Source organism: Labeo rohita, chromosome 21 (assembly GCF_022985175.1).
Source record: "Labeo rohita strain BAU-BD-2019 chromosome 21, IGBB_LRoh.1.0, whole genome shotgun sequence".
Taxonomy (NCBI): domain Eukaryota; kingdom Metazoa; phylum Chordata; class Actinopteri; order Cypriniformes; family Cyprinidae; genus Labeo; species Labeo rohita.
The window spans coordinates 22,545,743-22,605,083 of NC_066889.1; the positions used below are offsets into that span (position 1 = coordinate 22,545,743).

Sequence of the window (59,341 nt, forward strand, 5' to 3'; positions counted from 1 at the left end):
TTTAAACTATATAGTGATGCGTTTAAAACGTTATGCGTTTTGATTCCAGTAAGGTTACGAGAAGTGCGGTATTTATGCATGTGTTCCGGTCACTCCAGCTCATTCTGTACCTGACATTAGCGCTGGACTTCACGAGTGGGTGGAATTGGAGGAGTGGTCGCTCCATATATGGTCCCACTGGGTTTCCTGTCTGGACCCTCACACGCTCCCACCACCATAAACACTCTTCAATCGTATCTTTCTCATGTGAATGAAGAGAGAGAGAGAGCGAGGAGGGGAGGGACCTGCTCGCGCGTGTGTTTTTTCTTTAACTAGTTGACACTGGCAAGAGGAGACGGCAGCATCCTCCGTCCCGCATCCCCTCCAGAATTTTGCGTTATTCTATACACAGATCTTCATGTGAACGCAAAAGGATCCGCATCCTAAAACCAACCTGTTCCATTGTTTTTTTCACGCGTTTTCTCCAATGCTTTGACATCTGGAATGTGCTGTTTTCTTGCAAGCGTTGTTTCCATGCCAGCATGGGAACTGCAGTGTCCAAAAGGAAGAATCTGAGAAATGATGCGATTTCTTCGGTGGCAGCCAAAGTTAGGTGAGTGTCTGCTTTTAGCTCAACTCGTTTTGGGTTCTGCACCGCATGAAGCCCGTCAGCCCAGGCTCTGCATTCGTACGTGTGGCTTCAAGCTTTGCTCGCGCTGCCGCTGAAGTTACAAAACGGCGTGTGGGGATCTCAACTCTCATTCATGCGAGAAAGGAAAGGTCAGCCGTGATATTCGACTGAGCAAACCGGTCATTTAGAAGACCGACGTCCCGAATACGGATGTATTCGTTAGTGTCACAGTTTAATTTATCTACTGAATGCTAATATTCCGTACATTGATATTCACATTAAAATGATAATTCACCTCAGAATGACGTTTGAGTTCCCTCATGTTGTTCCAGACCTGTGTTACTGAAAATATATTGCGGAAAACAAAAACAAAAACCTGAAGTAGCCTTTTATATGCAAATGAATGGTGACTGAAGATGTCAAGCCTCAAAAACATCAGGATAAAAGTATCATAAAAGCCGAACGATACAAAATGTGAGGAACAGAACGAAACCTAATTTAATGACAATATTTTTAGAGTACATGACAAAATTCGGATTGTCATGCGTGTTAAATCTTTCAATAAATCATTTGAGGCTCTCAAGTTAATATCAGTGATTCAGTGATTAGCTCAATGGATGTGAACATTATTATTAGTGGAAAACAAATTGAATTATGATCTGTTGCTCACACCATACTATGGTTATTATACTATTATAAAACATTTTTTTATGTTCAGCAAAGATATATCAAACAGGTTTTCATTTTTGGGTGAATTATTCTTATTTAATATATTAATTTATTAATTAATTTAGTTAATTACTCTTGTGAGTACAAAAACACATACAGAGGTCTCACAGCAAACTGTTTATTTCCTAAACAGACTATAAAATTTCACATAGATGAGAGGATGCTGTTGTAAAATTAATCTTAAAGCCATCTTGACTACCTTAAGATGGTCTATAATAGTCTTGCCAATACTAATGATCAGCTTAGACCATGTTGGACCAACTAGAGACCAACTACAAGCTGGATTATTCAGCAAGGCAGCCTAACATTATCTTGTCTGTAGATCAAAGCATTGACACCGTCCTTCACCACTGATATGCTTGCAACAGGCAAGTATGCACGAGACTCGATCTGTCAATCATCCGTGACTCACTCGTGCTGCCCCTGGTGTTCCTGTGTCACAGTGAATTATATCGTCGTTGAAAACGGACTGTCAGTCTTGTAACCAAGAGTATGATTCAGCCACCACAAGCGCTAAATCAACACGTTATTCCAAGACAACATAATAGCGGCTTGATTTCATTAGTATTTATGAAAAGCTCATATTGATCGACCGCTAGTCCTGTTATTACGTAACTAGTGTCTGTTTAGCTCTTATGTGTATCATGTCTGTCATAATGCATAAGATGGCAGGAGGTTCACCTTCTCACCCTAACGTCTGGGCCCGGTGCCTCAGGGATGCTGTGAGTCATTGCATCCTTAATGTTCACATGCAGAATGGGTTGTGATTGTTGCATTCGAGCAGAAAAACTTTGCAGATGTCATTTCTCGTAGATAGAGGTCGTTGAGATGACCTTGTCTAAATCCAGCTGTAGACGGAAGGCATTCAGGTATGGATTGAAGTGATGAATGGGACGGCATTCCTTTACCTCAGTGCATTTATGTGTGTGTGTGTGTGTGTGTGTGTGTGTGTATGTCGTAAGCTTGAACAAGCGGCTGTTCAGTATGCAGGGCAGGTATATCAGTGCAAACGGCTTTGCATGCTGAGTAGAAATGACCGATGTAACAGAGAACGGTAGACAGAATCCTAAACAGACACAACATGTTAACAGCATACATAGATTTGAGTCATACATAGATTTGACTTATGCAATATTAACGTAATTAATGCCAATGCATGAGTAATCTACATACTGTATGCTGAACATATGACTCTTTTTTTGATTAATTATGACCAAGTAATTAGTGAAAGTCTTTGTAGATTAGCTGTAGGGCAGTGGTTCTCAATCACGGGGCCGGGGCCCACTAGGGGAATCAGCACACTTATAAGTACGGAAGCCCGTTTCCACCACTGAATACAGAATAAGATAATTGTGACTTTTTATCTCACAATTCTGACTTAATTGCGTGATGTGAACTCGCAATTCCAAGAAATAAAGTCAGAATTGTTAGATAAAAACACACAATTCTGACTTTTTGCCTGCAATTTCAAGTTTATATCTCACAATTCTGACTTTTTTCCTCAAAATTATGATATATAAACTCGCAAATCCGAGTTCGAAAGTCAGAATTTTGAGATATAAACTTGCAATTGTGAGGTTTATATCTTCCAATTTTGAGGAAAAAAGTCAGAATTGAGTTTATATCTCACAATTCTGACTTTATAACTCACAATTGCAATTTTATATTTCACAATTTTGAGGAAAAAAGTCAGAATTCAGTTTATATCTCACAATTCTGAGTTTTCCTCAGAATTGTGAGATATAAACTCGCAGTTGCAAGTTATAAAGTCAGAATTGCGAGATATAAACTAATTTCTGACTTTTTCCGCTGAATTGTGAGATATAAACTCACAGTTGCAAGTTATAAAGTCAGAATTGTGAGATATAAACTAAATTCTGACTTTTTTCTCACAATTATGAGTTATAATGTCCAATTCTGAGGGGAAATAAAAGACTCTCAGAATTGTGAGCTTATGTCGCACAATTCTGACTTAATAACTCGCATTCATAAAGTGTCATAAAGTCAGAATTGCAAGATATAAACTCGCAAATCCAAGAAAAAGTTTATATCTCGCAATTCTGACAATTTAACTCACAATTGGAAGTTTATGTCATACAGTTCTGAGAAAAAAAGTCAGAATTGCGAGTTAAAAAGTCGCAATTACCTTTTTTATATTTTATTTCAGTGGCGGAAACGGACTTCCATATATAATGGGGCTGAAAGATGACTTAAAATGAGACAAAACTAGGGTAAAACTGTTTTTTTTTTTTTGAAGAATCATTGGTTCTCATGATCTTGACTTTTAAAAGTGTAATTTCTAGACCTAGAAAAGTAATGGAAAATAATATTATCCATTGTAATTACGTCTTCATGAATGAATTTGTTTAATATTTATAAATCTCTAATCATTTTATTATTATTTATTCACTCCAGGTTTCTGTAAGTAAATTCTTCAAAAAAGAGCAGCTTTGTCAGAAATGTCTCAAATGTTCTGTTGGCCTTCAAATGTTGAAGTCAAAAACGTTGCGAATCACTGCTCCAGGGTCTGTCTCTATTACCATAAACAAAAGAGCCTCTAAACTGCCTTGAATTAAAATTAAATCAACCTGCACTGAAGTAATCAGACTGTATTCAGACTTCACACGTGGACCCTGTTAAAATGGCCTGCCCTGCAGGAAGAAACTGTTCATTTGCAAAAGAATTAGTCATTGCCCTGTGGCAGTTGTTACTGTTATTATAGCCTGTAAATTATAGTGTTTTTGAGCAAAGAAAGACGTGTTGTGCTGTAGAATAATTGTCAGCCAAAGCCGAATTTAAATCATTGTCACACTGCGATTAGCTGACTGGCTCTTTATGTCAAAAGCTAGTCTTTCTCAGCACACTTTGAAATAACGTGCACGCTTTGTGCTCACTTACTATTGAACCTCCCTTTCAGCCCCTGGATTCGGCATTGTCCGGGGGGCTGCTGTACCTTGTGAAGGCGGTCTCTGGTAATCTCCTCTTCTTCAGACAGTGGGTCATGACCACTGAGCTGTTCAAAAGCAAAAACTGTAGGTGGACCATGTTCTGTGAATACACACAGGATCAATAGTACCCCGGCCAACTCCGACACACTGCAGAACAGGAAGTACTCCTGCTCTCCACCTGCACTACTTTTAAGTTCTCAGCTTGGCCACTTTATGCATTCGTAGTGGTTTTCTCTGAATATCCGTTCGAAGTGTGAAACGAAACATACTCTTTGGATAAGATCCGAGCTGGTAAATGTTGCAATTTTGAACCCCTCAATGGTATTGTTTACCCAAAAATACTATTTTCTTCTCAGAATAACTTCATATGACTTATATAATGAGTTCTTCCCATTAGTCTTTTTGTCTTTTTTGTCTTTCTGAGTCATTGTTAGGCTGAATGCTTTCAGGGCTACTGGGTCAGCATAGAGAGTCTGGTCTGTACAGTGTTTGTATGCTAATCATGAGCGATCTGCAGATTTCCACTTGATGCTTATCCACTCTGATTTATGAGCTGAGAGGCTGAGTCACCGGCTATGCTATCTCGCCGTCTCATCTCAATAGATACATGCATATTTCCGTTTTGTGAATCCTATGGACTATAGTTAAGGTGTGAATTCGTAGGTTTAAATGTACCGTAACAATTCAGAAATCCATTTGTTATTTCTTTGCTATGCTGTTTATAGTGTGTAGCATTAATATCTGGATGGAAAATAGGCGTAGCAGAATTAGATGAAGATGTTATTAAGGAATAAGCAGTCAGACGTGTCTTAAAATCACTGCCAGAGCGAATGTCGTGTGCTGGCTGAGTGTTCAGTGAGATGTCACGCTATTATGGGGTTTGTGAGTGTTTTTTCACTCTGATTGGATGACTGCAGTGTAGTGTGGACATTCTCAAAACAGCCCTACTGTAAATTATTTCACTGAAGGAGAAAAAAACAGTAAATTTGTCTTGTTTTTGCTCAGATATTAAGGCTTTAATTATATATTTAGAATATATTTTGAATTATGTTTATTACTCTATTGGAATATTAATATATTAATATAAAGGGGTTGATATGATTCTTTAGGGTCTTAATGAAAAGTCTATAATATACTTCGGTTAAAAATTCTCAATGGTTGTGTAAAACAACACCCTTTTTACCTTGCCAAAATCAGCTCTGCAAAAATCAGCTCATTCTGATGGATTGTTCCTTTAAATGCGAATGAGCTCTGCTCGCCCCGCCCCTCTCTTCTCTCTGTGGAGTGACAAGCCTGTTTACTTCAGCCGCATTTAGCGCGTTTAGCGCCTTATACTCACTTCTGTTGTAGGTGAAGCTGGATCACGAATGATTTGCGTGAACATAGACACATTTATGTAGATCGGGAGGCGCATTCCCTTCACAAACAAGCGTTATCCACTGCATCTTCAGCGGCTCAGATGTTGGTGGTAAATGACGGCTGCTATGTTCATTATTACATCCAGCAACACAACACCTCAATCGAATGTACAATGTATTTTTTGCATATTTCAAAAAAAATGTTTTTTTACCTTAAGACCCTGGGCCATAGTTAAAAGTCTATCTATCTATATTCACTGCCAGTCAAAAGTTTTGGAACAGTAAGATTTTTAATGGTTTTTAGTCTCATTTGCTCACCAAGCCTGCATTTATTTGATCCAAAATACAGCAATAGACATATTTTTACTATTTAAAATAACTGCTTTTCATTTGAATATATTTTAAAATATTTGAAACTGTTGGAATGGAAAGATCCAAAGATCAGCATTTATCTGAAATGAAAGGCTTTTGTAACATTATCCACTATATAGGGGGGGAGAAATTATAGAAATACTTTTATTTAGCAAGGATGCTTTAAATTGATTAAAAGTGATGATAAAACATTTATGCTACAAAAGATTTTTGATTCAGCTTTAAAGGGGTCATCGGATGCTAAGTTCACTTTTTCATGTTGTTTGAACATTAATGTGTGTTGGCAGTGTATGTACAAATCTACCCTATAATGATAAAAATCCATGCAGTGGTTTTCAATTAATCTGTAAAAATAATATCCCCTTTTTCAATAGTTGATTGACATGAGCTCGTACCTTAGACCAGCTGCCACAGTCCAGTAACTTTCCATGTTTTGATGCTGGAGCAGGGATGTAAGTTAGACAAGAATATCTCCGATTGAGCGATTGAAGTGTTGTGTTGCTGGATGTAATAATAAACATAGTGGTCGCCATTTACTCCCGACATCTGAGCAGCTGAAGATGCAGTAGATTACATTTGTTTGTGAAGGGAATGCGCCTCCCGATCTACATATATCCGTCTATGTTCGCGCAAATCATTTGTGATCCAGCTTCACTTACAGCAGAAGTGAGTATAAGCGTTTTTTATGAATCTTTGCGATCGCCTTTCCTTATAACGTGGTAGTTAGGAAGTTTAGCGGCTAAATGCGGCTAATGTAAACAAGACCGTCTTTCCACAGAGAGAAGAGAGGGGTGGGGTGAGCAGAGCTCATTTGCATTTAAAGGAACAACCCCTTAGAATGAGATGATTTTTGCAGAGCTGATTTTGGCAAGGTAAAAAGGGTGTTGTTTTACAAAACCATTGAGAATTTTGAATCAAAGTATATTAGAGACTTTTCATTAAGACCCTAAAGAATCATATCAACTTGTGGAAAATGGGCATCCGATGATCCCTTTAAAAATCACAGGAATAAATTAATTTTAAAATATATTCAAATAGAAAACAGTTTCCAAATTTTACTATTTTTACTGTACTTTGGATCAAATAAATGCAGGCTTGGTGAGCAGAAGAGACTTCTTTAAAAAACTTTTGACTGGTAGTGTATCTATTTGTTGATCATTCAATTGATTGCTGGCTGATGTAAAGCACCAGGACATCTTAAAGAAACATAATGAGAAATGTTATATTTAACCTCTTTGACAGCCTTGAGGCTACTGTCAGTTCTAGTGTTGTAAGGCCATGCAGTGTAATCTCTAACTCTGGCACTTAAAAAAGACACTGAAATCCATTGACCTATATGGGACCTTTTAAGGAAGCATCCCAGATATTCTCTCACGCCTGGAGTATCTGAAGAGAATGGCTTTCTTTAAACCTAGTCTGAGCTACGAGTGGGAAGTGAGACTCTTTTCAGTGTGTTTTTATTCGCTGCGGGCTGATGAGATCTGACTCATTGATCTTTGGGCCTCGGATAAGTCTGCCGAACGCTGGCATTTCAGATGTACTCATAGTTTCCCAGAAAGGATCTAGAGCCGCAACCTTCCTTGTCACCCTCCTTCCAGCATATTAAAAATAGCTTGTATTTTTATATTGAATATCAAAGCATGGGAATTTATTAAGATTTCCATATATATCTTTGGGGGGTTTTTGGCACAGGCCACATGAGGCATTGGGTCGACATTTAAATCAGACATTTTTAACACTGCTGGAACACCAGCCAGGATCAACTGTTGACCATCTTAAATGAACAAATTGTGGGTTATAGGGTACACTGTGGACATGCTGATTTTGGCTAGTAACCATCATAGCTGCCCTGCTCAAGCTGGTCTGCTTGCAGCAATAACAAGCTTAACAAGAAGAGAAATGTTACTTTTTTATATGAGAGTTTATAACAACCAAGTTCTAAAAGTACTGTACATCAGACAATATTTGGTGATTATGAGATTATATGCATTAGTCAGTAACCATGTCCACTTGGCCTGATTAACAGCAGTGTTTATCTCTTCACTTTGTCGGTTTAATTTCCATTGATTTTGTATTCACTTTTAAAAAAACTTAAAAAAAACTACATATAGTTTAAAATAAGTTATCTCTATATTTCAAATAAATTTGTAAAATGCTATCGAAAAGTTTGGGCTATACACTACCAGTCAAAGGTTTTTGAACAGTAAGATTTTTAATTGTTTTTAATGATTTTAATGTATTTTAAAATGTAATTTATTCCTGTGATTTCAATGCTGTTTTTTTAGCATCATTACTCCACTCACATGATCCTTCAGAAATCATTCTAACATTTTGTGTTGCTGTTAAAAAACATTTATTATTATTGTGTTGAAAACCGCTGAGTAGATTTTTTTCAGGATTCTTTGATAAATAGAAAGTTCAGAAGAACAGCGTTTATCTGAAACAAAAATCTTATGTAACATTATAAATGTCTTTATCATCACTTTTTTATCAATTTAAAGCATCCTTGCTAAATAAATGCATTCATTTCTATACCCCCCGCCCCTTTTATTTCAACTGCTTTTTATTTCAACTGTTTTAAATATTGATAATAATAATAATAAATGTTTCTTGAACAGCAAATCAGCATATCGGAATGATTTCTGAAGGACATCGTGACACTAAAGACTGGAGTAATGATGCTAAAAATTTAGCTTTGATCACAGGAATAAATTACATTTTAAAATATATTCAAATAAAAAGCAGTTATTTTAAATAGTAAAAATATTTCAAAATGTTACTGTTTTTGCTGTACTTTGGATCAAATAAATACAGGCTTGGTGAGCAGAAGATACAAAAACTATATATATACTATATAAATGTATTTATTTATTTATTTATTTATTGTTTTATTTATTTTAAATAAACCATAAACCTGTAAGGACCGGACTGAAATTGAACTATTCCCTAAAAACCTTCTTCTTCACTTCTTTTCACAAGGTCCTTGCATGTGTTCCGCAAAACAAAATAAGAGCATACGGATTTGGAACGTCACGAGGGTGAGTAAACAATAACAGAATATTTGTATTTGATTGAACTATCCCTTTTTCAGTAGGTTAGACTTAACTAATCCTATTTCATCCAAATACTAAAAGAACAAATCCTAGATAAAACCTCCCACTATGCAAAACCGCTAAATCGTCTGCCTTACAGTTTTAACATTATTAATTATACATCTTTGTGAAGAGACTCTACGTCTTATATACTTGTATAAGTCAGTCGGAACATGCTGCGTCTCCCCTTCCTTCACTTCCTGCTCTATTTATTATCTAGTAGCGGAGATGAGACCGTGTCCTGTAATTAGTCTGACCGTTTGAGATAATGCAGATCTCAGGATGACTCTGACACTCTGCGATTACGCCTGTGACATTGTTGTCTCTGCTGTTATGCAAGAGAGAGAGAGAAAAGGGTCGAGTGAGAGTTATAGAGAGGGTGCGCACAGGGCGAAGGAGGGTTCCAGGCGTCATTAAGCCTAGCTCTCAAACCATGGAAGAGGGAGGAGGGTGACATTTTAATCTGGGGTCTGCGCCGAAGCGCAGGTCCCATATGCTGCGCAAACACGCACTACAAGAACATGCCATTAGAAAATGTGTCGGAGGGATCAGAAATGCTTGACTGTTCGCTTGTCCCCGGGCTCATATTAAATTCATGTTATCCACTCACCTTATAATTGTTCTCAAGCACCTGCCAGAATTAAATGCATAAGGATCTCTGGGAAAAATGCCAGTGAAGTGTCTCCTTGGTTGAGTATCTTAAAAACAAGACAATCAAGTTTATTTATATCATTTCGTACTTAAAGGAATAGGAACTTACTTATTAAAGGGGTCATTGGATGCCCATTTTCAAGTTGATTTGATTCTTTAGGGTCTTAATGAAAAGTCTATAATATACTTTGGTTTAAAATTCTCAATGGTAGTGTAAAACAACACCCTTTTTACCTTGCCTAAATCAGCTCTACAAAAATCATCCCATTCTGGTCGAGGCTGCTTTAAATGCAAATGAGCTCTGCTCGCCCCGCCCCTCTCTTTTCTCTGTGGAGTGACGAGCCTGTTTACTATAGCCGCTAAACTTGCTAACTAGCACAGTACTTAAAGGAATAGTTCACCCAAAAATTAACATTTGTTTAAAATGTACTCACTCTCACGCTATCCAAGATGTAAATGAGTTTTTTTCTTCATCAGAACAGATTTGGAGAAATTTAGCATTACATCCCTTTCTCACCTCTGCAGTGAATGGGTGCCATCAGAATGAGAGTCCAAACATCTGATAAAAACATCACAATAATCCACAAGTAATCCACACGACTCCAGTGCATAACAAGTCCGCCAAGAATGGTTTGGACTGTTTTCACTTATAAGTGGTGTTTAATCGGTGCAGTGTATATTTCTCTCCTGATTCAGATGACTTTTTCATCCATAGATACAAATATCTTATAAAATATCTTAATGGATTCATTTCTTACAAACATGCAGAAGAGGTCAATTGATGGGCTTACTTGTGGATTATTGTAATGTTTCAATCAGCTGTTTGGACTTTCATTCTGACGGCACCCATTCACTGCAGAGGATCCACTGATGAGCAAGTGATGTATTGATAATTTTCTCCAAATCTGTTCTGATGAAGAAACATACTCGTCTACATTTTAGATGGCCTGAGGGTGATTACATTTCAGCAAATTTTTATTTTTGGGTGAACTATTTTTTTAAAGGAGAAGTCCACTTCCAAAACGAAGATTAACGTATAATGTACTCACCCCCTTGTCATCCAAGATGTTCATGTCTTTCTTTCTTCAGTCGTAAAGAAATTATGTTTTTTGAGGAAAACATTTCAGCATTTTTCTCCATAAAATGGACTGATATGGTGCCCCGATTTTGAACTTCCAAAATGCGGTTTAAATGCGGCTTCAAACGATCCCAAATGCAGTTGTAAACAATCCCAGCTGAGAAAGAAGGGTCTTATCTAGCATAGTGATCGGTAATCTTCATAAAAATAATACAATTTATATACTTTTTAATGCCAAACGCTACCATACCAGTCCATTATTATGGAGAAAAATGCAGAAATGTTTCCTCAAAAAACATAATTTCTATACGACTGAAGAAAGAAAGACATGAACATCTTGGGTGACAAGGGGGTTGTCACACCCCTGTGGATTGTTTTGTTGGTTTTTCCCTTATGTGTCCTTATTTGGTCTTTCCTGTTCCGTTTCTTGTTATGTCGTCACTTGTTAATCACGTACACCTGTCTGTGTCTCATTAGTGTTCCTATATGTGACCCTGGATCACAAAACCAGTCGTAAGGGTCATTTATTTCAAAATTGAGATTTATAAATCATATGAAAGCTGAATAAATAAGCTTTTCATTGATGTATGGTTTGTTAGGATAGGACAATATTTGGCCGAGACATAACTATTTAAAAATTAGGAATCTAAGGGTGAAAAAAAAATCATAATATTAAGAAAATCACCTTTAAAGTTCTTCAAATAATGTTCTTAACAATATATATTACTAATCAACAAATAAGTTTTCATACATTTACAGTTGGAATTTTACTAAATATCTTAATGGAACATGATCTTTACTTAATTTCCTAATGATTTTTGCCATAAAAGAAAAATCAATAATTTTGACCCATACAATGTATTTTTGGCGATTGCTACAAATAAACCCCAGCGACTTAAGACTTTGACTTTTGTGGTCCAGGGTCACATATAAGTTTGGTTCAGTTACTTGTTTCTTGTCCGATCTTAATATTGCTTAATGTTACCTAATGTGGTAATATGTTAGTTTCCGTCGTGTTGGCGTGTGGTTTCCGCTGCTGTTCCTGTTTCCGTTTTTGATTTATTCTAATAAAGTACGTGTTCATCATTTACTCGTCCTTGCTCCTCCTTCCCACACACGACGCCTGACAGGGGTGAGTACATTATATGTGAATCTTTGCTTTGAATGTGGACTTTTACTTTAATTATGATACGTGTCTGTCTGTTGGCATTAGCTTTCATCTCAATAGTAGTTGCTCGGTTGGCATGGGTGATTTGGAATTTGCCATATTTGCTCATGTTTTAATTTCTGAACAATTGATGTTAAATGCTACCTGATTAATTTAAACTGCATTTTGCCTACAGACAACAGCAGTAGTGTACTGCATTATGACAGTGTTGTGTTTGAGAGTGGCTTGGAGTGTGAATTTTCTAGTGTGTGTATGTTTCATGCATGAGTGCCTGCTGTGTGTGTGAATGTGTGTGAGTGCACTGTCATGGATTTCGTCCCCTCCTACTGTGCCCGTGCTTTTATGTGCTGCTTCTGTTGAGTAACACTGCTGAAAGCAAAGAGACTAAAAGTGCTCTAAAACATTTGCAGTAAGAAATCTGCTCTAGATGGTCCTGTTGTCCCAAACCTCAGTGACCTACTTTCTTCTGTGGTGTTTCTCAAAGTACTTGGGGTTTGGAGTTGTTTTGGACCCCACAAAATATGGTATCAAAATGGTATAACATTGAGTAAATTATTTATTTACTTACTTACTGTGTTCTATTCTAATATATTTTAGAATATATATTTTTACTCCTCTTAAAGGGATCGTTCACCCAAAAATGAAAATTACCCTATGATTTACTCACCTTCAAGCCATCCTAGGTGTGTATGAATTTCTTCTTTCAGGTGAATACAATCTGAGATATATTAAAACATGTCCTGGCTCTTCCAAGGTTTATAATGGCAGTGAATGGGTGTTGAGATTTTGAAGTCCAGTAAAGTGCATCCATCCATCATGAACAGTACTCCACACAGCTCTGGGGGGTTAATAAAAGCCGTATGAAGCGAAGTGATGCATTTGTGTTAGAAAAATATCCATATTTAAAACTTTATAATGCATAATCTCTAGTTTTCGCTAACTCTCGTACATGCATTCACGAGAGAGTGGCGTTACAGCGGATTACGTAGGACGTAGGCGTAGCGTAAGCTCTGGTGTGAATATACTAGTCTTGCAAGAACCAACATTTGTTTACAGCAAAGGAAAATCAGTCTCAGTTTATATTAATATATTATATATTTGTCTTTACAAATCCTAGTTTTGTGCTAAACATGCATACAGGGTTTGAAATAAACGCTGTCAAATTACTAGCCAATCTGTGCAGATTTAGCGCAAATACTAAACTCATGACTCATCATGGTATATTAAACACAGCGTAATTGTGCAGCATCTGTGCATATCTAGCTTACTTGAACCCGTAAGTATGCAACAAATTTCCTTCATGTCAGGGCAACAGTTCAATGAACACAAAATAAATATTAAGTGAGATAAATTGTAGAGACAATATTGCCTTTTTTGTCTATTTTGCTAAAGAAAACGGTTCCAAACAAAGCCATGTTGTACATCTCTGCAGCAACAGTGGTGTTTCTTTGCCAAATGAAATTGTGTTTTGAACAAGTCAATGTTTCTTACTTTGTTCCTGAATGAATCATTTGTTTTGAAAGAATCAATTGAATAAATGACTCAGTGACTCGCTTATTAAGACAATGGCTTGCCACCACCTACTGTTAGGCCTACTTTTAGTTTCATATTTTAAAGTATCATTGTATTTTTCTCTATCATTACATTTTTCTATATTCTAGAAAAGTTAATTGATAAATTGATATATTGATAAATATATGAATTTTGTAGGTGCAGTGTAAATCCCTCTGAATTTTTTTTTTTTTTTTTTTTTTTTTGGCTAGTATAGGTTATGAATAGCTAGTAACTTCAAAGTTTAGTAGCCAAATTGGCTGGTGAGCGAAGAAGTTAATTTCAAACCCTGACAGTTAGCGGAAGCTAGAGATTATGGTTTATAAAGATTTAAATATGGATATTTTTTTTTCACAAACACATTGGTTTGCTTTAGAAGGCATTTATTAGCCCCCCGGGCCAAGTGGAGTAGTTTTTATGATGAATGGATGCACTTTTCCGGACTTCAAAATGTCAATATAGAGCTTGAAAGAGCCAGGACATTTTTTTAATATAACTCTGATTGTATTCATCTGAAAGAAGAAAGTCATATACTCCGAGGATGGCTTGAGGGTGGGTAAATCATGGGGTAATTTTCACTTTTGGGTGAACTATCCCTTTAAGGTAATGAATAAAAGTATTAATTTCTTTCAAAAGACATGAAAAAGCACAAAAAAACATAATGGCAGTCTATAAGGAATTACCTTTGATAATAATGATAATTACACACACACACATGCACACACGTTTGTTTTTATGAATTGTGGGGACACACACACACACAGAAAACAATGTACAGATTCATTATACCGTAGTAATGTATACTTTGTATATTTGTGTGTGTGTGTGTTTTATTATGAATGGCTTTTAATTGGTTGTGAGAATGTTTATGAATGTGGCACTGGAATTTTACTTTGCTGCTGTATTGAAATCCACCGGTTTCTCGCATCTTCTCTGACCACATTTCATACACTTTCATGTTTAATGTTTTTCTCAGTTCCTCTCAGCTCTTATTTTTTCCACCTACTGTACCTTGTTTCTCTGACCCTTTGGAGTCACATGATGCATTCCTACACTCCAGCCTCAAAACACACACATAGTTTTTCCTCTTCTTGCTCACCTTCATCTGTTTCAGTCACATGTCTGGAAGCATGCTGACTTCCTTTTATTTTATCTTCACCTAGTGGCTCTTCTTTTTTCTCTCTCTCTCTCTTTTTTTCTTCCTCACTTTACCCATTACCCATTTTCTTGCCCTCCCTCCCTTTCACTTCACTTTGCTTCCTTCCTTCTTATCTTCCTGTACTTCTTCTGATATTTTATTAATATGATAATTCCCACAGCTTGGGACGTCTAGCTGATGTTAATCAAAGAAGCTAACAGAAAAAAAAAGAAGCAGTGTAAAATTTAGAGCACAAGAGCGGATAGATTTCATTTAAATTTTATTTTACATTTTTTTTTTTTTATTTGTCATTTTAATTTTGAAAGGAAAATTTTAAAGTTTGGTGGAAAATTTGTACTGACCTGCAGCACGACGTGCAAATCTCGGTTTATTTATTTATTTATTTTTTTAATTATTTTGTAATTCTTATTTTATTATAGTTGTTGACATGACCTGCAGCATAACATTATACTAAATTTTAACAAATATTAAATTTTAAATTAATACAATTAAAAAATTGTATTATAGTAGTTGCAATGACCTGCAATGACGTGTTATACTAATTTCTTTTTTTTGTTTTGTTTCATTTTATTATAGTTGTTGACCTGACCTGTAGCATGACATTATACTAATTTTAATCAATTTTTCTTTCTAAAATTTTTTTAAATTAAATTTTTATTATTTTATTATAGTAGTTGAGCTGACCTGCAGTGATGTGTTATACTAATTAATTAATTCGTTTTTTTGGTTTTGTTTTGTTTTTTTATTTAGTTTCCTTTTATTATAGTTGTTGGCATGACATGCAGTAACATGTTTATATTTTATTGTTTCATTTTATTATAGATGTTGACATAAGCAGCATGGCATTATACTAATTTTAAAACATTTTTGTTTATTTTTATTTTTATTATAGTAGTTCACATGACTTGCAGTATTACATAATTTATTAAAAATAACCAGTGTAACATGTATCACAAATTTTATTTTAATTTTATTAAAAATAAAATATAAAAATAAAATTAAATAAAAAATAAGCTTTAATTTTAAAGATCAAGATTTAAATTTTATCTTTATTTATTTATTTTTAATTTTCATTTTTTTTTACTTTCAGCGAAAGCTGTCAAACAGCATTCAAATGATTATTTAGTACTGCGTAGTATTTATAACACTGTATAAAAATGTAAAAATACAGTTTAAAGTGATTCAAAATTAAAATGTGTCATTTATGTCAAGGGTTCCAAATCACTTATGTGGTTACATGCCAATTAGGATGATCCCTATGTAGTAAGCTTCCTATGTAGGCACAATGCATACTGCGTTCCCCTGCTCTTCAGGTCAAGTATGTGGCTCTTCAGACTGAATTGGCACTCCAATTAACCCTGTTGCATTGGAGGATGCTTGTTACGAAGCGGGCGACAGTGACCTGGTTCAACACGAGCTGTTATGGTAAAACTGAATAATTTAAAGCGCTGTCACAAGTGTCATGTTGTCGAACGTTACGTCAGGAAAGCTGAGGGCGACTGCGAGCCACCAGGGATTCCTGTGGAACGATCCCAGGGCGTGTGACAGCTTCTGTGGAGGAGGTTGCAAAATTGAGATCGGAGTGGGTTTTCCGTGCGTGGGGAATGGATGTGATTACGCGTAGGCCATATATTGTGCAAAACAGGTTCATTATGTACATTAAAGGTACGAAAGCATGTGTTGGTGCCTGCAAATATTTGTCTGTGTAGCGAAAACGGGTTCAGGCAGAGCGTATTAAGAACTCATCCGTCATGTATCCTACAAGATTGAATCAGCTTCCCGAAAAGCAATGACTCACCCGGAGATTTACACAGTTGCGAGTGCCAAAGCCACCGTATGCGCAACAGAATAAGCTGTTGTTCGTTTATTATCAAGGCGACAGTATGTTCTTATGAAATGTGAACCCGCCGAAGTCTCTTTGCTTATGCTGGCTTCATTATTTATTCAAATCGTAATCGTCTGTTCTGATTGGCTAAATCAGGTTGGTGTTATCGATTGTTACTGATGATGCCCCCTCAGGCCCGAACTAATTAGTGTTTCTCTTTCTGTCTATTTGATTCCTGCTGTTTACGATGGGCCAGTGGTGACAAATATTTCCTGTGGGAAGCGCCGTGACGTTCGTTTCACAGTTTTCGTGCGTTTTCGCGCTCTCTCCGTCTCTGACGCTCTCTTTATAGCCGCCTGTGAATTAAGTGTCAAATTAGTGCTTACTTTGATGCTTTGGTATGAATGAGGTTTTGAGGATCTCTTGAGGTTATCCAGCTGATCATTTGCATCACTGTTATTCATGAGCCTTTAATTCAAACCAATCAAAGCTGTTATCATGTTCTAATGAAGATCTAATGAAGATCATTTCTGTATATATGAGAGAAACACATGCAGACATTAAAGGTAAATTTGATCCAGGTATAGGTGACATGCTATACTCATTTCATTTTATGTATGTTTGTATGTCTGTATGTTTTTAATACATTTTTTTTATAGTACTGTAGTTGACATGACCTGCATATGACCTGATATTCTCAGTATAAACAATTTTTTTTTGCCATTTTATTATAGTTTACATTACTTATATTTCTATATTTATATCAGTATCAATATATATTTTATTTTTTTTTTTATCGTCATGCTTTGTTTTTCCATCCATTTTTCTATTTGTCTCTATTCTTTTCTTTTTTTATTATTATTTTTTTAAATGTGTTTAGCTTATTTTATTATAGTTGTTGACATGACCTGCAGCATGACATTGTAGTAATTTTAAACAAATTTAATATTTTTTTATTTTTGTTTAATTTTTATTTTATTATAGCAGTTGACAGGACCTGCGGTGTAAGATGTTCTCATTTTTAACAATTATTATTTTTTAATTACAGTATTTTCACGTATCTTTTTTCACATTTTTGTTTAATTTTTTTAGTTGTTGACATGACTTTTTTTATTATAGAAGGTGACATGACTTGACATGCTATACTTGTTTTAGTTTTTTTAATTATATTTTTTCATATTTTTTATTTTTTATTCATTTTATTTATTTGTATTTATTAATTGCTTTTTTTTTAATTATATGTATATATATATATATATATATATATATATATATATATATATAAAACTTGTTTTATTATATAGATGACAGCCTGCAGCAACAGGTTATACTCATTTTGTTTTATATTTTTATATTTTTTAATATAGTTATATTTTTTATTTTGTCCTTTGTTTTCTGTTTTTACATCCATATTTCTATTTGTCTCCATTCCTTTTTTAAATTATTTTTTTTATTTATATATCATATTTTATAATAGTAGTTGACATGACTTGCAGCATGACATGCTATGAACATACTTGTTTTAATCTTTTTATCATGTTTTTTATTTCTTATTTTATTATAGTAGTTAATTTTTTTTATTATAGTTGTTGACATGACCTGCAGTGAGACTTTATGCTAATTTTAAACTATTTTATTTTTTAATTTTTATTATAGTAGTTGACACTTTATTATATATTGTTTTTATTTTTTTTTATTTCTTATTTTATTAAAGTAGTTAACATGACCTGCATCGATGTGTTATACTTTCTTTTTTTTTTAATTTTGTTTAAATTTATTGTAGTTGTTGACATGACCTGCAGCGTGACATTATACTCATTTTAAACCATTTTTTATTTTTATTTACTTTTTATTTTCATTATTGTAGTTGACATGACTTGTAACATGACATGCTATACTTGTTTTAATTATTTATTATTATTATTATTATTTTTTTTTTTTATGTCTTATTATAGTAGTTAACATGACCTGTAGTGATGTGTTATACTGCAGCATGTCATTTCATTAATTTTAAACAACTTTTAATTTTTGTTTATTTTATTATAGTAGTTGACATGACCTGCAATATGACATGCCATACTCATTTTTATTTTCTGTTTTCCCATCCACATTTCTATTTGTCTCAGTGTCTCAGTCCCTTTTTCACCCTTCAAATCCATCATTCTCCCACATTCTTCCTCTTGGACTGGAAAGATAAAAACGCTACATGTGAATCTGTGGGTGGCTCTGAAATACAAAGCAACCAATTACATTTACACAGTGCGCGTGTCTCTGTTCCTCCTCGTCCTCCTCCTCTCTCTTTCTCCCTTCCTCTCCCCACTCTTGTTTTCCCACCTTTCTTTCTGCCATATGCCCTCTTTTTCACAGTCACATGCGTTTCCACATGCCTGCCCCTCATTTCAGCCTTCACACTGCAGAAGCAGGGCCACATTCTCAAGTTTGAAGAGTCCGGCTTTCAAACCTCCCGATGCAGACAGCTGCCGCATGCAGAGCATTACTCATATCCCTGTGAAAGCCCTTTATACCCGAGGCTGGTGTCAGCTTAGCAGGTGACATTAAGAGGCTAAGAGGAGTCCGCACTGGGCCTGTCATTTCTCAAATTGAAAAAGAAGCCAGAGAAACTGACAGCCGGATCCGGAAGCAGGAAGAGTTAATGACATATAAGGAACCATCGTCCATCTAGACTCTATAGAAGGGTTTATCGGGTACATCTGTGGGAAAAATGGGTATTTAAAAAGGGCCAAATCATCAGAAATCTAATTTATTTGATCGTTTGTACATAAAAGAGTTTAATGTGCCAGAGCAAAGTGCTGTCACATGTGAAAAGGATGTTTACATAAAAGTCTTAAAGGCACAGGAACAAATAAACTCACAATCATGGGCATGAAAACTAAATTTTGCTTCTTTCATCACGCAAATAATTAAATAAAAACAATGCAGCAGTAATATAACATACATCAGTAATGCAATCTACAAAATGCAGATGTATGCATGTTTTAAAGTGCAAGTTTGCGTTAATGCTTGCTTGAATGCTCTGAAGTTCTCTTGTAAAACATCTTGATGGGCTTAATTCATTAAAACTGGATTTAAGTAATGAAAGGACTGCAGTAAATGTTAAGTATGATCAGCTGCTGACAGGGTCACTGGATTGTGCAGTGCTGGATTACACTGTGTGATGCTTCTGTGGTTTTGTAACCCGATGACTAAGCTGATTTCAGGAGAAAATGCAGAAAATTCTGCAGAATGGATTTCACATGGTGAAATGTGCTAAACGGAACTGAGAGTACTTTTCTATTATGTATTTTTATTATTAAAATATCATTTTTTGCAAATGTATATTTTTAGCTATACATTGTCATTCAGTCAGTAATGATTCTAAATGGCGTTTCAGCAACCTTAAAGGGGTAACTCAAAAATGTCAATTCTCTTATTAATTACTCAACCTCATGTCATTCCAAATCAGTAAGACCTTCGTTCATCTTCAAAACACAAATTAAGGTATTTTTGATTAAATCTGAGAGATTTCTGACCCTGCATAGGCTGCAGCGGTACTGTTGCAAATGCATGTCGAAGACCGACAGGGAAGAGAAGAAATGATTGAATAAAGCTGTTATTTTTGTTTTCTTTGTGGACAAAATGTACTTTCGTAGCTTTATAACATTATGGCTGAACCACTGATGTCACATTTTATGAGTGTTTTAAAGGAGGAGTCCATTTCCAGAACAAAAAATTGTCATTCAAGATGTTCATGTCTTTCTTTCTTGGCCATAAAGAAATTGTTTTTTGAGAGAAACATTTCAGTATTTTTCTTCATATAATGGACTGATATGGTGCCCCGATTTTGAGCTCTCAAAATGCAGTTTAAAAACGGCTTCAAACGATCCCAAATGCGGTTGTAAACGATTCCAACCGAGGAAGAAGGGTCTTATCTAGCAAATCGATAGGTTAATTTTATTTTAAAAATACAATTTAAATACTTTTTAATCTCAAACGCACAAAAGTAATCGGACACCAACAGTACCCAAACACTGGTAAGGACATTGTTAAAACAGTCTGTGTGACATCAGTGGTTCAACCATAATGATATGAAGCTACGAGAATACTTTTTGTGTGCAAAGACAACAAAAATAATGACTTTATTCAACAGTTTTTTCATGAGAGAACCATGACGTTCCGAGACCCAGACTATTTTAACAATGTCCTTACTACCTTTCTGGGCCTTGAACGTGGTAGTTGCGTTGATGTCTATGCAGGATCAGAAAGCTCTCAGATTTAATCAGAAATATCCTAATTTGTGTTCTGAAGGTGAACGAAGGTCTTACAGGTTTGAAACGACATGAGGGTAAGTAATTAATGACAGAATTTTCATTTTTGGGTGAACTATCCCTTGAAATTCACGATCAGCATCATTGAAACGGTTTGGACTGATTCAGTGAGTTAATCTGATGAAGTCTGTAACTGGTATGTGAGTCTTTTTTAACAATTCATTAAGTAATTTGCTTGTGAGTTCACAGCATGTCATGCCTAACACTATCCTTCATCCGTGACTATATTCACAGTGTGGGCCTGCCAATGACGAACACGTGTGTGTTTTTTGCAGAGCAGCTCGTGCATTCGGAGAGTACCTTCACACCCATCCTGAGAACCGCAACGGATCAGGTTAGTTATCTCCAATCCTCTTTCTTTCCGTTCTTCTTCTTTCCAGTCCACTTAGAGCCTGTGATGTTCCCAGACTCCAGGCACATTCATGTTTCATGAGGAACTGTGCCACTTTTTAATGTAGCGTGTGTTACCTCATCTGTCTTTTTCTCTGTGCATCTCTCACTCGATCCTCTCTCTTTCTCTTGGCATCTGTCCTAATGTTTGATTTGAAGATCACTTACTGTCTGACACCCTCGTTGGCCACGACTCTGACTCCCCAGACAGCCTGTGTGCTCAGAACAACAACTTCAACAGCTGCACCCTCCAGGGCTCCGCCGTCAGCGCCGACCCCAGCTTGATTAACCCCGCCCTGGGCCTTCTGGAACCACCACCTCCGACAGCAGCTTCCTCCAAGAGTCGACTGTCCCTAGAGCGCAGCTTTTCGGCAGAGGAGGATCAGCAGAAGTGCGTGGAGTGTGCCCTGCAGCCTGCTCGCGTCTACACCATCACCGGAGAGAGCGGCATGCTGGGGACCAGCCGGGGAAGCAAGGAGAACCTGGAGCTTGAGGTCTTAAAAGCGGCGCAGGAGGCGTGTAATGCCCAAGCGCTCGCCCAGCCCTCTACATCCAACTCGTCCTCTCCGACCCAGCACCACCGCCACCACCATGGAGCTGCAGGTGGAGGTGGAGGTGGAAGCGGAAGCGCAAGTGGATCCGGAAACCATCATCACAGCAACCACCATCATGCCGGCAACCATCATCACAGCAACACCAGCGGAGCTGGAAGCAGCGGAACCAGTGGCGGAAGCCACCATCACCACGGGGTGCACCATCACCACCTTTCCCAGCCGCTGCAGAGCTCGGTCAGCGCGCACAACATCCGCGGCTGGGGGGAGGGAAAGGACTGCGGCCTGGCGTGCGAGGCCTGTCCCGGGGTTCCCTCGCGTAGCCAGGGTTCCCTGGATCTGGAAAGCAGCACCCGAGAGGCAGGCAAGCAGCGCCGGCCACCACTAGAGCGGATGTGCAGTGTGGACCGCGTGACTGGGCTGGAGCGAGGTGAGAGGGGGAGAGCGACAGGGGAGAGAAACAGAGAGAGAGGCTCTGGCCAAGGGGAAGGGGTGAAGGGTCGATGTGTTCGATGTGCCGTGGTCTGTATTTTTCCCGCTTTCCTGTGTCTCTCTCCTCTCTCCTGTGTGTCTCTTTTGTGCTCTCTCCCTCTGTGGAGTGGACCATGTGTGTATGTTGTTGCTGGTGGATCTTCACACAGTGTCCCCAGAAAGTATTTGGATGCTTAAACTACACTTAAAGTAATATTTCAGGTTCAAAAGTAAAGCTCACTCAACAGCATTTTGGCATAATATTGATTGTCACTGAAAATAAATCAGATTTATTCTTTAAAAACAAGCAAAAATTGTGGTTAGTGAGGTACTTGCTGATAGTAACACATCGCGGAGCAAAGAGGACACTGACAACACACCGACAGACAAAACAAAGCCTCAGATTTTTTAAACTATAAATTTGTTACACTCTTCAATCTATCATCACAGATCAGACAGATGTAGCACCTCACTTCAAGCCACCTGTGAGCCGATCATCTCTTCCTCTTTACTACTTATAGCATTAAATAAACACAAATGAACATCAGAAGGCATCTTGTTTCAACCGTGGAAAGATGTCAGTACTAGGGGTCAACCAATTATTGGCCTGGCCAATTATTGGCGCCGACATTAAAGGATTACTCCACTTACAGAATAAAAAATTCCTGAGAATGTACTCACCCTCATGTCATCCAAGATATTCCGGTCTTTCTTCAGTCGCAAAGAAATTACATTTTTTGAGGAAAACCTTCCAAAATCTTTCTCCATATAGTGGAGTTCAATGGTGCTCAACAGATTAAAGGTAAAAAATGTAGTTTCAATGCAACTTCAGATGGCTCTTAATGATAAATAAGACCCTTATTATTCAGCTGGGTTTATGTAGAGCCCTACGAAGCTGGAATGAAACTACATTTTAAACCATCAATCCGTTGAGCACCACTGAAGTCCACTATATTGAGAAAAATCTTGGAACGTTTTTTCTTAAAAAACTTTGCGACTGAAGAAAGAAAGACATGTACATCTTGGATGACATGGGGGTGAGTAAATCATCAGGAAATTTTTATTTTGGAAGTGGAGTAATTCTTAAAAAACGATTTGCTGATAAAATAATTTAAAAGCATTTGAAGTTTGAGAAACTTTTTTTCAGAGCCCTTGTTATTTTTAATGTTGACATTAATTTTTATTTTCACACCAGACATATATATCGGTTCAAAATATTGGTTATCCGTCTACTTGATCTGTAATAATCCGTATCTGCACTGGCACTGAAAAACAGATATCAGTCAACCCCTAGTCAGTACACACCGTTTTTCAAGTTAAAGCAAAAACATTTATTTAAAAATGTAGATGTCATTAGATGACAAATGATCAACAAAGTGGTATTAATTATTAATGAAAAATAGCACATGGTCATTTATAATGTGAATAATTTTGAACACAGTATGTGTGTATGTATTATTATTATAGCATGATTTGAGTGCTGATTTGGTTTGATATTGCAATGAATCTATTGCAATGAAACTCCATTTTTGAGTGTGGTTTACATGTCCAGGTACTTTATGGGGCCACTGTATATGTTTGTTCAGTTTGACGCAATTCATATATTCATATACATAATTTCCGCTGTTCTAATGTTCTTCCTTATTTCTGTTTCTAATCAGAAGATAACAGTTGGTTCCCTAAAGAGAACATGTTCAGCTTTCAGACTGCTACAACGACCATGCAGGCGTGAGTACTCACTTCATCACACATACACACACTGAAGTTTGAAGCCTATATACTGACCTCAAGTACAGATGGCACAACAGGTGTCTCACCACTAACACACTTCCATTTAGTGACATTTACTGTCAAACTGACTCAGAGTGCCGACAAGTACACGATGACCACACACGCTTTCTTCAAAAGTGTTTGTTATCTAAGCTTTCTGTCTGTCTTTCTTTCTCCTTTTTGTCTGCCTCACCGGCTCTACAGGATTTCGTGAGTATCCCTTTTGTACCCTTTAAATGTCACAAAATGACAGTGCGTGATGTCAAACGCTAGCTTCCCCACCAAAGCCTACCCTGCCATCCCTCCAGTCCCACAAATTTAGCTCTGTTTACAATATTTGACTGTAAATGAGAAGAAGCGAAGGAGAAGAAATAATTTACTACAAGCACAAACATTCCTATCCGGATGGGATTAGATTTCTCAAAGGAACTCTGAGGTAATTTGCTTGGTAATTTTTTCGTAATTGCTTCATAATGTGAGGAAGAACACACCTGTGTATGAAACAAGCATTTATTGGATCTTCTCAGGTCCCATACATATAGGGCTTGTGAGTATGAACCGAGGAAACCGCAGTTTCAACGCTGTCAAGTTGATGAAACTGAAGTAAAATGATTTTACATTGATGTAGAAATGAATCACAGTGTGCTTGGTTTGAAAACCTGAGGGAAAGATTGATGTTTTTGCTTTAGTGGTGTGAAACGCAGCGATGCATTTTGATTCAGGAAATGGCTTAGAAACACATTTGATAGGCTGGTCTGAATAATTCTGATTACCTCAGCTAGAGACACAGATGTAGTTCTCTTGGACGGTTTATAAATGCTGACAGGTGCTGATGGCAATCATTTATTGAGTTGAGTTGTTTATCTAGAAATGTTAAGTGTCCCTCGAGATAATTTCACATGGTTTCTGAAAAGCATGTTGAATTGCAGGTGTCTGCAATGAATGTTTTATTTATTTAATACTTGTATTTAATTGCAAGGAGAAATTGAGTCCTCCGTAGGTGACACTGCTGGTTATGTTATCAGGAAGGTCAAGATGTTCACTTACCAATGCATACAACACAGCAACGATAAATACATGCTCTTTCGATTTTCTGTACCAGCGTGTGGTGGCATAAGTCCCGTTCATTTATACTTCGATCCAATCTCATGGCTGAACCTTTATTTAACCAGAAGGAGCTACTTCTGCTTAACCCCAGCCTAACATTGCCCCTTCATGAGCATGGCTCTAACCTCTAACCGCACTTTAGTGAGCCCTCGCCCTCGCTGGCATTAAAGTTGTGTCACCTCCTGCCAGGGTTTTCCGGAGTCTAGCAGAGAGAAAGAGGAGAAAAAACGAGGTGGAGTCAGCCGCCATCATACAGAGGTACTTTGTTGCAGGCCTGTCATTTATCGCTACTTTTATTCCTGTCAGAGGAAGAGCTTTGGCAGTACAGCCCTATCTGGCACTACAGTCTATCTATCTATCTATGATTGTTCTGTCTATATACCTACCTATATAGCTGTCGTTCTATCTAAAGCTAAGAGATCCATATCAATATAGGTATTTTGTCTGAGGACGTTATTCTTAGACATGAACCACCCTGGTTGGGCTGAGATGAGAGTTAGACTCTCTTGTCTTACCTCCATAAGTGTCTTACCTCCATGGTTACAACACACCTTGAAATTGCTTTTTGCTTTCGCAGCCACAAACCAACTTTCTTGCTGCTGTGTAACCAAGGCGTGACTGAACTATGCAAGTTGAGAGGAAAATTGCAATTGTTTGCAACCTCAGAAACAGTTTTTTAGAAGTGAAAATGATCCAACCGATGTCAACAGAAGCGCTAGAGAAATTCTAGACATTTCCAATGCTAAATAATGTCAGCGATGTTCAGAGTAATAAACATACAGTTGAAGTCAAAAGATTACATACACCTTGCAGAATCTTCAAAATGTTACTTTAGCAGAATAAGAGGGATCATATAAACTGTTATTTTTTATTTAGTACTGACCTGAAAAAGATATTTCACATAAAAGGTGTTTACATAGTCCACAAGAGAAAATAATAGTTGAATTTATAAAAATGACCCTGTTCGAAAATCTGTATACACTTTCTTTCACATTCTTAATACTGTGTTGTTACCTGAATGATCCACAGCTGTGGGAGTTGTTTGTTTAGTGATAATTGTTTATGAGTCCCTTGTTTGTCCTGAATAGTTAAACTGCCTATCCCACAAATGCTTTGGTTTTTTAACATTTTTGTGTATTTGAACCCTTTCCAGTAATGACTGTATGATTTTGAGATCCATCTTTTCACACTGAGGACAACTAAGGGACTCATATGCAACTATTACAGAAGGTTTAAATGCTTACTGATGCTTCAGAAGGAAGGAAAATGCATTAAGGGCCAGGGAGGGTGAAAACTTTTTGAATTTGAAGATCAAGAGTAAATGTAACTTATTTTGTCTTTGGAAACATGTAAATATCTTCTGTAGCTTCTGAAGAGCAGTACTAAATTAAAAAAAAAATATGATATTTAGGCAAAATATTAAAAATGTACACATTTTTATTCTGTTCAGAAGTTTTCACCCCCCAGCCCTTAATGCATCGTTTTTCCTTCTGGAGCATCAGTGAGCATTTGAACCTTCTGTAATAGTTGCATATGAGTCGCTTAGTTGTCCTCAATGTGAAAAGATGGATCTCAATCATACAGTAATTGTTGGAAAGGGTTTAAATACACAAAAATGCTTGAAAACCAAATAATTTGTGGGACCTGCAGGATTTTTTCTGAAAAACAGCGGCCAGTTTAACTGTTCAGGACAAACAAGGGACTCATGTATGAACAACTATCACTTAAAAATAAACGCTGTGGATCATTCAGGTAACAACACAGTATTAAGAATCAAGCATATGAAAACTTTTGAACAGGGTCATTTTTATAAATTCAACTATTATTTTCATTTTTAATTTGAAATATCTTATTCAGGTCAGTACTACATAAAACATAACATGCATTTTATATGATCCCTCTTATTTTGATAAAATAATTAAGGTGCATTTAAACTTTTGACTTGACTGTAAATTAATAAAATGCTTTTTAAACTACACCATAGTGCAGGCTTTGCCGACTGGTTATATTGTATTATAGCGGTAATATTAATTTGGCTAGTATAATAAGCATGCTAAATAAACAAGTTTTTTTAAGAGTGATAATGGATGTATATGAAATAATAATGAAAAAATCTTCATATATCATTCCTTTTTAAAATTTGTTTTGCGTTTTGATCTACACCATTGTTCTTCTCCCAAATGGTTATATCAGCAGTTGATTGAATCAGTAAGCAGTAATCATATTTTGGCAAGTGCCCACTTACCTGCTTTCCAGCAAATCAGTTTTGACTAGCATTACATCACCTAATTAATATTCATGAATCATACTGAAAAGATTTATAATCCCATCCACACACACATTGTATCATTTCTAATCCTCTGATTTTCTCATCTAAACATGAAAAAAGGGGTAGCATAAACATAAAGTACATTGATCTGGTCTTTTAGCATATTCTTCATATAATCAATAAAGTTGCTTTTTATAGATTGTTTGGCTTTTGTTTTTTAGCCAGTATGTTTCATTCAGAGTTCTCTCTGAGGATCAGGGGTAATTGAAACAGGACCAGATGGTCACAGTAGCAGTAGATGATTCAGGAGTGTATTGTTGGACAGGGGTGGTGTGATGTGTCACTGGAAAGTCAGCCCTATGAGACTAATGATACACTGCAATCATACATTCAGGAGGAGAATGGAAGGACAGAGAGATAATGAAAGAGAGAGAGATAAAAGGAGGAGCGTGAGAATCTGAATGAGAGGAAGAAAAGGCAAGCAGACAATTACGTAATCAGAATTGCTGCTGTGGGTGGGGACGATCGGGAGCTGGAGAGGTCATATTGGACAGAAGTCTGGAGCATCCAGCCAGATGTCTCCCACAATGCACAGCTGCTGTAGGGAAAGACAATGTGGTGTGGGGTAACTGCTGAAAGAGGAGGTGACCTGAAATAGCAGATTGTTGACCGTACTGTACTTCTCATTGAAGGGATGGTTAATTTATTTGTTTCCACGTTGTTCCAAAGCGATATGACACTTTTTCTTATGTAGAATGCAAATTAAGATACTTTACAGAATGTCCAGGCTGCTCTTTTCCATACAATGAAAGTGAATGGGGACTGGAAATCACTATGAAAAGTGCTATAAAGGTAATTCAGGCAATTTGCTCACTATATTTAAGTTGATTTAAAAATTTATGGTGCTTTTTGTCATTTTTTGGAATGTGATCTTCCCAGCCCCCATTCACTTTCATTATACAGCGTGTAGAAGAGCACCCATAAGAAAAAAATATAAATATATAATAAGTAGTAAATGTTTTTCAAATGCATACAAATATTTATTTACCAAAAAACTTAATATTTTGTCTTTTAAATTGTTTTTTATTACCAACAAAAGAAAAAAGTGCATATGGAACACCACGAGAATGAGGAAATGATGACAGAATTTTCATTTTCGGTGAAATATTACTTTAAAAAAGCAAAGGGGCATGATTGAGAGAATAGAATTATTTAACAGCATGAGAGAGGTGGTGATGAAATTAAAGAGCTAATAGAGGAGCAGAGATTGCAGACATGGGACAGAGAGAGTGAGAGAATGAAAAGAGAGACTATAGAGAAAAAAAATGCCTCTGACTCATCCTCAGCTGCGGGGGCGAGGGAGGTTTCTCTCTCTCTCTCTCTCTCTCTCTCTAACGCATGTGGGTGTAAATAAGCCGTAAGACGGACGGAAAAAGGTGACTTCTCCATATCTCCCTCCTCTCACAGGTGGGCACAGCTCTGTCACATGTGTAAACAAAGCGCTTTTTCTCTCTTCCTCCCAGGTTTCTGCCTCTCTCTTCCTGTCTCCTCATTACTTCCCTTCCAATTAGTCATGATCTACAGTGTAATTATGTCACAAAACAGGACACTTGTTGGAGAAAAACACTGAAACAGACTCAATAAAAATCTGAAATTACGTTTTCATAACACAATACACTGAGCTAATGAGGATATGCTTTCCCTAGTGCGCTAACCATGTGTAGCACTGCAGTCCTGCCGAGTGTTGTTTAGGTTTAAACCAAGGTACAAACGGTCCAGAATATCCACCTTATTCTTCAGCGTGGAAGTATACCTATGGGCGAGACTTCTGGTTCATTAGCCACTATAGGGAAATAACGAGAAGAACAACATGCAGTAAATGGTAAAACTGATTGCACTACACACCAGTGAGTTCATAATTAAGATAATTCATTAAAATAATATGGTAAAATACACCAATTTGCAATACCAAGCAACAAAATGAGTTGTTTCGTACAGCTAACTGGAAGCCAATCAAAAAAAAAGGTTTGAGTCCCGTTTAAAGTTCAGCTACAAGTCAATTAACTGACTTTTTTCTGATTTAAGTCTTCTTAGTTAAGAACATGGGTTGAAGCTCTTAATTTTGAACTCTCAAAGTGCATTAGATAGAATAATAACTTTAAAATGTACAAAATTTTCTATTTTTTTTCAATTCTTTTTAAATATCGTATTATGTATTTTATATCGCGATATTATTGCTTTGTGAGCTTTTGATATTGTTAAAGGGGTCATCGGATGCAAAGTTCACTTTTACATGTTGTTTGAACATTAATGTTTGTTGGCAGTGTATGTACACATCTACCCTATAATGATAAAAATCCATGCAGTGGGTTTTAATTAATCTGTAGAAATAATATCCTCTTTTTCAAATCGAGCCATTCTCAGATGCCTGTCATTGTGGCGTCACAACGACAGAGGCCGCTCCCACAATAGTTGATTGACATGAGCGTTTTACCTCAGATCAGCTGTAACAGTCCGACCTCCATTGTTTTGATGCCGGAGCAGGGATGTAAGTTAGACAAGAATATCTCAGATTGAGCGATGGAGGTGTTGTGTTGCTGGATGTAATAATGAACATAGTGGGTGCATTTACTCCTGACATCTGAGCTGAAGATGCAGTGGATAATGTTTTGTTTGTGAATGGAATGCGCCTCTAGATCTACATATATCCGTCTATGTTTGCGCAAATTATTCGTGATACAGCTTCACTTACAGCAGAAGTGAGTGTAAGGGTTTTTTATAAATCTTTGTGATCGCCTTCCCTAATTATGTGCTAGTTAGCAAGTTTAGCGGCTAAACGCAGCTAAAGTAAACAGGCTCGTCACTCCACAGAGAGAAGAGAGGGGCGGGGCGAGCAGAGCTCATTAACATTTAAAGCAACCTCAACCAGAACAAGATGATTTTGCAGAGCTGATTTTGGCAAGGTAAAAAGAGTGTTGTTTTACACTGCCATTGAGAATTTTTAACCAAAGTATATTATAGACTTTTCATTAAGACCCTAAAGAATCATATCAACTTGTGGAAAATGGGCATCCGATGACCCCTTGACGTTACATCTTTAGTGGATATACTAACGTTAGTACATAAACCCAAATGGTTAACCTTACCTGTGCTGCAAATCTATGGATGTCTTAGCCTCCAGGTACCAGTCATGTTACTGAAAACGATGAATACCTGGAGAAAACTAGCATTCTGTTAACATTCCCATTCATTTCAATGCCATTTTATCAACATTTAGGAATATACTAGCATAATGCTAGCCTCAAAGTTAACACACCTGGATTAAATGCCTCAAAACTCAAATTTGGATTTCGTAGCATAGGATTTCATGGCACAAATGACGCAGTAGTTACTGACGCAAAGTTCAAATGATTGGCAACGGTTGCTTTTTTAGTGTCCAGTGTAGATAGCGTCAAGCTGTTGAGGCGCGATGCGACGCGACGCAACAACTGTCGCTTCCGGTGTAGACACGATGTAACACAAGAACACGGGACCGATGTTTGTAAAGCGTTAGCCTAGCATCAGCATTTGCGTACTTGTATAGAATATGTTTCTGACTTAATATCTCCTCAGTCTTCTCATTTGTTATTTCTTCACATCCCTCGCTGTCCCTTTTACCTTTGTTCACCCTTTACTAGTGTTTCAGCTTTGATAATTAAGTGTACAGTTGTCATGGATATGCATAGGCTAGTTATGTTGGAGGTGTGGGACAGACTTTTACTGCAGTGGCATTTTTCTCTATCTGCTTTCTCAGTCAGCTGGAGAGAAGCCAAATGGCTCAAAGAAAGTACACACTTGCTGGTTCAATACTGCACATGAGTGCACAAGGACGTCTGCTGGTGTCTCCAAAATATGTTTGCGCTGTTGAATAACCAAGGGAAATCTTTTCATGTTTCCAAGCGCAAACATGAGATGAGGGGTTTTGGTGTAACTTCACGCACACATGCTTTGTTCTTGTTTTATAGAACAAAAATATCTTGATGACCTGATGTACCCTCTCCGTTTCTGATCATTTTTAGGAATTTCCGGAAGCATTTAAGAATGGTGGGCAGCAGACGAATGAAAGCACAAAGTGAGTCTATATGTGTGTGCGCTGTATAAATGATTGCACCACTCCATTGTGTTTTTGTTTGTGCATGTGATGTATTGCATTGTGAATGTGCATTAGCATGTGTATTTTTGCATGTTTCTGTGTTCCTATGAAGGATGATTGACAGTTTTGTGTCATTGCGACTTATAAAACCGCGACTGAAGACGAGTGTTGGTCCATTTAGCTTCTGTGTGTGTTTTGAGTGTAGCATAGAAACAAATGGACAATGAAGTATGTGAGAAATGTGTGTGTAGCTGGTGGTTGTTGGTGTGTTTGAGTGTATGTGATGCAGCCCACAGTCTGTGAGGATCATGGGACGTTGCGTGTGTGTGCGTGTGACCATTTCTCCACTTCACTAGCATTTGCAGAGCGCAGGGCGAAGAGTTTCAACCGATCCTGGAGTGATCCGACCCCTGTCAAACAAGACTCCCTAAACGACTCAAAAGACAGTGAGTCCATCTGTACACACACACACACACACTTACACGTCACTATGACACACTTAGCATATCAAGATCACAGCATAAAATGATTGACAGCACTAGTTATTGTTTATTTACACTGCCGTTCAAAAGTTTAGGGTCAGTACTATTTTTTAAACATTTTTTAAAGAAATCTAATCCTCACTGCATTTATTTGATCAAAATACAGGAAAAACAGTAATTTTGTGAAATATTTTTACAATTTAAAAGAACTGTTTTCTGTTTGAATATATTTAAAAATGTAATTTATTCCTGTGATGACAAAGCTGAATTTTCAGCATCATTATTCCAGTCTGTAGTCAGATTTTCTAGGATTCTTTGATGAACAGAAAAAGCAGCATTTATTTTAAATATAATTTTTGTTACAAATGTAATAGTCATTACTGTCACTTTTGATACGTTTAATGCATCCTTGCTGAATAAAATTATTATTAATTTAAAAAAAATCTTACTGACCCCAGACTTTTGAACATTAGTGTACACTACCAGTCAAAAGTTTTTAGAGTAAGATTTTTTAAATGTTTTTTAAAGAAGTCTCTTCTGCTCACCAAGCCTGCATTTGATCCAAGGTACAGAAAAAAAGTGAAACTGTGAAATATTTTACTATTTTAAATAATAGATTTATATTTGAATATCTTTTAAAATGTAATTTATTCCTTATGATTTCCAGCTGAATTTTTAGCATCATTACTCCAGTCACATGATCCTTCAGAAACTGAAATAGAAATCCCCCCCCTCCAAAAAAAAAAAAAATTCTATTTATCAAAGAATCCTGAACAAATTTACTTGACTATTTTAAATTTTGAGAATAATAACAATAAAAACAGCAAATCAGCACTGGAGTAATTATACTGAAAATGCAGCTTTGATCACAGGAATAAATTACATTTTAAAATACATTCAAATAGAAAGCAGCTATTTTAAATAGTAAAAATATTTCAAAATTGTACTGTTTGGCTGTACTTTGGATCAAATAAATGCAGGCTTGGTGAGCAGAAGAGACTTTAAAAAACATTAAAAATCTTACTGTTCAAAAACCTTTGACTGGTTGTGTATATAAAATCATTACATTACAGAAACGTTCTTCCACTTGCATAATCCACACATACACAGTCTGGCAGTGACGTTCCTCCTCTTGTATTGATGCTGATCCTGTTTGTCTGTCTTCCTCTGAGCGTGGTTCTGTCCCGAATATGTGCTCCTCTCTTTCTCTTTCTGTGAGTATCTGTCCCGCCTGGAGCGTCTGGACTCTGGAGACGTATGTGTGTGTATGTTTGTGTGTGTGTGCGCGCACTGTAGAATTCTGTGTCAGCATGTTAACTCTGTGTAGTTTGTCTTTGGTCTTATTTTGTCTTCATGTTTGTTTTTGCCACCTGTGTCTTCAGGGAGCCTGATGAATGATTGTGAGCATTTGACTTACAGATGTAATATTTGTTTGTTGGCTTTTCTCTGTCTGTTTTCTCTCTCTATAGCTGCCTGGTTTTCTGTGGTGTACTGATGGAGTTTTTCCTCTTCTCTTTACGCTCACTTATACAATCAATACTATGGTTTTCATAGCAGTTTACATGTATTGCTTTAGTTAGGTGCACTACTGTATATTTAAATGGACTGCAGTCAAAAAAGTGATTCCATTTTTAGTTCTCGTGTTGTATAGGTAGAGGCATACTTGGTGTAAAGAGGCCTTCACAGCAAATTAACACTGCATTTTTAGCTGTTAAAGGGATAGTTCACCCAAAAATGAAAATGCTGTCATCATTTTGTCACCCTCATGTCATTCCAAATCCACAATCTGTTGTTTTAGTGGAAAATGAAGAAATCATTTTTCATGAAAAGTCAGCTGTTCAAAAAGGACTTTAAGGTTCTGTGGAGCCCAACATTTTCAATAGAAATAATTTTTAGTATTATTATTTATAAAATGTCATAGCATTTATTTATTTTTTAATTACGTTTTAGTTTTTATTTCTTTTTTGCTTTTTTCATTTTTTTCAAGTCATTTTTGTATTACTAAACTTAGTTTTACCAACTTATTTCATATCATATTTCATATGCCAGTTCCAAAAGCAACATTTTTCAAACATGTTTTTTTTTTTTTTTTAACCTAAAATTTGTTTTATTGGCAAAAAATGTTTTCGATATTTTTAGTGTTAGGTTTAGTTTCTGATTCTTTTTTTGGGGGGGATTCTGTTCCGACATTTTTAGGAGCTTAACAGTTGTAATCAATATTAACTATTATTCTGTATGATTTCCTAAAAAAATCTCTTCATGTTCCACATAAGAAATAACAGCATAAAGGTTTGGAATAACATTTTTGGGTGAACTTTTCCTGTTATCAGGTTACGACTCCTAACATGGAAGCAAAACTGAGTGAAAGTCAACAGTTTACAAACTGCAGTCCATGTAAACAAATTCACTGTCAATCGGTCTTATCTTTGTTCCAGCTGTTCTTTTCCTCTTTCTCTACTACTCTTTCCTCTTCTCATTCCTTGCTTGGCTCTTTGTTCCTTTCTTCTCTTTGACTGCCTTCGGGTGTCTCTGTGTCCATCATTGAACTGTCTCTCTCTGCTGTGTTGTGTGGTGCTACAGGTGGGGATCTGCAGACGACCTGCGGTACTCCAGAGGAGGGCGGATGTGAAGACATGGACTGGGAGGAGGAGAGAGAGATGGAGAGACTGGCGTGTGAGGGGGATGACTTCATCCCTCCTAAAATTATGGTATGCAGTTTAATTTAAATGTTTTTTTTTTTTCGTTGTAATGCAATTTAGATTTTAATTTTTAAGTAATTTTTATTTCACTTAATTAGGGGTTCAAGCGCGTAGCACTGAAATCCTGTTGTAATCGTTAGAATAGTCATGGATCAGCGATCTCCACATAAAACTTATTGTGCAGACCAAACCGTAAGTTATAGAAATTTGAAACTTGGAGGGATGGTAGTACTCACACCGCCTACACTGTGACAAAGGCTCACCCCAATCGGCCTGATTGACAACAGTTGTCTATAAGGACATTTGCATACCTTAAAAAACATGGCCGCTATTGGCCGATAAATTTTGAGCACCTGTTAGACAAGGTTAATGGAGTTAACCTGTTTTACTCATGGCCCTAAAGGTCTAAGAGAAATTTGAAATAAATCAGCCACTGGGGGCCAATATGACATTTTTCAAAGGTGTAAATGATTTTATGTTGCGTGATATTTGTATCATATGACAGAACTCTTCATTCTGGACAATTTTGCCTCTAGAACCACTGCTGTCAATCAAATCGATTGTTAAATGATTGAGAATGATTGCGAACTAGTCTGTCCAAATTTACCCAAGATCCTATAAAGCCTAAAGGAAAACTCAAAACCCGGTGAGCACATGCGACAGGTGATTCTAAACAAGCATGTGCTATAACAGTTAAAAAGGACTCAAAAACACGGTAATTATTATGGTAAAACACCTGGATTTGCCAAAAATGCTTTTTAAATTATTGATTTAAGTGGGTACAGCCTTGCTAAATAATATATTCTTTTTCCTTATATGCTTAAATGCCTTAAGCACTTGAATCGTATGGTAATTGCTGCTTGCAACTATATTTACATTAAATTTGCAATGTTAATTTACTTTAATAAATCATTTTTACTTAATTTTCAAATGTTCACTGTAATTTACTTGTTTAATTAAATGTAAAATTTAAATTCAACTCTAGTGGTGAGCATTTTTATTTCTGTCACTTAAGTAGTATTATTGAATCAAATTTTTATTTTTAATGATAATTTAATATATTATAATTAATATTCAGTTCAATTAAAATTTAATTCTTAATGGTAACCATTTTTTGTTTCTCTCATTTTGTATAGCTGATCTCATCTAAAGTTCCTAAAGCAGAATATGTTCCCAACATCATTCGAAGGGACGATCCATCTATTATACCCATACTCTATGTAAGTCAAGCCACTCTTCACTCTGCATCTCACAGTGTTACATGACACATCATGCAGGTATCCGTTTTGACTGTTTACATTAAAACAAATTTGTAGAGTTAGTGGATTTTCACCACAAAGCTAATGTTTGTTTTGTCCTGTGCGATAGCACCAAAGGCACTCTATAGGATGTGCTACAAGAGGACACATCACAAAATACTGTCCAGAGGCTTAAACAGACTAGTGATGCCCAATCTGATAGCAAACACAATAGTAAATGACAACACGTCCTCAACAACACAAAGAAAAGCAGGAGGCAGTAATGTTATCTGGACCGGACGAGTGTGTATTAGAGATTAAAGCCATTAAGCATGATACAAAGAACATTTTCCTTTCAGAATGAGTCTTATCTGTGTGTTTGTATTGATTGATTTCATTATTTTTATCTCCAGGATCATGAGCATGCCACGTTTGATGATATTTTGGGTATGTAGCTTCATGTGTGAATGTTGTTTGTTTCTGTGTTTGCTGGATGCAGTGTGCTTTTGTGTGTGTGTGTGTTTGAGCAGTTTACCCCCTTGCCTGGTTATTTCGCTGTGGAATGATGGTGGGCTTTGTATTGATTTTTGCACCAGTCAGCATGAGAAACACAAAAACAATTGGATTCCTGATAAATGACACAGGATCAGAGAAGTGCCTATATTTTCCAGTGACTGTTTTACAACAGCGACTGTGTAAAATCTGTGGTGATATAGTTTTATTTATTGTGTTTTGGAGTCAAACAGAGGTCACCCTTATATATATATAATGACAGTTTTGTCATTAATAACTTACCATGTCGTTCCAAACCCGTAAAAGCTTAGTTCGTCTTCGGAACACAATTTAAGATATTTTGGATGAAAACCGAGAGGCTCGTGACTGTCCCATTGACTGCCTTCAGTTGACCAGTGGTATTTACCTGGCAGTCAATGGGACAGTCACGAGCCTCTCGGTTTTCATCCAAAATATCTTAAATTGTGTTCGGAAGATGAACGAAGCTTTTACGGGTTTGGAACGACATGGGGGTAAGTTATTAATGACAATTTAATTTTGGGGTGGAGTAACCCTTTCATAAACCGACAATACAAGAACATGGTGGTTGCATGAGATTTGGGAATTATCTGATGTTCTTTATATATTGAATAAGTTGTCAGAATAGTGATCATATACTCTTACACTGCTCTCCAAAAGTTTGGAAACACCCCTGGCAAAGTGTGGTTTTGGATGATATCAGCATAAATCCTTATTATTTTTTGGTGTAAATACATTGAAGTAACTTGACATTATCATTGAAGACCAGCAATAATAATTTTCATTTTGATTACATAATAATGGCAATATATACATTACCGTTCAAAAGTTTGGGGTCAGTACATTTTTATTGTTTCTTTTTCTTTCTTTTTTTAAGAAATTAATACTTTTATTCACCAAGGATGTATTAAGTTAATAATTAAACGTTTATTAAAAGTTAATAATAAATAATTTACATTGTTATAAAATATTTATATTTTGAATAAACACTGTACTTTTTAAACTTGTTATTCATGAAAGAATCCTGAAAAAAAAAAATCACAGGTTCCAAAAAATATTTGGCAGCACAACTGTTGATATTATCCAACACTGATCATTCTAATAATAAATCCGCATATTAGAATGATTTCTGAAGGATCATGTGACACTTAAGACTGGAGTAACAGCTGATAAAAATTCAGCTTTTCATCACAGGAATAAATTCTATTTTAAAGTATGTTAAAAAAAAAAAAACATTATTTTATATAGTAAAAACATTTTGCAACATTACTGTTTTTTTTCTATATTTTTAATCAAATAAATGCAGCCTTGATGAGCATAAGAGACTTCTTTAAAGACTATTACAAGTCTTACTGACCCCAAACTTTTGAACGGTAGTGTACATGTCTAAGTCAGATATGCCCCTTTGCTAGCTGTGATTCCTGGTTACTGGTTTAAACTTGGCCCAGGTTTTTAAAAGATTTTTGGGTCAGCACACCTTAATAGCTTCAACAGTTAATTGCCAATTAAGTTTAGAATACAATGAATTCAGAGCTGTAATAGCTGCTAATGGTAGATATTTTTTTCTATGTATAAACTGTTTATGTAATAAAATGTTTTTATAGTTTGTGTTATCCCTTATAAAGGATTCATGCCAATATTGTCCAAAACCCCACTTTTCTAGGGCGTTTCCAAACTTTTGGAGGGCAGTGTACATGTAAGGTTATAGGTGAACAAGTTTTGATGTATGTAAATACACTCAATATGACTGGCAGTGTGTTTGTTTTGTGTGCAGAGGAGATTGAAAAGAGATTGACAGCCTACAGGAGGGGCTCTAAGATCTGGCGCATGCTGATCTTCTGTCAGGTGAGAGAAAAGCTGACAAACACACAACATGACAAGAAATGAGACTGTAAGTGCAGCAGAGTGAATCAGCCATGTCTGTTGTAATAATACTTCTCTGCCGTCTCAATTTGATGATTTGGGTTTGATGTTGCGTAATGGCTGTGTGTTCAGATGGACAGGAATCCACAGGTCTGTCTCTCTCAGTTCAGAGGGCAGTACTATTGGTCTTCTGTTTCTTTGAGTTTGATGTTATGTAAGGTTTCAAATGTGTAATTTTCTGTCTCAGGGCGGCCCGGGGCACCTGTATCTCCTGAAGAATAAAGTGGCCACTTTTGCCAAGGTCGAAAAAGAGGAAGACATGAGCCAGTGAGTGAGATCCACACAAAAGTCTCATCTTGTTATTTCATAAAAAGAGGGATTCGCTCATGTGTTTGTGGTGTACATGCAGGTTTTGGAAACGTCTGAGTCGGTTTATGAGTAAAGTGAATCCAGAGCCAAACCTGATCCACATTATGGGTTGTTACGTCCTGGGCAATCCAAATGGAGAGAAGGTATGTCAAGTTCTGAAGCAGCAAGTCTGCAGTATTTACGTAATGCTTGTACCTTGCGTTTCTGTATTATATTTAGAAATGGTCCCTCTGGAGCGTGCCGTGGCCATGTTCAGCTCTCATCTCTTTAGACACAGACATGCACCAACTCCATCTTTCCATTTTTCTATATAACACCTCTCTGTCTGTCACCATCATGCCTGACAGCATTTTTTGCCTTGGTTATGTAACTTCAAATAACCCTTTTCTGTCCAATACACTATCCTTCATAGATCTAGAGCTGTGTTTATGCATCAGTGCTTTGTAACCATCTATTCATAGCAAATTGTGAAAGTGTTCTTACTATTTCCATACTATTTTCACTTTAGTTTCTGGAAATATTTCATAGTATCTTCTTTAATGTAACTTTAACTCTGACTTTGACAACAGTAATGACTTTTATAATTTGGCTAAAGATTTCTATTTCACACAAAATAATCCTGAAAAAATGTATCACAGTTTTCACAAAAATATTAATCAGCAGAACAGTTTTCAGCATTGATAATATTTAGGGTAATTATTGTAAATTATTATAAAACAATGGTAACACTTTACAATAAGTTTCAAATAATTAACATTAGATAAGAATGAACAATACAGCATTTATTAATCAAAAGTTGTGCTTGTTAACATTAGTTAATGCACTGTGAACTAACATGAACAAACAATGAACGACTGTATTTTTATTAACTAACATTAACGAAGATTAATAAATAGTGTAATAAATGTATCGTTCATTGTTCGTTCATGTTAGTTAATACATTAACTAATATTAACAAATTACACCCTTATTGTAAAGTGTTACCACTAAAACAAAAAATTGTTACTTAAAATAAATGAAATAAAATAATATAAATTCTTTTAAAAAAAACTTACATTTCAGCTGTTTGCCAAGGCATCTTTTTTTAAGTTTTCTTGTAGTTTAACTTGAAGTAATAAAATAACTGAAATAAAATAAATAAGAACTGCATAGAGATATTTAAAAATGTAAAAAAAACACAACAAAATTACTAAAACTTTAACCAAAATAAAAAAATGTAAAAATAAAAACAAATTCAAAATATTATTAAAAATAATTTAATTGAACAATTTAAAACAATTTAATTGAATATATTAATATTTTAGTAAATATGTATAAAAACATATATTTCAGATAGTTATCAAGGCATAATTTAACATTTCTTTTAGATTAAGTACTAAAATAACACATTTTTTTTTCATAAAAATGAAAAAACAATAAAGCAAAAAATGACAAAAACTTTAATTGAAATTAAAATATAAATAAAAAATAAAATATAAAAATAAAAATGAATAATAATACAAAAACTGTAACAGTATAGCAATGATACTAAAATAACACTGAAAATAATAAGAAATGTTCTTGAGCACCTAATCAGCATATTAGAATTATTTTAGTACTTAAATATGTATAGAAACTTATATTTAAGCTAGTTGCCACGGCATCTTTTCACGTTTTATTTTAGTTTAACTTAAAGTACTAAAATACCTGAAATAAAAATGTATAAGAACTACATAGATATATTTGAAAATGACAAAAACACAACAAAATTACTAAAACTTTAACCAAAATTAAAAATAAAAATAAAAACTATAGTAGTATATCAATAATACTAGAATAACAGATAATCATTGGAAATATTTCTGAGCAACAAATCGCATATTCATTTATTTCAGCTAGTTGCCAAGGCATCATTTAATGTTTCTTTTAGTTTAATAAAATAAGTAAAACTGAAATAAAAATGGAGAAGAACTGTATAAAAACAACTAATAAAAAATTACAAAAACAGCAAAATTGCTAAAACCTTAACTGAAATAAAAATTTTAATAAAATAACTAAAACTAAAATAAATAAGAACTGTATAGACACATTTAAAAAAGAACTAATAAAAATGACAAAAACAGGACAATTGCTAAAACCTTAACTAAAAAGAACATTTTAATAAAATAACTAGAACTGAAGTAAAAAAATAAGAACTGTATAGACATATTAAAAAAACAGCAAAATTGCTAAAACCTAAACTGAAATTTTCATGAAAAATTCTAAATTTTAATTAAAAAAAAAAAAAGTAAATAAAAACTATTTTTAAAAAACTATAACATTATAGCAGTGATACTAAAATAACACTGAAAATAATAAGAAATCAGCTAATCAGTATATTATAATGAGCAAGATAATGATTTATGGAGTAATGGCTGCTGAAAACTCTTTTCCATCACAGGACTGAACTACATTTTAAAAAACATTAACAGCAATAAACTGTTATTTTAAATTGTAATAATATTTAACAATAATATTCCTGTTTTTACTGTATTTTTGATTACATGTACACAACCTTGATGAGCATTAGAGACTTACTTTATTTCCAAAACATAAACAAACTTTTGAAATGTAGTGTCTACAACACTCAAAACTAGTTTGTGATCATTAACATCTAATCCGAGACTTCCTTAACTGTTTGACTTGAGACTTGAGCGCAGATCTCCATCTGTCCTTTAGGGTCGGCATTGACTTTCAGCTCGTTCCGTCTGTTTGGTAGCCTGATGAGTGTTATATGACAGGAGCCCCGAGATTACGCCCCAAGGACACATTTATGCTGCCCTTGGAAACTAATGTACGAATACGTTTCTATGGAGACCGTTTCGTGTAAATCTTATTCGCTGTGCGTCATTGCCCAAGAGGCGCCACCGTTCCTGAGAATTGCGTTTGCGTGTACGTGCTTGTGATTGACACACGGAGGATGACTTACTCGTGTGAGTTCGTGAACTCACGCTGGGTGACAGAATTTGGCTTTCGCAAGAGAATATCGATGTACGTTTATCTCAAATGGGAGCTCTATGAGTATTGCAGCATTTGTTTGTGGCGCCCATAGTGCTTTATCCACTGGCTTTCTTCACAGGGTGAGCCGGAGGAAAGAAATCTGTGTTTGTAACCTCATCTTTAATCTCTGTCTGGGTCCTGAAGCCTCTCAGAGCGTTGCATGGATGTTAAGATCTTAACTGGGTTCTTTTGAAGGTTCTCGTTCATCCTTGTGAGATTTATCCAGGGCCACAAACACAGAGGCTGCCATTATCCCTAACTAACCTCCTCGAGTCAAAGAGCGAGTGAAGGAGAGAGTGAGAGAGCTGTGTGAGGGGGAGAAAAAAAAGCGGATTATTAATGTCGTGGCTTATCATGTGCCAACAGCTGTTCCAGAAACTGAAGAACCTGATGAGGCCTTATTCTGTCACGTTTGAGTCACCGCTGGAGCTCTCCGCTCAGGGTGAGACCGTCTGCAATAAAACTGCTGAAATGTGCTTATGCTCACACTCCTACATGCAAATAAACATGCATAAACAGACTCTTACTTGCATGATTTGAAATCTTGTAGATGTTAATGAAGGAATACTGATATATGTTCACTGCATGATAATTAAAGCGATTTTTCATCTAAAAATGCGAATTCTGACCTTCATGCCACTCCAGACTTATTTTTTCCATACAAACAACATAGATCAGTGTCAGTATGAATACATTTTAACAAATATTTATTTATTTTCACAAGGATGCATTAAATTGATGGAAAAGTATAAGTAAAGATAATGTTTCAAATACATCTGTATGCTTTTTTTTACTTTCTATGCATCAAAGAATCCTGAAAAATATAAAATATTAAGCAGCACAAATATTTTCAAAAGCAGCACTTATCAGAAATCTTTCTTAAAGGGATAGTTCACCCAAAAATAAAAATTCTGTAATTAATTGCTCACCCTCATGTCGTTCCAAATCTGTAAGACCATCATTTTCGGGAACACAAATTTTATTTTTTATATTTTTGATGCATAAATACTCTGCAGCAACACAACTACCACATTTAAGGCCCAGAAAGGTAGTAAGGACATTGTTAAAATAGTCCATGTGACATCAGTGGTTCAACCTTAATTTTATGAAGCTACGAGAGAACTTTTTATGCGCAAAGAAAACAAAAATAACAACTTTATTCAGTCATTTCTTCTCTTCTGTGTAGGGCTGAGCATTTTTTTATTTTATTTTAACGATTAATTCAAATTTAATGTTTTGCCACAATCTTATTTTTTAGAAATCGAGGAATCGCGATTTTGAATACGATTGCGGTAATTGTTTATCAGGGGGACGCAAGTTATTTTTCATTTACAGGGGGTAGTTGGCAATTTTATTGCTGTCTGAATCCAGAATGTTGGTGTTGATCTCTCACCGCCTGTGTAAAAATCCCCGGCTGAATTACCAACGGTTTTTGACAAACACCAAGGTTGTTTGGTCATTTATTTGCCGTCCGAATCCACATCTCTGAGTTTACCAGAAGATATCAATTCAAAATTCAATGTTTAATACCTTTTTGACCACTGCCAAACACCTTACGGTAACTGTTGTACTTCGCTGTAATTTTCATGCATATTTATTTCTGAAATGCTGGAAAGTATTTAAAAGAACAGTAACTGCTCCACCACAGCGAGTGGGAGCAGAAAAAGAAAGGAAAGCACATAAACATTAGACACATTATACACATTATTTTAATACAGTTATATACGCAACTATATTGCATATAAATATATACGTCTATTTTCGTATCTATATTGCCCAAGATGCAGCGCGGGCAGTGGAATAGGAAAAACATGCGAGAAGATGGAAAGTGTCAGTTGCATTGCTGTCTATGCAAGCTCTTAGATTTCATAAAAAATATCTTAATTTGTTTTTTCTGAAGATGAACAACAGTCTTGTAGGTTTGGAGCGACATGAGCAATTAATGACAGAATTTTCTTTTTTGGGTAAACTATCTCTTTAAGCACCAAATCAGCATATTAGAATAATATCTGAAGGAAACTGGCTACTGAAAATTCAGCTTTGCCACAGGAATAAATTATATTTTAAAATATATTTAAACAGAAAAACAGTAATTTTAAATTGTAATAATACTTTACAATATTACAGTTTTTCAGCATTTTTAATTAAATAAATGCACCCTTGGTGAACATAAAAACGTCCTTCAAAAACAGTAAAACATTAAATTATTTTAATGCAACTCACCCCACCCCATCTCTTTTTCTGACTCTCAGTTATCTCCCCTTATTCTCTCTAATAATCTCTCTTTATCTATATTGTCTCCACTGCATGCTGTTTTCCAATTACCGCCTGAGCAAATCTATAGGAAGTGTCTTTTCATCACAGAGAGACGTGCTCACATTAAATTCACCGAATGTATTCCAGAATCATATCTCCCTCTCTGTTCCCCTCTCTTTTAGGCAAAGAGATGATTGAGATGTACTTTGACTTCCGTCTGTTTCGACTTTGGAAAACCCGGCAACACTCAAAACTCCTCGATTATGAAGATCTCTTGTGACCCAGCGCGGGTCAGAGTGTAGCATTGCGGGCAGGACGTCCCACTGTAAAACTCCATTCCACCAGCTTTCATTGTGGAGTACAGGAGGAAGAGGAGTGCAGATGGACACAGCCTCTTCGTTGCCATCGCTGCGTCTCAAGTATTGTTTATTTCAGCTCACCTCTGTGGACTTCGACCGCCTCTGAACGGTAACACACAAGAAACAAAAAAAAGTGGCAATGGAGAAAAGAGAAGCCGTTTCTCAGAACTGGTTGACAGTCTGTCAACTGTTTTTGTTTTTAAACTAACAGTTATCGTTCACTAGCCGAGACCGTTGTGCTTACAAAAGAGTCACGCCGAAACTTACCTACCAGAACACACAAAAATGGTCCTATATGAAATAACAGCTAATATATCGGTATACATACAGGATATACATCTCATGCGTATATAGAGTAGCTATAGTCATGCAAATAATCTAAATGTCAATGGTACACGATTTACTTTTTCAATGTTTATTGTTGTGGTCTTTCTAATGAACTATTTTGAATAACTCAGGTTTTAGGCTTTACGGATATATTAATTACTCCCCTACTGAGATGCGTGGAAGTCATTTAGGTGGAAAGAATGTACATTCTGCCGTCATACTTATGTGTGATCATTTTAGAGGTTTAGGAATCTTTCGTCACGTTTATGAGAGTCTCCTCATTACACATCAGTTGAAAAACATAGACCCGCATTGCAAAACACAAAGTCCCCAAACTGGGAAATGGTGACGGCCAGTCATATAATAATAGAAACACTGACCTCAGTATAGCCAGACATTTACACCAGGTGCACCTGAAGCGTCAGCAAGAATAAAGCATTATAGGGAGACTTTACAGAATTGCTAAAATAAGCGCTTGTGTCAATGTGTTTATAACAATTAGGCTGTTTTCATGCTTGGTCTGAACCAGTCTTTAAATGTAGTATTCGGCTTCAAATGGCAGTATATGTGCGTCTTCATCATGTGTCTGCTACCAGTCAAAAGTTTTTGAACTGTAAGATTTTTAATGTTTTTTAAAGAAGTCTCTTCTGCTCACCAAGCCTGCATTTATTTAATCCAAAGTACAGCAAAAACAGTAACGTTATGACATATTTTACTATATAAATAACTATTTTCTATTTGAATATATTTTAAAATGTAATTTATTCCTGTGATCAAAGCTAAATTTTCAGCATCATTACTCCAGTCTTCAATGTCACATGATCCTTCAGAAATCATTCTAATATGCTGATTTGCTTTTCAAAAAACATTTATTATTATTATCAATATTTAAAACAGTTGAGTAAATTTTTTTAGGGTTCTTTGATGAATAGACGAAGTGATGATAAAGTTTTCTATTTTACATAAATGCTGTTTTTCTGAACTTTTTATTTATCAAAGAAACCTGAGAAATTTTAACTCAGCTGTTTTTAACTTAATAATAATAATAAATGTTTTTTTTAACAGCAAATCAGCATATTAGAATAATTTCTAAAGAATCATGTGACACTGATGACTGGAGTAATTATGCTAAATATGCAGCTTTGAAATCAGGGGAATAAATTACATTTTAAAATATATTCAAATAGAAATGTTATTTTAAATAGTAAAATATTTTAAAAATTTACTGTTTAAACGCAAGCTTGGTGAGCAGAAGAGACTTCTTAAAAAAAAAAAAAAAAACATTAATAATCTTACTGTTCAAAAACTTTGACTGGTAGTATACCTCAATATCAAAAATAGGATTCATGTTTTAGTATTAAAATTTATTTTGGCACTATATTAAATATACACTACCATTCAAAGGTTAGGGGGTCATTAAGTTTTTTCAGTAAGAAATTAATACTTTTATTCAGCAAGGATGCATTAACTTGATCAAAAGTGACAGACATTTTTAATGTTGCAAAAGTTTTTCTGTTCATCAAAGAATTGTGGCAGAAAAAGTATCACCGTTTCCACAAAAATAAGCAGCACAACTGTTTTCAACATTGAAAATAATAAGAAATGTTTCTTGAGCATCAGCATATTAGAATGATATCTGAAAAATCATCTGACACTGACGAATGAAGTGAAAATTCAGCATTTCGTCACAGAAATAAATTACATTTTAATATATATTCAAATAAAAAACACTTATTTGAAATTCTAATAATATTTCACAATTTTGCTGTTTTTACTGTATTTTTAATCCAATAAATTCAGCCTTGGTGAGCAAAAATCTAACCAACCCCAATCCTCTGAATGCTAGTGTATGTATACTAAATAATATGTCATCAATAGCTCCTGGCATCCACAAATAAAGCCTCCACATACTTGATTCCCCATGTTTTCTTTACATGTTTTTGTTTTCATGATATGACCGATTTCACCCCAACCAAATGGATTTGGGTTCACACCATCAGCTTTAGTGTGAAAACAGCCTTTTTCATATTTAGTCTAAAGCCGTTGGTGTTGTGGGTCATGAACAGGCATTATTCTGAAGGTCACTGTTGCCTTATGGGGCAGGATGGTATTTGATAGCCGTACATGAATCACAGACCATTTTATGGCAGCTTGCAGGTGTAAACTCTATGCATTCTTCTTCTTCCATTAGTAGCTTTCAAAGGTTTGGAGCAACTCGGGAGTTGTTTCTCATATGTATCCTTATGAATGTTCTAATGTACTCAGTTAATAAGCCATACCCTCTTTAGCAAGCTGCTCAGACTGATGGCGCTTTGATGTGGATGGCTTCAGGCAGTCGTGAAGAACTTCCAGCTGGGTGAATGCTGGAATCTTCTCGTCTTGATTTTTTTTAATGTATCCATAATGCTAATTGGCTACTCCTTTGGTGTTGTTCAGGCAATCTTTAACTTAATTGATAGACAGAATGAGGTCTTGCCCCATGGAAATAAGTGAAGTCGTAAGTATGCTGTGCCAAGCCATCTTAGATATAAGAGGGAGAGGAAAGGAACTCCAACAATATGCTAATAGAATATTTAATAGAATGTACCATGCCAAGATGAGCATCATCTGAGAATGCATCTATTTGATACATTCAATTAAAAGATTATTTAAATGTGTTTAATGTTAAAATACATTCTTTTATTTCAATTTAATATGGATACACAACAAAAAATAAGATTTATTTTCAAGAAAAGTGTAAACACTTGAACCAATGGCCTGAGGTGGGGGTGGGACAAATTTTATACAGTCATATCACGCATCCAATACTCTCCCAATGCAAACAAAGCCAAAATGCAGTTAAAGGAATAGTTCACAAAAATGAAAATTCACCCTCCACTTGTTCCAAAGCTGTATGGATTCCTTACAGTTGATGGACACAAAAGATATTTTGAAGAATTTGGCCCATTCTTTCTGGGCTTTGAATGTGGTAGTTGCATTGCTGTCTATGCAGCAGGATTCGTACAGGGTGTTTAAATTGTTTGAAAAACTTGAATTTGACTTTTTAAAATTTAAGGCCTGGAAAACCCTTGAAAATAGCAATATTCCTGAAGAGGTATTTGAAAAATGCTTGAATTATTGAAACACAATTTATCTATTAAATAAATGTTTAATCTTTTACACAAAATTCACACAATTCAAAAAAACCTAATACTTTTTTTGCTTATTTCAGTTAATGTCATAAATCTAGCAAGCTAAGCCAGTAGTAGTACTGATATTGTTGTGTAAACAGCTGAAGACATGGCATGATAAAGAGGAACAGATTAACTAAATCAACTGAGTGAGCCATTAACGCTGGAACTGCTACGACTGATTCAAACTTTTGACTTTGATCATTCATTTTAAGCGATTTACGGGCAAAAGCCAGGATAAATTAAAAAAGCATTTCATTTTCTAATTTCGATATCAATTGTAATGATTTATAAAGCACGTATAGTGATGGGTGAAACTCTGAATCAGTTAAACCAGTACGTCGCAATATGATTCACTGTTTCGAAGCGCTCCAATCAGATTCAATCATGTATTGTGAATCATTTCATTTAGAGTGGAACTTTGTGTATCGTGAATCATTTGATTCAGATCAGGACTTCAGAGTGGGTTCAAGAATCAGTCTTTAAATCGTGTATTGCAAATCATCTGATTCAGATCGGGACTTTGGAGCATATTATTTAGATCAGAACGGGTTTGTGAATAATTTTGTGAATTAAATGATTCAAATCAAATGATTCGCGATGCACGATCAGAAGTCCCGATCAAAATCATATGATTCGATCCGAGTCCTGATCTGAAATGATAGTTTGTGAATCATTATTCAGCTTGGGACTTCGGAGCATGGATAGCAAATAATTTAATTCAGATCGGGACTTCGGAGTAGGTTTGTGAACCTTTTGCTTTATATCGGGACCTAGGAGCGTGGATTCCGAATCATTTGATTCAGATCGAAACTGCGGAGTGCATATGGTGAATCATTTAACTTAGATCAGAACCTTGGAGCCGGTTTTTGAATCTTTTGCTTTATATTGGAACCTAGAAGCACGGATCGCGAATCATTTGATTTAGAGCGGAACTTTGCGGAGTCCGGAGTCTGGAGCGTGTGATTTTGATCAGAACAGGTTTGGGAATCATTTGTGAATGAATGATTCAAATAAATAGATTCACTATATGCGATTTGAAGTCCCAATCTTAATTAAAATTATTCGCATTCAGGTGCTCCGAGTCCTGATCTGAAATGATGGTTCGTGAATCATTATTCAGATCGGAACTTCGGAGTGGGTATCGCAAATCATTTGATTTAGATCAGAACCTTGGAGCAGGTTCGTGAATCTTTTGCTTTATATCGAAACCTAGAAGCACGGATTGCAAATCATTTGTTTCAGATCAAGATTTTGGAGATTTTATTTTTGCCATTTTGTTTTATTAGTATATTTTTATTTATCAATTCATCTTTTTTTAGAATTTGAGAGAACACATTGTTTGATAAGTGAGATCTCTGTTTGAATTCCTTGAAAATCATAAAAGTAGTGCTTGAAAAGTCCTTGAAAGTCCTGGAATTTCATTCTACAGTATCTGTACGAACGCTGATGCAGGGTCAGAAAGCTATTGGATTTCATCAAAAATATTTAAATTTGTGTTCTGAAGATGAACAAAGGTCTTTTGGAACGACAGGAGGGTGAGTAATTAATGACAGAATTTTCATTTTTGTTTGAACTCTCCCTTTAAATAGTCTGCATAGTTCCACTTGGCGTGAATCTGGACATAGAATACAGTAGGGTTCTGTTATCATAGGGGACATTGCTGTCTCTCTGGTCTAGCTGACACACCGCTTCCCCTAAAGGGCTGCACCCCGGCCAGAAAATAGGTTGCAAATGAATTGGACCTGATCCTCTAGCAATTCCAGTCATTATGGGGCCATCTGTGACTCGCAGTAGGTGTCAGAGAGCCTGGCATGTCAGAGGGAATGAGAGAGAATCTACAATCACTATACTACAGACGGCAACATCACGCTAGCGGGAACATTTGGTGGCGAGAGTGAATGTTATCTCGGGATGTCCAGTATGAACAGAATGCATCGAATGGAGGGCAGTCGTATCACTCATATCACTTATTAAAACTGTTCTGTACGAATGTTTGCACATTGATTCATTTACTTTTAATGAATAGTGTTTCAAAGCTGTCTGTCGATGTAGCAATATACAGTGTGCAAGTCCTTTATGATGTAAATGTTAATGTTTTGAGCTTTTTACTAATTTAATATATATTTATGCTGTTTATTTTGTACTTGTGCTGGACAGTAATGGCTGTTTGTGCAAAGCCTTCTTTCTTTTAGTTCTGGAAGAATCTTGATTCTTCTACACACAAAGCTTTGGCAACGTCTGAGGAGTCACTTTTGAAAAAATGATTTTTTGTCTGATCAGCACCAAAAAATATCGCCCAGTAACACTTAACAATAATAAGGGTCAATCTGTCAACATTACTTAATGCATACACTGTTATAGTGTTAATTAATATTTAGAATTTGGAATTTGGAACCTGAAATTAAAATACAGTTTAAATATATTTGAATAAATGCATTGTTCATTTTTAGTTTATGAAAGCCTTTACATTAACTACAGTAGTGTTAACAAATTGAACCTTATTGTAAAGCCTGCCTAAATGATATCTATAACCCAACCCCAAACTCCTAGTCCTTAAGACTTGGTGGTAGAGGTTGATTCTAAACCAGCTAACCAACAGAACGTGCATATGTTGAAACTGGCACTGTTTGTCAACATAGTTTGATGTGCATGAAGGGGCGGTTTCAGCTGTCACTCCACATGATCAGAAGACTGCCTCAGCGTTACCAGTGTTTAGCCATCTAATGTATTCCCTTTGTTGTTGGGCCTAAACTAATTATGTGTAAAAATGTATTAAAGGAGCGGTGCTGTAATTTTTTTAGACAAAAGATTTATTTATTCAAACATACAAGGTATTTTTATGAGACTTTATGGACAACAGTATGTCAGTATTTGTTTTTACTCACAATTTTAGTAGCCTTTATTAGGCATTACGGTCAAGAAGGTCTGTAATATCTGGAGAAAGCTATCTGTTCTATCCATTTCTGTTCATCGCAACTGCACTTCCTAAAAGTATGAGATTTAAAATACATCAGCTTTGCTCATAGCCAGTTCTGCATCCGTTCCTTGCTTTTCAGTGCCCTGATGGAAGGCTTTTTCCATCTACTATCGGGAACTAACCTGGTTAAGCCAATTAGCTGAACCTTGACCTCTTGAGTACAATAGTTAGCATTGAAAAATCTTGCATCAAAGCACCAAATCAATCTGGTGCTTCTAGTGAGAGCACAAAGAAAAATATCAGATGTAATACAGTATTATTTTACATTTATATCTAATTATATGGAAGCTTTTTGCCACTACGGGATAAAAAAGTTAATTCCAAACAATTCTCAGAACTGCAAGATGTAAACTCAGAAATGTGAGAAATAAGTGATAAGAGATTTAAAAAAAAAAAAAAGTAAGAATTGTGAGAATTAAATTCAGAATTCAGACTTAATTTCTCACAATTCTGAGTTTATATTTTGCAATTCTGAGTTTATATATTGCAATTCTGAGAATTCTTAGGAAAAAAATCTCAATTGTGAGACAAAAAGTCACAATTATAAACTTGCAACTTTGGAGAAAAACTAAGAATTGTGAGAAAAAGTTAAAATTGTAAAAAAGTCAGAATTGTAAAAATTTAACTTAAAATTTTGAGAGAGAAAAATCTGAACTGAAATTGAAAAATAAACTTGAAATTGTGAGAAATGAAGTCTGAATTCTGAGAGTATATCTTGCAATTATGAGAATTCTTAGGAAAACAGTCTGAATTGAGATTCAGAATTATAACCTCAAAAACTAAATTCTACAGGGGAAAAAAAATCAAAATTGTAAGAATTAAACTCAGAATTTGAACTCAATTTCTTGCAATACTGAGTTAATTTATCACATTTCTGAGAATTCTTAAGAAGGTTCAAATTATGAGATAAACAGTTGCAATTATAAACTTGCAATTATGAGGGGAAAAAGATAAAAGAATTGTGAAAAATTATCTTGCAATTCTGAGTTTATATCTTGTAATTCTGAGAATTATTAGAAAAAAATAACTGAATTGCGAGATAAAAAGTCACAATTATAAACTTGAAATTCTGAGGAAAAAGTCAGAATTGTGAAACTTAAATTTAGAATTATGAAGGGGAAAAAAATCTGAATTGTAAGATATAAACTCAGAATTGTTAAATGTAAACTTGTAATTGCAACAAAGTCGGAATTGCGAAATGTAATCTCAGAATTGCGAGATATAAACAGAAATCTGAGAAATGTCAGAATTGCAAGATATGAATTTGGAATTGTGAGAAATGAAGTTCCTTAGGAGATTCTTAGGAAAAAAAGTCTGAATTGTGAGATGAAAATTCACAATTCTGAGTAAAAATAACAGAATTGTGAAAATTAAACTAAGAACTGTAAGAAAAAAGTCTGAATTCTGAGTTTATATCTTGTAATTCTCACAACTGAGAATTCTTAGAAATCTGAATTGTGAGATAAACTTGTTGCAGTTATAAACTTGCAATTCTAAAGTCAGAATTGTGAGATATAAAACTCAGAATATAAAATCAGAAATGTAAACGTGTAATTGTGAGAAAGTCTGAAATGCAAAATATAAATCCGAAATATAATCTCAGAATTCTGAGTTTAATTTTCCCAAATCTGGATTGTAAGAAAAATTATAAACTCAGAATTGTGAGATATAAACAGAAATCTGAGAGAAAAAAAAGATTTGTGAGAAATAAAATCTATCTTGCAATCCTGAGTTTATACCTCGCAATTCTGAGAATTCTTAGGAAAAAAAGTCACAAACTGTAAACTTGCAATTCTAAGAAAAAAAGATTTGTGACAGTTAAACTCAGAATTCTGGGAAGAAGAAAAAACTGAATTGTGAGATATAAATTTAGAATTGTTAAATGTAAACTTACAATTGCGAGAAAGAAAGTCCAAATTCTGAGTTTATATCGAAATAATTCTAAGACAACAAGTCTTTTTTATTCAATGGCAAACAAGCTTTTGTATATTTCAACTCTTCGTGATCATGCACTACACTTGTTAATGCATTTTAACAGTTCTCTGGCCTGTTATATTCCGAATTAATATCTAGTGAGGGCGCAGTTACAGACCAGCTTTTTAGTTCACTCCAAATGCCCTTGAGTAGCATAAAAATCTTACGTTTTCTCCATACACTTTCATCCGCTCTGACATTTTCTCTCTCTTCCTGCCCATATCGCCACATCCCGTTCATGTGTGCGGGAAGATTAGCAAGAGCGCAGGTGCGCCAGAGCTCATTAGCTTTATGAGAGACTTGATAGATGGTTTGGTTTTCAGAACATTACACTCCAACCCTCTTCACATCGTATGAGATTGTTTTATATAATTGAGGAGTATGAATATTCAACAAAAAATGCATCCTTTATCGTCTGTTATTCAGTAAAGAGTAGAATGTTCTCTGTGCCACTTGAGAGGTGGAGTGTGTGTACCATCAATGAAAATTGATTTTTGTTCTTTTTTGTCGCTCCCATGAATAATGATGACGTTATTGTTTTTTATGAGGTAGATATTGTAGATATAAATTACATAACAGATATATCTGGTGTTGATTATGTCATTGAAATATCTACATCTGCAGATTTGTGTCTTGTGCATTTCATGGTGTAACTGAATCATTGTGCTGGAGATTTAACTCATGTGGCGATGTATGCGGTCGCTGGACCCGCAGCATCCAAAATACGAGATATTCCAACATGCTGGCACTGAATGGGTGCAAAGTGTTTCTAATGCTTTTCTTTTCTAATAAAATGTTGTTTCGATCATGCTTTGTGAGCCATTTTTTCTGTTATTGCCTATTATTACCGTTCTCTACACCTGTTTAATTTGTCTTACAGAATTTGCACTGTTTTTATCAAGAAAATTATGTTTTATTCAACTTTTCTGTTTATTTAAAACTAGATTTACCAGGCACTGTGTTATACTCTTTCCCACAAGGCCATCTGGACAGGTGAGGTGAGAGCGGACAGGAGATGAGGGGGGCCGTGATCTGCTGACCTTGCTGAGCTCAAGGCTGCGGCGAGGACGCTGATGGCTTGTCACAGCACAACGTGCGTCTTGCAGCCCTCCAGGCTTGAGCTGCTGAGATTTATCACTTGGATTGTTTGCCTGTTCACTTTCACAGGCGGCGGACCACGAGAGGCTTGGATCGGTGAACTCTCCTCTCCTCTCTCCCTCTTTATTACTTGATTCATTCACCTAAATGAGCACCTATGGTTTAACTTGCATCAAGAACCTGATGAAATATTTGTTTTGGAGAGATTATGTAATAGGCCTTGTGCATAATAGACTCATTATTTCTAATGAGGCTCACTCTAAAGTGTTTTATTGAGCATTAAAAACAGAAGCAGCAATATTAATTAGGTTCTCACGGCTCATAAATATTTATAAATGTCCACAACACTTAAATGTTTAAGACATGTTTAAGTAAATACATATAAAAATATATTAAATTGGTAGTTCTGATCTTGGATGCTGATTGGTCAGTCCAGTTTATCACTTAAAGGGATAGTTAAACCAAAAATGAAAATTCTGTTATTAATTACTCACCCTTGTGTTGTTTCAAACCTGGAAGACCTTCGTTCATCGTTGATTTATTTTTTTATTAAAATCTGAGAGCTTTTTGACCCTGCATAGACAGCAACACAACTGAAAAGTTCCCAGACCCAAAAACGCAGTAAGGATATCAAAAACATCTTAATTTGTGTTCTGCCGATGAGCAAAGGTCTTACGGGTTTGGAACGACATGAGGGTGAACAATTAATGACAGAATTTTCATTTCTGGGTGAACTATCCCTTTAATATTCCAGAATCCACATTCAAATCAAAATAGCTGACTTCCTGTTGCTCATAGCTAATGACTGTAAATTAGAAAGTTGCCCAGCCTAATGAGAACAACATATGTACCGAGTTTGGTGATGTAGCTAAAACTAACCCTCTCACTTCTGTCAAAGAAGTTCCTCCACTCCCATTTCTGAGCTTTAACACTCAAAAAAATAGAATTTTTATTTTTAAATTACTTTTTTGTGGGATTATTGGTGAATTTAGTCTTAAAACAACATTTTGTAATGGTTATTGGCTAAATAAGTCAACACAGAAACAAAAAGGCCTAAATTCAAGCAAGGGTCAACTATAGAAGGTTTGCCCTTACATCATGGATTGGTCAGTTTCCTGGATGCACAGCCATATTGGAGATACTCGGATGTAAACAACAGCATGGATTGCTGGCTTTATAGCAGTATTAAGATATTAGCTTAATATTTCGCCTGTCTGACTGGAAAAAATAAGAACAAACACAATTATTGCCCTGGAAATCCTGGTTTAGTTTGGCCAACCACAAACATCTTTTGTTTCTCAGCCAGTCTTTGCACTCGTCTTTGATTTGTTGTAACTTTTGGCAGTCTATAGTACTCCAAATGTTTTTTCCGGGTCTGACCGATTAGCACAGACCAAAACATTACAATAAAAGGCCATTTCATCAGGAATAATCAGCAAAACATTTGAGTTTTGTTCAGTTCAGTGGCATTGTTTACATTTAGTGCCACCAATACGGCCGATTCATGACGTGTTCTGTTTGTAGCTGTACAAAACAACTTGTTTTGCTGCTTGATATTGCAAATTAGTGTCTTACCATATTATTTTAATGTATTATCTTAATTATGAACACACTGGTTTGTAGTCAAAAGTTTTACAGTTTACTACACGTTGTTATTCTTTTCGTTATTTCGCGGCTAATGAACCGGAAGTGTCACCCATAGGCTTACTACCGCGTCAAAGACTATAAGGCGGATCGTTGCGTAGCATTCACATAAAATAAATAGATATACATCCTAAGAAATATTCCCTGGAGTAAACCGAGGCCTGTACAACATAAGAAAAGTTATACCTTATTGTAAACGTTTTGTGGATAGGCTTGAGTTCATGTGAAAGCATATATGTAGCCTTGAGAATGATGCAGTGAACAGACTGGCCTTGCGCAGTGAACATCAATCTAAACAGCCATATGCCAAGAAACCTTCAGCTGTGACAGTTGCAGCAATATGTTTTCTCTTCCATCATCCACTGACCTAGATGAGAGAGACGGTCCAGTATCTGTCATTTTCTCTTATGTAGGTCCGAGAGCTGTTCTGGTCATTACTAATCCATCTGACGGAACGTTCGACTGTATCGCCACCCAGAGGACAGGGTGAGTATGACACATCACTCATTTTAAAGATGTGGGGGAAAACATGTCACAGAACTTTACCTGCCTCATTTTAACAGCATTAAGCGAACAAGGACTGTGAGGAAAAGACTTACTTTAAAATAGCACATATTTCAGGTAATTTTAAAGTTCAATTAATTAAAATTTGGGGGTAACAGCTTTTTGAATTTAACTAAGAAACATAAGTATCTTCTGTAGCTTTTGAAGTGCAGTACTAAAAAAATATGATTTAGGCAAAGTAAGAAAAATGTACATATCTTCATTATGTTCAGATGTTTACACCCCTGGCTCTTAATGCATGGTTTTTCCTTCTGGAGCATCAGTGTGCTTCTGAACCTTTTGTAATAGTTGCATATGAGTCCCTCAGTTGTCCTGAATGTGAAAAGATGGATGTCAGTAGCATACAGTCATTGTTGGAAAGGGTTCAAATACACAAAAATGCGGAAAAACCAAAGAATTTGTGGCACCTGAAGGATTTTTTCGGAAGAACATCGGTTCAGGACAAACAAGGAGCTCATGAACAACTATCACCAAACAAAAAATCAGCTGTGGATCATTCAGGTAACAACAGAATCAAGTGTATGTAAACTTTTGAACAGTCATTTTTATAAACTTAACTATTATTTTTTCTTTTGGACTATATTTAAATGTATTTTATGTTAAATATCTTATTCAGGGCAGTACTAAATAAAAAATAACATGCATTTTGTATGATCCCTCTTTTTTTGGTAAAATAATTAACATTTTACAGATTCTGCAAGGAGTATGTAAACTTTTGACTCGTCAAAGAGAATGACTTGCAATTTTTGCCCAGCCTTACGTATTTGAACCAGAATATTCAGATGATGAACAAAGACAGAAAATTAACTATAGAGTGTTGGATATAAAATATACATATACAGTGCCCTCCACTAATATTGCCCTCCACTAATATTGGCACCCTTGGTAAATATGAGCAAAGAGGGCTATGAAAATAAATCTGCTTTGTTTATCTTTATGATTTTACATTCAAAAAATTCACAAAATGCTAACCTTTCATTGAAGTAAAACAATTAAAAGTGGGGGGAAACTTACGTTATGAAATAAATGTTTTTCTCATATGCATGTTGGGCACAATTATTGGCACCCTTAGAAATTATAATAAGTAAAATATCTCTGAAGTATATTCCCATTCATATTTGCATTTATTTAGCACACTAGAATGACTAGGAGTATGATATTGTCCAGCAATAACTTCCTGTTTCACAGGATTATGAATATGAGGAGCACAAAGGCCAAATTTCCGTAATCATCGATCACAAGGAATAAAACCAAATAATGTAGTTCTGATATGCAGAACAAGATTGTTAAGCTTCACAAAATAGAAAGTGGCTGTAAGAAAAGAGCTAAAGCACTGAAAATCCCAATTGCCATCATTAGGACAATAATTAAGAATTACAATCAACTAAAGATGTTACAAATCTGTCTGGAAAAGGATGTGTGTCTATATCGTCCTAATGCATGGTGAGGAGGAGAGTTTAAGTGTCCAAAGACTCTCCAAGGATCACAGTAGGAGAATTGCAGAGATTAGTTGAGTCTTGGGGCCAAAAGACTAAAAAAAAAAAAATTCAAACAGCCCCTACGTCACCACATGTTGTTCAGGAGCGTTTTAAGAAAAATCCTCCTTGCTCATCCAAAAACGAACTCCAGCATATTCAGTTGTCAGACACAACTTGAATTTAAAATGGGAATGGCTTCTGTGGTCAGATGAAACTAAAAAAAAAAAGAGCTTTCTGGCAGCAAACACTCAAGATAGGTTTGGTACAAAAAGTACCCCATGCCCACAGTTAAATATACTGGTGGATCTTTAATGTTGTGGGCTTATTTTCCTGCCAGAGGTCCTGGACATCTTGTTCAGATACATGGCATCATGGATTCTAGCGAATACCAACAGATAAAAAATGTAAACCTGACTGCATCTGTTAGAAGTTCTATAATGAGCTGTGGTTGGATCTTCCATCAGGACAGTGATCCAAATCAAACATCAAAATCAACACAAAAATGTCACTGAGCATAAAATGAAGCTTCTGCCATGGCCGTCCTAGTTGCCTGACCTGAACCCTATAGAAAATGCGTGAGGTGAACTGAAGAGAAGAAGCACCAGCATGGAGCTGGGAAACTAAAGGATCTGAAGAGTTTCTGTATGAAGGAATGGTCTCTGATCTCTTGTCAGGTGTTCTCCAAACTCTTCAGGCATTAAAGAAGAAAACACAGAGCTGTTATCTTGAATAAAGGACATTGCAATAATTGGGTGCCAATAATTGTGGTCAACATGAACTACAGAAAAACATTTATTTCATAAAGAGATTTCCCCCCTGCTTTCCATGGTTTTACTTAAATGATAGGTTAGAATATTGTGAATTTTTTGAATGAAAGATTAAAAGGATAAACAATTCTGATTTATTCTTACAGTCACCTTTGCTCATATTTACCAAGGGTGCCAATATTAGTGGAGGGCACTGTATATATATTACATTGTGCACAAATAGTATAAAACTCTTCATGGAATCACAATCTTCCTTTTTCTTTGTTCTGTTCTTTTGCTGGTTCAGCTTTGTATTTGTATTCAAAGACCAGAATAGGAATGATTAAACACACGGGAAGAGAATCTCTGAAGACGAAGTTACAAAACCAAGCCTTGCACCTGCAGTTGTAGAGAGCTGATGATAATCCTTCATATGGCACTTGGAGATGTTTGTTGCTGCACCTGTTCTCTGAGTAAACAATTACATATGGCGTCAGGATACAAAGCTCCCCTGAAATCAGCAATCTTGTGTGCTGACTCAAGGATCTGAACCCCACATGTGCCGCTGGGTTCAGCTCTCATATGAGCCCAATTTAATGTCACGTTCTTAGTGAGCGAGCTGAGATTGACAGCCTGTGATGCCTGTTTCCACAACCGTAGCATTTTCTAAAAGCTCAGTACAAGACATTACCTGCATTAGCAAACGGTGCACGATAACAAACACAACTGCATCAACAAAATAATGACAGAATCAATGATGACGTGTACACAGTGAATTCTACAGTGAGTAAGGTTGTGTATAATTTTAGCTGCTGCTTCAGCTCTACAATTTTAGATGTTTCACCTTTCTATGTATAGATAATCTGTAACAGAAGGCCATTACTCTTTCTGCCCGAAACATGCTGACTGGAGTTGAATGAAATGATTTTGCTGACTCATAAACCCCACTTTTTTCCCTCTTGAGCAACTTATACTTTGATTTGCAGAGT

The 59,341-nt window shown here is 35.7% G+C and overlaps 1 protein-coding gene across 2 annotated transcripts; it reads left to right on the plus strand.

Annotated features, from left to right (window-relative positions):
• Positions 1-247: 247 nt before the first annotated feature.
• On the plus strand, positions 248-45,470 carry nsmfa (NMDA receptor synaptonuclear signaling and neuronal migration factor a). Of its 2 annotated transcripts, none has more exons than XM_051092340.1 (14): positions 248-592; positions 21,142-21,200; positions 21,416-22,237; positions 23,940-24,006; positions 31,483-31,535; positions 31,913-32,002; positions 34,619-34,746; positions 35,874-35,957; positions 36,389-36,422; positions 38,281-38,351; positions 38,617-38,696; positions 38,779-38,881; positions 42,123-42,198; positions 44,195-45,470. In XM_051092340.1, the coding sequence occupies exons 1-14, from the start codon at positions 522-524 to the stop codon at positions 44,290-44,292; spliced, it is 1,836 nt and encodes a 611-aa protein (XP_050948297.1). In that variant the 5' UTR covers positions 248-521; the 3' UTR covers positions 44,293-45,470. The 2 variants fall into 2 exon arrangements, with proteins under 2 accessions (XP_050948297.1, XP_050948298.1); XM_051092341.1 differs by having other exon boundaries at positions 21,464-22,237.
• The last annotated feature ends 13,871 nt before the right edge of the window (positions 45,471-59,341 follow it).

Bases quoted from the DNA above. Each gene is read 5' to 3' on its own strand.
- nsmfa (XM_051092340.1), top strand. From the start codon at position 522: ATGGGAACTGCAGTGTCCAAAAGGAAGAATCTGAGAAATGATGCGATT. The intron at 22,238-23,939 runs GTGAGAGGGGGA...GTTTCTAATCAG, and splicing joins CGTGACTGGGCTGGAGCGAG to AAGATAACAGTTGGTTCCCT. The intron at 38,882-42,122 runs GTATGTCAAGTT...ATGTGCCAACAG, and splicing joins GCAATCCAAATGGAGAGAAG to CTGTTCCAGAAACTGAAGAA.